At 36.0% G+C, this 68,606-nt stretch overlaps 1 protein-coding gene across 5 annotated transcripts; it reads left to right on the forward strand.

Annotated features, from left to right (window-relative positions):
* The first annotated feature begins 23,821 nt into the window (after positions 1 to 23,821).
* Positions 23,822 to 56,872, forward strand: LOC129902271 (pentatricopeptide repeat-containing protein At1g10910, chloroplastic). Of its 5 annotated transcripts, none has more exons than XR_008770069.1 (10): positions 23,822 to 24,179; positions 24,586 to 24,670; positions 26,711 to 26,974; positions 27,186 to 27,488; positions 41,494 to 41,598; positions 50,079 to 50,178; positions 51,718 to 52,040; positions 53,071 to 53,247; positions 53,328 to 53,464; positions 56,195 to 56,331. XR_008770069.1 is itself a non-coding variant. In XM_055977423.1 (10 exons), the coding sequence occupies exons 1-10, from the start codon at positions 23,842 to 23,844 to the stop codon at positions 56,441 to 56,443; spliced, it is 2,073 nt and encodes a 690-aa protein (XP_055833398.1). In that variant the 5' UTR covers positions 23,822 to 23,841; the 3' UTR covers positions 56,444 to 56,872. The 5 variants fall into 5 exon arrangements, 3 of the variants coding, with proteins under 3 accessions (XP_055833398.1, XP_055833399.1, XP_055833400.1); XR_008770070.1 differs by lacking the exon at positions 56,195 to 56,331 and adding an exon at positions 55,420 to 56,165; XM_055977423.1 differs by having other exon boundaries at positions 53,336 to 53,464; positions 56,195 to 56,872.
* Positions 56,873 to 68,606: the final 11,734 nt, after the last annotated feature.

Consider the following 68,606-nt stretch of genomic DNA (forward strand, 5'->3'; position numbering starts at 1 on the left):
ATGTTATAGCTCGCATGGTCTTATTGTCGTTTACGGTTTCTAACCCACATATGAATATGAGTATTAATTTACTTATGATCTTCAACTATGTCTTTTAAATGCTTTGATCATTATGGCATTCTTCATGACTTTACTTATCCTCTTTGCTATGTATGATCTTGATCTTTACATCTTATGATTCCTATTACATGTCATGCCCGCATACTTAGTACATTCAAAAGTACTAATGTATATTATTTCCTACATGGTCTCATAATGTAGGGGTTGAGGTTGAGGATCATATCCATCCACGTGGCTAGTTAAGTTTTCTTATTACGGCAAACTTGTGGTGAGTCCTCATCTATTGAGGGCTGGATATTAAGTTGGTTATTGCTTTCAAAGACATTTATTTCTTTTATATTGAGGGTGAGCTAGGGAAATGTCTTATCCCCTACCCATGTTCATGCTTAGAGGCATTATGAATCATGGTTTAGACTCACTTATGATATTTCTGTATTTGCTTTACCTTATGATTTTTTTATGATTTGTCAAGAGGCTTGGTTGGAGCCCTTCGGAGATTCAATCGTCGTGTTATGACTAGGACCTAGGTTAGGTCATGACAAACTTGGTATCAAAGCACAAGGTTTAAGATGTCTTAGGTGCCCGACATGCCGCATCAAGTCGAGTTTTATTCATGGTTTTGAAGCACGCACATCTATGTATAGGAGGCTACAAGTTGTTTTAGAAAATTCTCACTTCTTTCATGATCTATGTCATGCTATATAGCTACCCTAAGACTTTCTTTCCCTAACAATCTTTCTTTATTACTTTCAAAAACATGCATTTAATAAGACAACCATTGCTAAGGGGAAACAATACTAATGAGGCCCAACTCCTCCAGCTTCTCAAGGCAATGGCCCTTTGCTCGAGCTAGTGACACATGCAGAGTTCTGGATCACTTTTACTATGCTAGCCCAAGTGGCGGCCAACCAAGGGGTTGCAGCTCCTCTTTATGTTCCTACTCCGGCTTCTGGAATGAGGGACTATGCACAAATGAACCCTCCCAATTCCATTGTTCAAAAGTCAATGGGAACCCCCAACAGTTCATTGATGAGGTCTATAAAATGGTAAGCCTCATGGGTGTGACTTTGGAGGAGAAAGTGGAGTTGGGGGCTTACCAACTCAAGGGTGTTGCTCAAGTTTGGTACACTCAATGGAAGTTGGAGAGGGTTGATGAAGGTCCTATTGAATGGTAAGTCTTCAAACTTGCTTTCTTTGATCTCTTTTTCCCTCTTAAGCTAAGAAAAGCTAAAGTGTTGGAGTTTATTAATCTTCGACAAGGCAATATGGGAATAAGGGACTATTCCCTTAAGTTTACTAAGCTATCAGAGTATTCTCCTTCATTGGTTGCCGATCCATATGCCCGAATAAGTCAATTCATATCAGGGGTGTCCAACTTGGTTGCTAAGGAATAACATACCGCCATGATTGTTAAGGAGATAGACATATCTCGGCTCATGACCTTTTCTAAACAAATTTAAGGAGAAAGCTTAAGGAGATGAGGATGAGGGATTCTAAGAGGGCCCGGTATGAAAGTGAGTTCTACAGTGTTAGGATCGGTGATGGTAGTTATTACTGCTCTCAACAAGGCCAAAGTTTGGGGAAAACATTTGCTAAGGATTGGGTCCCATACCCTAAAGTTCAAGGAGGAGGAGGTATGAATGCTAGTAGCCCTTCGTTTCCTAAATTTGCAAAGTGTGGAAAGAATCGTGGAGGGAAATGCTTGATGGGAATGGGTGCTTGTTATGGATATGGCAAGATGGTCCATAAGAAATCTGAGTGCCCTCATGTTGCCAACAAAGGTGGAGAAGGTCATCCTCAAGAAGGCCAAGTGCAACAAAGGCGCCCAAACTCAACCTAAGGGTGGCCAACACAATAACCAATTCTATGCTATTCATGCTAGGCAAGATGTGGGTAAGACTCCCGATGTGGTCACGAGTATGTTATGGGTCTTTAACTTTGATGTTTATGAATTGCTTGATCCGGGTTCCAACTTTTCATTTATTACTCCATACCAATCTATGAGATTTGATGTGTCCTACGAAGTGCTATTAAAACCTTTTTCGGTTTATACTACCGTTGGTGATTCGGTATTAGCCATGAGTGTTTATAGAAACTATCCCGTATTGGTCTTGCAAAAAGTTATTCCATGTGATCTTGTTGAACTTGACATGACCAATTTTGACATCATTCTTGGTATAGATTGGTTACATGTCTCTTATGCATCTATATGTTGTAGGACCTATGTAGTTACGTTTCACTTTCCTAATGAGTCTATTCTTGAATGGAAGGGTAATGATTCGGTGTTTAAGGGTTGATTTATCTCATGTCTTACGGCCTAAAAAATAATTTCCAAGGGCTGCATTTATCATATTGTGCGAGCTAGGGATGTTGATTCTGAAACTCCTACTCTTGAGTCGGTCCCTATAGTTAATGAGTTTCTTGATGTGTTTTTCAATGACTTACCCGGTATTCCTCTCAAAAGGAAAATTGACTTTGGCATAGATCTACTTCCCAATACCCAACCCATTTATATTCCTCCTTACCGTATGGCTCTAATGGAACTTAAGGAGTTGAAAGTACAATTAAAGAATTTGTTGGATAAGGGTTTTATAAGGCCAAGTATTTCACCATGGGGTGCTCCCATATTGTTTGTAAGGAAGTGTTATGACCCAACTCCGTAGGCCATGAATGGTGCTCGAGTTGGGCACCCATACGTACCCTTAGCCCCACTTAGAGTGTTAGCAGAATAGACAAAAGTAGAAATCAAAAAGGGATCGCTAGAGAGCGCATGAGAACAGATATAGCACAAGAGGGTCGTTAAGGCCATCACTGAATAGAAAGCCCAAAACATATATACATAACCCATATCACAAGTCTACAGACCTCTACAGATTGATAGCCTAGTCATATGATGGGACAGGGCCCCATCGTACCCTTAACCAACATGTACAAATGTACAACAGAAACGTTAGTACCAAAATAGGGCTCCAGACAAAGAAGCACTACCAACCAATAGGGTGGATGTCCTAAGTGAGCGGATCAGCAAACCAAGCATCTGTACCTGCAGGCATGTAATGCAGCCCCCGAAGAAATAGGGTCAGTACGGACAATATATCGAGTATATAAAGCATGGACTGTAATAGGTAAAGCAATTACTAGAACAGAAGGTGCAAAAATGAGCAAAATATCCAGAATATCAAAATATTTTTCATAACCACAGATAATGTATGTAGAAAATATATGACATATCCGGCCCTATTATGGGACTCGGTGAACAAATCGTGGTCACTGCCCCATCACTAGCACCACAACACATCATAACTCTAGAGTAGAGAATATCTCCACAATAAATCATATCATATCAGATGGTCATATCAGATCATATCATATCATATGTGTATATGGCACATCATAACTCCACAAATCAAACCCATGTACAGAGCGTACCTTCCCCCTCACATCGTGGCATGGCAAATGATGCAGAGAAGTACGCACAATAACAAAACCTGACATGGGCTCGGTGAAGAAAGCATTGAGGCATCAACGAGTGGAGTAGTGAAAAACTAAATGCACTTTAAATCATTTTTGAGACTCGATGGAGTTAACAAAATGAGCTATTACTCAAAAATCAAGACAAGAGTCGTATCAAGTGCCTTTTGAATATCACTATGAGTTATATCAAAATAGAACTTTTGGAATCATATACACGTATCTAGGCATGATAAAATATCTTTTGGAAAATCAAGAAGTTGGCCATCCTAGCAGCTCTACGAATAGAAACTTTCTTGGAATCATATAAAAGTCATATACTTGTTTCATAAAAAACATACCAAAAAGGAAGATTTGCTTTATATACTTATGTCAAAACATGCCAAGAGAAAGAACAGTTAGCTTTACATACTTATGCCAAAGACATGCCAAAAGAAGGAACGGTTAGCTTTACATACCTCTTACGGATTACTCCTAATACGTTCGCCGTGTCATCTCTTGAACCTATTTAACATAAAAGTAATACTATGGTTAATGACCTTTCACTTTCCAATTCCAACTCTACAACCAAGTCTCCATAGAGGTCATTTCCTTATCCATTTCCCGCGACTAGTTCATTACTAGTTTCTAAGTTATCGAAAAATGGGCAGCATCTCTCCTATAACTTCAACATTCCCGAGATTTCAACTCAGCCACCATGTCAACAAACATACCAACAACAACAACCAGAAGAATATATACAAGTAAATCACTTCAACATTACTCAATGCAACTCCAAACCACTAGCTCAAAACTATGATATTAAAATAGAGTTTTTATATCTTTATTTCACAAAATCTTCAACCATACCAAATGGAGGATCGTGTGTGTCACGAACCAACCCTGTAGGCCGCGACTGGGGTCCGACCTGGACCCCCGTATACCTACCTATTTGTTATAGTCATACTAAACTATGAACAATGGGATACTACTCGAAAAAAACCCCAATGAGTTAAAACTTTTTCATGTTCCTGTAGCCTCTTCCATTCATATCATATCATGAAAGGGCACGCGCTGACGAGGCTGCCATAATATAAAAACATTTACAACATGACATATAGGCACAGTCAAAACAAACTTATAAACAACCCACATCCATATGTCTACAGACCTCTAGGAATAGTAACAGTAACATATGGCAGGACAAGGCCCCCGCCGTACCCCTGATTGTACAACTATATATACATTTAGTGACCAGTATCAAAAATTAGGCTCCAAAATAGTGAAGCTCTTCCGACATAGTTGAGAGGAACTCCTAAGCTGACGGAACTCCAGAATGAACATCTGTACCTGCGGGCATGAAACGCAGCCCCCCGAGAAGAGAGGGGTCAGTACGATATATGTACTGAGTATGTAAAGCATAACACATCGTAACTAAGATCATAACTGAAATAGGGATGCAGGGGACAAGTATAACAATTAACAAATTACTATACATGCACCTTAGGACACGCAATCCTATATATCATCATATACTGTGCCCGGCCCTCTAGTGAACTCGGTGTCATAATCATTACTTCATATTCACATATCATCATATCATAATGCATTTCATTTCACCATATCATCATATACGGTATCATATCATCATATATGGTATCATATCATCGTATACGGTATTATATCCTCGTATACGATATAATCTTATCATGTATGTTATCATATTATACCCGGTTCACTACGGGGCTCGGGGTCACAATGTATCACTCTAATCTCATATGCATGCCTACATAAAGTATCCGGCCCTTTAGTGAGGGACTCGGTGAATGGAGTGGTGTACATCTATAGCGTACCATCATAATATACATATGTACCCGGCCCTCTAAGGAGGGACTCAGTGTTCCTTCCTTATTTCGCCACATATACTATCATATTACAGCCGGCCTGGGACTCGTTGAATAATCATATCGTCATAACATATAACATATATCACACCTCGCGTACGGCATCATCTCCTCGAGCGTGGAACTATACACATCCGTCCCAGGACGCAGTGAAAGAAGTAGTAAAGTTGCGCCCGACATAATATCCGGCCCATCGTGGGACGCGAAGAAAGAAGGGTTACAGTATGCACAAGTAGAGTAGTGAGAAACCATATGCAACTAAGTCCTTATCTGAGACTCGATGAAACTGTCAAGTGAACCGTCACCTGAAGACCAGGAAGGTACTTATCCGAAGTGCCCTTTAGTTTTTATTAGGCTTACATCAATTGGGGCCTCAGGAATCACAGACATGCATCAAGAGAATGCCACATAGCTTATGCAATTAGAAACATGGTTTATGCAATCAAAGACATAGTTATGCAATCAGAGACACAGTTATGCAATCAGAGACACAGTTATGCAATCAGAGATACAGTTATGCAATCAGAGACATTGATCGTTCAGAGCCTTCAAGGAAAGGAGCTTGTATCTCCACTTACTATTCACTATATAGCAGGCTCAAGAATAATGGTTTGACTACTTTCAGACTCTAAATGGTCAGAAGTGACTACAAGTCACGAGTTACCCTCAGAGTTCATTAATGGAATTACCTCTAAACCCATATCATATATCATTTCACTTAGAAGTAAGTTATTCTATAGTAAAGAAGGGATAGGATGTACATGTACTAGTTTTCATCATATAGAACACTTAAAGCCAGTGACTCAGCTATTGCAAGAGTTCTAATATCAAGAAGTAAACGAGAGTCTCGACTCATACTCAGGAGTTTACGAATGGATTAATTCCCAAATATCATATACATATCATTTATAGCTTACGTCTAAGACATGCCAAAAGAAAAGAAGAATAGCTCTACATACTTATTCCAAAAACACGCCAAAAGAAAACTTCACATACCTTGTATGGACTTCTCTTAATCACGTCCACGTCGTTGTCCTCGAAACCTATTTAACATGGAAGTAATGCAAGTATTAACAACCTTAGACTTTTCAGCAACTTTGACTACCCATGAGTATTCATAACATTCATCCCTTCGCTCGCCTTCTCGACTAGTTCCTTAACTAGTTAAGGCGTTAACGAAAATCGGGCAACACCTCCCCTATAATGTGCCCTATCCAAATTCTCAACCATGTACTTAGCACCTGCATCCAACCAACAATGCAACCATCAGCCCATATATATACATATTACGACCAAAATTACACAATATAAACCCCCAACAATTCACTCGAAACTAAGATACCAAAACTAGAGTTTTTAATCTTTCTTTCGCGAATTCTTTAATTGCAAAGTGGAGGGTCATGTGGATGTAACCATCAGCTCCCACACCTAATTTAGAGAACTTTTATACCCTGCAACATGCCTCAACACAACCAGCAGCATCCCCCCACGTGCATAACACCTTATTTCGACAACAACTTAACTATAGCGATTCTAAATTCGTTTATTTCGAACGCCGAACTTTTCAAACCTTTTACCCAACTTCCAGCAGCCCCTAAGGTGTGTAATACACCCTAATTTAACATCATAAACTTCAAATTAGAGGGGAAGAACTTACCTTTCCCGAAATTGGCTAGAACTCGCCAAAATCGTGCCTCGGAACTTTTTTCACGTGCTGAATCGTTGTGGCAGCTTGCTGTCCGATTTTTGCTGCACAAAATCCTAATTTTATACTACTAATACTTCCATATCATCATGGTATACGCTATATAATTAATTTACGGAATGAAATCGGGACTTACCTTATTTTTCTCCCAAAGCCGTCACCCTTTTCTCTCTTAGCTTAGGGTTTGTTTTTCTCTTGTTGCTGCTGATATCTTTGGATCAGAACTGAATACATTAGTCATATATTCATATATTTAGGTGGCCCTAGGTGGTGACACGTGTCATCCCCTCAGGATGACACATGTCAAGCCATGATTGGCCACCGTGTCATGCTGCCAATTAGGGGCTACCACGTGGCAGCGGGGTCCACCTCCCCCAAGCAGCTGCATCACCTACTTTACCCTAAGTAGGTGCATCACCTGCTTTCTTGAGGTGCTGCCACATGTCGCTCCTCCATTGGATGCCACGCGTCGTCTTTTTCCCTTCCTCGCGGGTTCGTAATCTCGTCTTACTTTAAGAGCTCATGTAATCCGCACTACGTAAGCTTGGTATATCCTTAAGCAACTTAAGTGTATAAGACTCTTAACTTAGTGGCTTACATAGGTAAATTGAGTCCTACGACTCATTTCTTAGCCTCCCACTCTTTCCGGATTCTTATGACTCTATCTTCAACCTCCCTTCTTGCGAGGTATCACAATCTTCTTTCCTTAGAGTTATTTGATAGTGTCGTAGCTTATCCGGCTCACACGGCTCACATGATAGTGTCTAAGGAACTTAAGAAGACGTTCCGAGTTCAAGAGTACGGGGTGTAACAGTGTGGCTTAAACCAGAAGCACCCACAACATTTTTAAAACACTTTCAAGCCCTGCAACATGCAACCCGACCAGATGCACCCGCAGCACCACAATGACAACCCACTACTCGACTTTGATTTAGATATAACCACTTCAATTTAGTTTGTTTCTAACGTCAATCATCCTTATACAATTTTTCCACTTCCAACCTCATTCAAGACATGTAATATACCTCATAAAATTATCATAACTCCAGTTCAAAAGAGAAAACTTTACCTTATCCGAAACTCGCCAAAACTTGTCGGAACTTGCCACGGAATTTCCTTTAGCAGAGTTGTAACTTCAGGGCTATTTGTTAATGTTTTGGGGCTGCTACAAACCATAAATTGACATTAAAAATACCTTCATAACATCATGGTATACCCTAGATAATTAATTCATGAAACGAAATCGGAGAACTTACCTTTTTCCTCTCCAAATTCATGGCCTTCTGTCTCTACCTCTCTAGTTTCTTCTCTTCCTTTCTTTCTCTAGAACTTTGTAGAAAGAATGGTTTTTTGGATAAGAATGATCATAAAACACACACACACACACACACACATATATATATATATAGGCCACCTTAGGGGTAACACGTGTCAACCCCTAAGTGGTGACACATGTCAAGCCCTAAGTGGTGACACGTGTCAAGCCCCTATTGGGCCAACACACCCCTTTCCTCCAATCATGGGCTGCCATGTGGCATTTGGGGTCTACCACACTTGCTCCAGATGCTGCCATGTGGTACCCTCTCATGATGCCATGTGGCACTCTCTCATGCTTCCACGTGTCCCCTTCTTTTCTTCTCGTGGGTTTGTAATCTCATCTTCTTTTACGAATCTATATAATTCTTGCTACGTAAGCTTGGTATGTACTCAAGTAGCTTAAGTATATAAAATTTCCAAGTTGGTAGCTTATGTATGTAACACATCCAAAGTAATATCTTACACAAGTAAGTCGGGTCCTACGACTCACTATTTGGCCTCCAATTCCTTCTGGATTCCTATAACTTTATTTCCAATCTTCTTTGCCATGGGGTATCATATTCTCCTTTTCTTAGAGTTGTTTGATAGCGTTATAGCCTATCCGTCTCACATGGTAACTTCTAAGAAGCTTTCAAGAACTTAGGAATCTTTCAAGAAACTTAAGAAGCTATTAGAAGCTTTAAGAAATTTTAGGAAACCTTAAGAAACTTAAGAGGCTTACGATCATTCCATGAAACTTAAGAGCCTTTCAAGAGACTTAAGAATGCGTTTCAAGGTACAAAAGTACGGGGTATAACTGGAAGAAAGATGAGTCACTCTAAATGTGTATAGACTACCGTCAATTGAATAAGGTCATCGTAAAGAACAAATATCCAATTCCAAGGATAGATGACTTGTTTGACCAATTACAAGGAGAAAGTTTCTCTAAGATTAATCTCTGATCTGGTTATTATTAATTAAGGGTGAGGGAGTGTGATATTCCTAAGATGGCATTTCGAACAAGGTATGGTCATTTTGAATTTATAGTAATGTCATTTGGTTTGACTAATGCTCCCACTATTTTCGTGGATCTGATAAACTATATTTTCAATCCATACTTGGACATATTTGTAGTGGTGTTTATTGATGATATCTTGATTTATTCAAGAAATAAGAAAGATCATATAGGTCACTTGAGAATTGTGTTGTGCACATTGAGGGAGAAGCAATTATTTGCTAAATTTAGATAGTGTGAGTTTTGGCTAAGGAAAGTTGCATTTTTTGGCCATATTGTGTCCGGTGATGGGATTAAAGTAGATCCAAAGAAGATGGAGGTGGTTAAGAATTGGCCTAGACCATTATCTCCTTCGGATATTAGAAGTTTCTTGGGCTTAGCTGGGTACTATAGAAGGTTTGTTGAAGGGTTTTCGTCAATTACTTTACCTTTGACAAGTTCACCCAAAAGAAGGTGAGATTTCAATAGTCGGATGAATGTGATAAGACTTTTCAAATATTGAAGGATCACCTTACGTCGGATCCTATTTTAACATTGCCCGAAGGTTTGGATGGGTTTGTGGTTTATTTTGATGCCTCACATGTTGGTTTGGGTTGTGTTTTGATGCAACATGGTAAGGTTATATATTATGTTTCTAGACAACTTAAAGTGAATGAAAGGAACTATCCAACCAATGATCTTGAACTTGCGGCAGTTGTGTTTTCCTTAAAGATTTGGAGGCACTATCTTTATGGTTTCCATGTGGATGTGTTCACCAACCATAAGAGTTTACAATATGTGTTTAGCCAAAGGGACTTGAACCTTAGGCAAAGAAGATGGCTTGAACTCATGAGTGTATTTTATGATCCGAGTAAGGCAAATGTTGTAGGTGATGCTCTTAATTGGTTGTCCATGGATAATGTTGCATATGTTGAGGAAGGTAAGAAAGAGTTGGTTAAATATGTTTATAGATTGGCATATTTAGGAGTACATCTGGTTGACTCCAATAATGGAGGTCTTCTTGTACATAATGGCTCGAAATTGTCTCTCATAGCGGATGTTAAGGCCAAACAAGACCATGATCTAGTTTTGGTTTAATTGAAGAGGTCGGTTATCGAATAACTAATTGAGGCTTTCTCCTAAGAGAGAGATGGGGTAATACGCTACTAAGGTCATTTGTATATCCCGAATATTGATGGATTAAGAGAGCTGATATTGAATGAGTCTCATAGTTCTCGGTATTCAATTCATCTGGAATCTACCATGAGGTATCATTATTTGAGGGAAGTGTATTGGTGGATGGCATGAAGAAGGACATAGCGGAGTTTGTGGCTAAGTGTCCTAAGTGTTAACACGTTAAAGTTGAGTATCAAAAATTGGGAGGTTTAGCTCAAGACATTAAGATTCCTACTTTGAAGTGGGAAGATGTGAATATGAACTTTGTAACAGGTTTGCCTCAAACTAGGAGACAATATGATTCTATTTGGGTTATTGTGGACCGAATGACTAAGTCAGCATATTTTCTACCGATTAAGACTTCGTATGATACCTAAGACTATGTTAAGTTGTACATTCGTGAACTTGTGAAACTTCATGGTGTTCATTTAACAATTATATCGGATAGAGGTACTCAATTCACTTCACTCTTTTGGAAGTTATTCCAAAAAGGTCTTGGTACTAGAGTTAAGCTAAGTACCAATTTCCATCCTCAAACCGATGGACAACCCGAAAGAACAATCAGAACTTTGGAGGATATGTTAAAAGCATAGGTGATTGATCTTAAAGAAAGTTGGGATGAGAATTTTCCATTGATTGAGTTTGCCTACAATAATAGTTGTCACTCTAGCATTCAAATGGCTCCTTTTGAAGCCTTTGTATGGAAGAAGATGTAGATCCCCAGTGTGACGGTTTGAAGTGAGTGAGATGGCATTGATTGGTCCAGAATTGGTAGTTAATGCAATAGAGGAAATAAGACTCATAGGAGAGAGATTAACGATAGCTCAAAGTTGTCAAAAGTCCTATTTGGACACTAGAAGAAGAGAGCTCGAATTTGATGTGGATGATTGGGTATATTTGAAGGCTTCACCTATAAAAGGTGTAATGTGTTTTGGCAAAAAAGGAAAGTTGAGTCCTATATATGTAGGACCCTATAGAATATTGAAGTGTATTGGAAAAATAGATATGAGTTAGATTTGCCATTTGAAATGGCTATGGTTCATCCGGTATTTCATGTGTCAATATTGAGGAAATATGTGGGTGATCCAAAATATTATACCATTGGAATTTGTAAACATTGATGATAATTTGACTTATAAGGAGGTTCTGGTAGAAATTTTAGACAGGCAAGTGAAAAGACTAAGGAATAAATATGTTGCGCACATCAAGGTGTTGTGAAGAAATCAACAAGTGGAGAGTGCTACATAGGAAGCAGAAGCGTACATGATGAAGCTTTATTCATATCTTTTTCCTTCCACTCAAGCCTAAGGTACTTATTTATTCATGATCGTATCGATTAAACTCCTACGTTTTAGTTCCATATGTCAGTCATATGCATGCATGTTCATGAAAGTTGATTTTCAAAGGCCATGTTTTATGTTAGGTGTGAAGTTTTCATGTTCTATGCATCTTAAGGTTTCTTTGTGTTCATGTTGGGTTACTAGTCCTCTTCCATGTCCTTCTGCTGCTAGTTGAATCTCATTCAAGGACGAATATCCCAAGAGGGAGATATTGTAAGACCCCATAAGATGAAAAGTCGAATGTAAGAAAATAAAAATTGTTCCAAAGAATTGGAACTGCCCAGATATACGAGTCAGTCTATGATTTGTTGGACTTATTACGAGTCGTAAACTGGACTCATAGATGTCAATAAGATAGTTGGAAATTTAGCTAAGGCAAGTGAGAGTCTATGAGTCATATTACAACTCGTGAAGGAGTCTACGACTCATAGAAGGGAGGTGTAGTGCAGGCCTTGAACCCTGCAAACTACTGACCCTCAAGACTCCATCAACGACTCAATCGGATGAGTCATAGAGAAGTTTACGACTCGTAGAAATGAGTCGTGATGAAACTCTAGAGACTATATAACTTGAAGGATTTTTGACTTTTAAGATGAGTCATTTTGATGACTCGTAAAGACAACGACGAGTAGTAAACATGAATCGTAAAATAACTTTAGAGGCTCTATTTTTCAAGATTTTCTAATACCTTCAGGACGAGTCGTGGTGAACCCTCGTCATGATTTCTACGATTCATAGAAGTGCATCTGTAGGTTAAAATTTTGGGCATTTAATGAGGGGTAGTTGGTATTTTTCCTACATCCTAATAATGTATATGGACATTTTTAAGGACTAGATTCATTATGAATTGTATCATAAATCCTCCTAAAACTCTTTTATTTCCTCATTATTTCCCCAAACAAATTCTAGACTTCTCTCCCAAGGTTCCTCAAGAATTCATCAAGATTTGATTAGGGTTTCTTCAAGAGCAAGTCTCTTTTCTCAAATTCAAGTTTAATTTCAATCAAGGTATGTGTGGATTGATTCATGAGTCCCTTCCACTCATGTAGTCCAAGGTTTATTTCACAAATCTCATGAAATCTCATTACTTTTCAACTTCAACTTTTATGAATTATGTTGGACTATTTCAATTTTATTTCAAATCATTATTTATGATTATTATAAGTAAGTTTTTACGTAAATTACATGATTTTGAGTTGAATTATGAATGCCCAGGCATAAAACTATATTCTATGATAAATTATATGAATTATGATTATAGAGTTCAATATTTTCAATGTATTCTCATGATTTTCTAGCAAATTGATTATGTTTATGAGTTTCACTATAAATTCAAGATTGAATTATGATCATGAATTATAAGTATGTTTAAGATATGAATTACATGCAAGTTACGAAGAAAAGGTGACTAAGGGCCCTATGTGGTAACCTAGGACCTTATGGCATGAATTATTCAAGTATGATTTGTAATGATGAATGGTCAATTCTCACTTTGCAACTATGTTATGAAATCTGCTATTTTATGAATTATGAAATTTATGAACAAGTTATGATATATGCTAAGTATATTTACTATGTTATGTATTCCGTGGGATTTGACTTAGCACCGAGTGGACTTGAGGTGGTGGCCCTACCAAAAGCCTTAGTAGCATCCTCATGTCTCTTAAACTACGTGCTACCATAGGTTGCCTTCATGGCTTAGCTAGTGGATCCACATGCAACGTATGTAGATGAAACGCTTAGCTAGGTAGAGTCTACATTTGCTAGTAGATTTCACATTTCTTCATTTTATGGGGAGACAACGAGATTCCATGTTGTACCTCTCATTTTCTTATTGTCGGTTATGGTTTATATCCCACATATGAAGATGAGTATTATGTTACCTTATGATCTTCAACTAGTCTTTTAAATACTTTGATCATTATGGCATTACTCATGGCTTTACTTATCCTCTTTGCTATATATGATCTTGATCTTTGCATCTTATGATTCCTATTGCATGTTATGTCCACATACTTAATACATTCAAAATCACTAATGCATATTATTTCCTACATCATCTCATAATTTAGGGGTTGAGGTTGACGATCATATCCATCCACGTGCCTAGTTGAGATTTTCTATTCCAGCAAACTTGTGCTGAGTCCTCATCTATCGAGGATTGGATATTGAGTTGGTTATTGCTTTTAAAGACATTCATTTCTTTCATATTAAAGGTGAGCTAGGGACATATCTTAGCCCCCGCCCATGATGTTCATGTTTAGAGGCATTTGTTTGACCGATGATTGAGTCTATGTTGTCGAGTTACACTCTTCTTTATGAATCATGGTTTAGACTCTCTTATGATAATTCCACATTTTCTTTACCTTATGAATGTATTATGATATGTCAAGAGGCTTGGTTGGAACCTTTCATGGTTTCACTTTCTGTGTAACTACTAGGCCGTAGGTCGGGTTGTGACACTTTTTCATAAAACTTGCTTGAAACATCATTAAAACATGATTCATAATCTTTCATAAGTCATTCATAAACTTCTTTTGCACAAAGCATCTTTAATCTCATTCATAAAACTTTCATTGAAATAACTTAAAAATCATGATCATATCTCATAACTCATACTTGAGACCAGTATATAGCATGGTTCATTGAAATTCAACTGGAAAACACGCAATATGATGTAAATTATGAATAATTAGGATAATAATATTGAAATAAATCATAATTGAGAAGACCCAATGCAAATAATAAAATTAGGGCTTTTGATTGAAGAAATCATAATAGAAATTGAGAAGAAATCTTTGGAATTCCACGGGTGAAAGATACCCATAGATGAAGTCTCACATACCTTGACCTTGATGAGCCCTAAATTGAAAAAAAGGAAGCTTGACCTTGAATAAAAAAATTTGAGTTGCTTGAGGAGGAAGAAGACCTTAAAGAGAAATCTTGGGAAAGAAGGTTTTATGACATTTTTTGGGATTATAGAGAGATGAGAGGGTTTGAAGGCTTTAGGGTAGTTAATAGGTAGGAATCTAGTCCCAAAAACCATCCACATTCAATAATGAAATACAGAAAAAATACCAACATACCCCAACTTAAAAATTGGAAATTAAGGTTCACGGAGGACCCACCATGGTCTGTGAACCTCACCACGGCTCGTGGTGGAGTCCGTGGAGTTAGACTTGAACTTCTGGAAAAATGATTTTGGAAAGGTTGCCCACCACGAGATCCACCATGGTCCATTGTGGGCACCACGGTCCTTGGTGGTCTTCTGTGGTGGTAGACTTGGAATAGAAGTTTTTGGGGGTTTTAGGAAAGTTTCAGGAATTCCTCTATGAAGACCTTTACAGTCCGTGGAGGTCACTATGGTCCATGAATAATGGGCATGGTGCAGGGCCTATCAGAGGCCTATAGGAAAGGCTCACCACGGCGCCCATAATGGACTGTGGTCCGCACTACGGCTCATGGTGACCCCTCATGGTCACCACTTCAGAACTCAAAATATAGGTTTGGACCACGGTGGATCTTCATGGCATGTGGTCCTCTACATAGCTCGTAGTGGGTCCCATGATGACCACCTAGTGCCAAAAGTTGAGTTTTTCTAGACATTCATCTTTTGTTCCTTATTTTCCATCTTTGCAACTTTAGGGGTCTTACAAAATAATAGTAAACTCTAGCCACGAGCGGAAAGAGGATGAACGTGATCGTCGGTCTCTACAATATGATACGATATAGTCAAAAAATATGTGTTAGTACATGGAATGCACTAAGTATGTGAGAATATGCATGAACAATAAACATCGTACATAATCAATATGAATCATAAGATGCAAGACCAATATCTTTAAAATATGAGTAAATCCATAAGAATATTAACACATTTGTCTCATTGGTCAATGCATCAAATGAATCTCATAATCATCATAAGAACTCATAACTCAAATGAAACTATGTGGGATAGGACTTTAATCGACATATAAGACCATGTGAGCTAATACGTGAAATCTAATAACTCCTGCATCGAGACGGGGGAGGTTACATTGCCAGGGCATACTCCATTAAGTAACTCTTTTAACTAGGCTATGTGGATCCACTAGCTTCCCTATATTGGCATATATAAACCTACGCAGGCAACGTAGTTTGGAATTAAAGGTTGCTACTAGGATTTCTTTGGTTAACTAACTACATTACCAGACCAAACCCCTCCTAAAAGTCCTCTCGGTGTTTAGTCAATATCCCAATAAAACTCATAAAACATGATCATAAACATCATGGGGAAAGATAATAACTAATATCGATCCATCTTTATAAAACATCATAAGAATAGCTCATCTGCCATCATCATACTAAAATCATAGGCTTAGCTCATCTATCATATATCTCATGTAATATTGGTGTAGGCCTTCCATCGTTACATATCTTTGATCATAAACATCTTTTGGGACTTAGCTTGCCCAATCATTAACTTTGATTGAAACATTATAAAATCATCTTTCATAAACTTCTTTGTATAAAGCATCTTTAACTCATTCATAAAGCTTTTATAGAATATAACTTGAAAATCACGATCTCATAAATCATACTTAACTACTATATAACATGGGTCACTGAAATTCAACTTGAAATCATGCAATATTATATGAATTATACATAATTAGACTAATAACATTGAAATATATCAAATTGAGAAGACCCAATATAAATCATAAAATTAGGACTTTTAATTGAAGAAATCACATTAGGAATTAGGAAAAAATCTTTGGAATTCTGTGGGAGAAAGGTACCCATGGATGAAGCCACACATACCTTGACCTTGATGAGGCCTAAATTGAAGAGAACGAAAGCTTGACCTTGAAGAACCCTTTTGAATTGCTTGAGACAGAACAAGACCTTGGAGAGCAAACTTGGGAGAGAAGGTTTTGTGATTTAGGAATTATGGAGAGAATACAAGGGTTAGAAGACTTTAGGGTAGCTAATAGGTAGGAATCTACTCCCAAAACCATCCATATTCATTAATGAATTATGGGGAATTGACCAAAATAACCCTAACATAAACTTAATCCAAAACTCAGGTCGGACCATCACTATGGACTGTTAAGGTCACCACGATCTGTGGTCCCCTCCGAGGTGAGGGACTTGGGATTTTCTGAAAGTGTTTTGGGAAGGCTGCCCACCACGAGACCCACCATGGCTCGTTATGGGCACCATAGTTCATGGTAGTCCTCTGTGGTGGTTGACTTTGACTTGAAATCTTGGGGGTTGCAGGGAAGGTTTAAAGACTTCCTCCATGAAGAACTTTGCGGTCCATAGAGGACAATATGGTCCGTTAACCTTGGTCGTGAAGATGGTCCTGATAAGGACCTGCAGAGGTGGTCACCACAAAGGCCATAATGGTCTGTAGATAGCTACTCGTGGTCTCCACCTCAGGAAACCAAATGGGTGGCATGGACCACGGTGGCCCTTCATGGCTTGTAGTGGGTCCCGTGACGACCACTTAGTGCTAAAAGCTGCATTTTTTGAAATTTTACCATTTATTCCTTGTTTTTTGACTTTCCCACTTTCGGGATCTTACATTAACAATGTTCCACCATAGGATCCCTTGTATGCTAGGCTAGTGGATCCATAAATGAACATTAATGTTAAAGAAGTGAGTATTGATGGAGTTCTACCCTGGCAAGTAGTCTCCTCTTTTCCAATATGGGGTTACGTTGGATTACATGTTATAGCTCACATAGTCTTATTGTAAGTTATAGTCATCTTTCTACATATTTATGATTTAAATGCTATCTACTTGATTACTCATGCATGCACTCATTTATGTACTTTACCTTATAAAGGTCCTAAATATTTTACATTGTATTACATGCTTACATACTTAGTATATTCAAAGTACTAATGCATACTTTTTTGCCTACATGATATCACCATGTAGGGACCGGTGCTCCTCCTCAATCTCCTACACATGGCTAGTTGGGATTGTTTGAAGACTACTTTTGGTGAACTCTCATGTTTCAGAAACAATACCAATTTTCCTATCTAGCTTATGCTATGTTCATACCTTTATACATCTATTATGGTACTTCATTATCACTTTATTTGAGGGTAAGATAGGGACAGGTCTTATCCCTCATCAAGTCTAAGATTAGAAGTATTGCTGGACATATGTATGATGATCATTGACTAGTATGGTGCTTGTTTATGATGTTCTCCCTATAGTCCTTCTTTCCCCTTGTTTCCATTATTATTGATTGTCATTACTTGTAAAAGGCTAAATGAATGCTAAGAGGCTTATTTGAGGTATCTTTAGGTTCCTCATTCCCCGTGTCACGTCTAGGCTCTAGGCTTGAATCGTGACAGTAGGACCCTATAAGATATTGAAACATATTGGCAAAGTGACATATGAGTTAGACTTGCCATTTGAATTGGCTATGGTTCATCTGGTGTTTCATGTATCAATGTTGAGAAAGTTTGTGGTTGATCTTAATTCTATTTTACCATTGGAAGGTGTGAATGTTGAAGAAAACTTAACTTATGATGAGGTTCCGGTGGAAATTCTAGACTGGCAAGTGAAGAGGTTAAGAAATAAAGAGGTTACATCTATCAATGTATTATGGAGAAATTAATAAGTAGGAGAGTGCTACATGGGATACAGAAGCGGACATGATGAAGCGATATCCGTACCACTTTCCATCCACTCAAGCTTAAGGTATTAGGTTGTTCTTATTCAAATCGCCTAAATTCTTACGTTCCTGATTTTCCTATGTCTTTAAGATGCATGAATGTTCATGAACTTGACTTTAAAGTCATGCATTATGCTAAGTTGAAATCTCATAGTTTATATATTTTTTGAGATGTCATTGCATTCATGTTGGGTTGCTAGTCCTTTTTCCGTGTCCTTACTATACTAGTTGAATCTCTTTCGAGGAAGAATGTTTCCAAGGGAAAGATATTGTAAGACCCCAGTAGTTGAAAGGTCTAAATGAAAGATGATCTCAAGGAAATGGACTGACTCAAAGTCTATGAGTTGACCAATGAGCCATAGGTACTTATACGAGTTGTAGGAGAGACTCGTAGGATTGATGCTGAAGAAGGAAAATTGGACTAATTCTGGGTTGAGTCTACAATTCAAGTTGAAAACCATAGATATTTTGATGACCCGTAGATATTTTGACAACTCTTTGACTTGAGTCATAGGATCGACTACTGATCCTGTAAAATTTACAAGTCTTAGAACTTTTTAGATGACTTAATAAGACGAGTCGTAGAATAAATAACGAATCATAAAGTGGACTCGTAAGAAAAGTCCTGAGTCCTAATTTTTAGGCCAAGTTCCACTGAAGGTTGACGAGTCATTTGTATGACTTGTAAAAGCATTGACGAGTCGTAGACGAACACGTAGAATAAAAGATCAGAGGCTTAGGTTTTTGCAGGTTTTCAGGGTTAACAGGACAAATAGGCCTTATGACTCGTAGACAAGATGACGAGTCGTAGAAGCCCAATCATAGGATCTTCCAAGTATAATTAATGAGGAGTAATTCTGGCTTTTTCCATTTTGTGTACAATGAATCTAGACACTTTTGGGGGAAAGTTCAGAACCTATAAATTCCCCAACCCTCCAAATTTCCTCCTATTCCTATTCATCCTCTAAATTTCTCTAAGGCACTCAAGGACTTTCTCTCAAAGTATTCTTCTACAAGTCAAGCTAGGGTTTCAAAAACACAAGTCTCCTTTTCAATTTCAAGGCTAGAATTCATCAAGTTATGTGGTATCTCATCCATGGGTTGCTTTCACCCATTGAGTCCCAAAATTTTCCTCAAATTTTCCTCACTTTCAATTGCTCTTTAACCCTAGATTGATGATATTGCATTGGCTATTTCAATTATGTTTTTCTTGGCTTCAATGATTATTATAAGCACGATTCTATCTTAGTTGCGTGATTTCAATTGGTTTTGCAAGTGCCCATGCATAAACGTATTTTCTATAATGATTTCCAAGGATTATGATCATAATTTTCAATGGTTTTCAAAGAAGGCTTTTATTAAAGATGTTTGAGACTATTAACGAATGTTGAAGATTATAAATGATATATTAATGATGTTCAAGAGATTCTTATGCTGTGATAAGGACAATTCTCAAACAATCATGATTAAAGGGTGATGAGGACAATTCTCACCAAGTTTATGGATTCTTATGAATCAACTAAATTAATGAGCTACTCTTATAATTATTTTCATAATAATGCTATTGATGATGTTTTAATAAATTCCGTTGGGATATTGACTAAGCACCGAGTGGACTTTTAGGTGGGGTTCGGTATGGTAACCAAAGGTTTGTTACCTAAGGGAATCCTATTAGCAACCTAAAGTCCCAAACTATGTTTCCTCCGTAGGTTGCCTTTATGGCCTAACTAGTGGATCCACATATAGCTCATGATGTTAAAGAGGTTCTCATAGAGTCTACCTTGGAAAGTAGCCTCTCTCTTCTTGATGTGGTAGTTACATCGGATTCATTGTCATAGCTCGCATGGTCTTAGATGTCGGTTAAAGGTCTTATCCCACTCAAGTTTTATGATATGATGTAAGTTTGACTATGACTTTTATGATGCATTGACCACAAGTTTTAATATGATTTCGAATGCTTTAAGTCTTATCCATGCTTTCATTACATTGGTCATGCATCCTCGGCCCATAATACTTATGCGTTATTTCATTATTCATGCATATCTCACATACTTAGTACTTCTTATGTACTAACGCATATTTTGCCTTTATTGTCTCATAATGTAGGGACGAACGATCACGCTATGTATCCTATTTGTGGCTAGAGATTTTACTACTTCTAAAGTGTTTGGGTGAGTCCTCATTCATCGAAGATAAGACTTTCTTTCCCATTGTTACTTTTGAATCTTTTATCTTAGGGTGAGCTAGGAGCTTTTCCTAAGCTTACTCCTCCATGCACACAATGTGGTAAGCCACCCACCGGGCCGTGTAAAAAGGTTTTAAGTGCATGTTATTATTGTGGGAAGATAAGATATTTTATTAGCTAGTTCCCGAGGTTAGGTAGAGGTGCACCAGCTTAGCTTTTAGGATCCACAATACCCTTTTCACCCTCAGTTTGTGCTCCCCGACCAAGTCCACAGTCTATCAAGTCCGTGGTAGGGGGAGAGGTAGAGGAGACACCTCAGGATATAGTGGTGGCCAGAACCATTTTTATGTACTCACAAGCCGATAGCATTCAGAGGCATCCCCAGATGTTGTAACAGGTACATTGACGATACATTCTTGTATTCTTTATACATTGATAGATCTCGACTATATATTTTCATATATTACTCCATTTATTACTAGTAGGATTGACATGAGATCTGAGTTGTTGTCGCAGTTAGTAGAGGTGTCTACGCCGTTAGTGACTCTATCATAGCTAGTCATGTCTATCGAGGTTGTATGGTATTAATTAATGACCGTCGAACCTCCGTTGATTTTTTAAAATTGATTATTCTACACTTTGGTGTCATTATGTATATGCATTAGTTGGAAGCTTGTTATGCTAATATTGATTATTGTGCAAAGCTGGTCCGATTTCATTTTCCAAACGAGTCTGTCCTTGAATGGAAGGGTAATGTAGCCACGCCCAAGAGTAAGTTTATTTCATACCTTAGGGCTCAGAAATTTATAGCTAAAGGTTGTATATACCATCTGATTCATGTCATAGATACAGATAAGAAGCCAACAACTCTTTGGTCGATTCCTATTGTGAAGGAATTCTCGGTGGTATTCCCTGACGAGCTTCCAAGAATCCCCCCTGAAAGGGAAATTAATTTTTCTATAGATTTGCATCCTGATACATAGCTTATATCCATTCCTCCTTACTGAATGGCTCTTATGGAGCAAATGGAATTAAAGAAACAACTAAAGGACTTACTCGATAAAGGCTATATTAGGCCAAGTACATTCCCAGGCGGTGCTTTGGTGCTCTTTGTTCGAAATAAAGATGGATCCTTGCAGATGTGTATTGACTACAGATAACTAAATAAAGTCACTATCAAGAATAAGTATCCTCTTCCATGGAGTAATGACTTGTTCGACCAGTTACAAGGTGCCAAATGCTTTTCAAAAATCGACTTGCGATCGGTTAACATCAACTACGAGTCAGGGATATTGATATCCTAAAAACAGCATTTAGGACGAGGTATGGCCATTTTGAATTCCTTTTTATGTCTTTTGGGCTTACAAATGCCCCAGAATCCTTTATGGATCTTATGAACCGAGTATTCAAATAATTCTTGGATGAAATTCTGATTGTGTTAATTAACGACATCCTTATATATTCATGGTCAGAAGCCGAGCATGCGGACCACTTGTGAACTGTATTGCAGACTCTCCAAGACTATAAGTTATATGTTGAATTCTCTAAATGTGGATTTTTTCTAACTTCTGTAGCTTTTCTTGGTCATGTTATTACCGGCGATGGTATCAAGGTTGATAGCCAAATTATTGAAGTTGTGATGACTTGGCTGAGGCCCTTGAATCCGACAGAGGTTTGTAGCTTTTTAGGCTTGGCAAGGTATTACCAAAACTTTGTGGAGGGATTTTCCTCTATCTCTACACCACTAATGAAACTGAAACACAAAGGAGCTAAATTTCAATGGACTAAGGCATGAGAACAGAGTTTTTAGGAGCTAAAGAAAAGGCATACAACAGCACCTATTTTGACTCTTCTAGATGGCACCGAGGGTTATGATGTATATTGTGACACCTCGAGAATAGGCTATGTGAGACTTAGTATGTTTTCTGCATTATTAGTGTCATTCTTGGATTTTTCTTTAATTAAGTTTGCTATGAATAGATTGTTTTAAGACTTATTTTCCACATTTCATTCTTACATTGAATTTCATGTTAAGTCAAGCTTATTCTAAGAGGCTTGTTTAGGATCTTTCAAGATCCTATTTGTCGTGTCACGTCTAGGGTCTAGCTTGGATCGTGACACCTATTCTGCTATGGTTGAAGCCCTGATACTCAATTGACTTAGTTCAAGTTCATGGAAGATCGTGTTAATATTGGAAGTACCATCACATTCTCTTTGTGGTTCCTAACTCTTCTGTGCACCTGTTGGGCTTATGGGGTCCATTCGGGTTTTACTTAAACTTACGCATGGTTGTACCCTCTAGGCTTTGGGGGGCTCAGTTGGGTTTAGTTAGCTGTACCTTCTTTCTTCCTGCTTTTATTACACTCGTGTGCAATTCTGTTAGTTTCTCGCTCTTGATTTCTATTGTGTTTAAATTCTAGCATTTCATATTACTTTTATTTTTCCTGCTTAATCGGCCTATGATGCTTACTGAGTACCTATAATTTTGGTACTCATACTACACTCTGCATCTATTTTCATGATGTGGGTCTGAGCACCAACTATCAGCGTTGAGATCGAGCCTTCAACAGTCTGATTCAGAGACGAGGGTGAGCACACGGCGTTCTGGACTTTACCTATTTCCTTCTATATATAGTGACTGATCTTTTGCTTTTTGAGACAAGTCTTTGTTTTTGTGGTCCACTTTTAGAACTTGTATTCATTTTGTAGTAATTCTATACATGTGAATTTCAGGTTCTGGAAGAAATCTTTTATTTGTATATATATTTTGGCTTGTTTCCGCTTATTCCCCTGTAATTTCTTAAAATTGATTATTCTGGTTTAGTTTCTACCCTTAATCCATTACTTGCAATTCAGGGACACGAGTTTGCTTACCTACTGGTGGATTATAGTACATGCCATCATGATTCAAAAAATTGGATCGCGACATCACAATAATAAAAAAACTAATAATATTTGAAAAACATATAATAAAATGTCTAAAACTTCAAATTCCATCCGTATTATAAATTGAAACGAAAAAAATAATATATATTGGGTCATAAATCTAGTAAGATGAGAAAGAAGTGGAAAAAAGGAAAAAGGTTTATCAAGTGGATTTTGAAATTGGTGGAGCAAAATATGGGGGTTTGCTGTGTGTTTCAATCGATAATGGCTCTTTCATCTCCTTCATTCTTTTCTTCTTTGCCAACTCCCCAAGCAGCTTCCAATAGAAACAGACGCATTCACAAGTTCCGGTCTTCGACCTCTGTAAATTGTTCTAAGCTAGGCGAATTTCAGAATGTGCTCACGGATTATGTCTCTTCAAATCACTTTCCTCTTTCCCGTACTGATAGACAGTCCGCAATTCTTCAAATTCAGGACTCATCTGACTTGGCTTCTGCTCTTGCAAGGTTTCGACTCTCTCTCAAAGTGTAATCCTGAATTATTAGATAACTTGAAATTGGATGATAAAATATATATTTTCCAAATTAACCCCATTACTTGTCATTTTCTACTAAATAAATATTTAGTATTACTTGTTTCAATTCTCCTGTAGTCATGTTGTTTTGATAACCGTTTGGGCCACTTGTTCTCCAATAAACATTTTTGTCACCCTGTAATACCTAAATAATGATCATCCAAATGTTAAAACAGGAAAAAAATTTCTGTATACATTGTTCTTTTGCTTATTGCGTTTACTATCTAAGTGGTGTTGGTTCTTTTATGCGCGTGGATACCCCATATTTCTTGGTATTTACAACTTTTTGTGGAACCTTTAGAACGACCCATGGTTCAATTGTATTAGCTGCTTTTCAGGCATGGTGACACGCTTAAAGTACAAGATATGAATGTGATTTTGCGCTATTTTGGGAAGCTAAGTAGACGATGGGAGCTTTATCAGGTTCTTTCAGCAAACCTATCTTTTTTTTTTTTGGGGGGGGGGGGGGGCTAATAATGATGTCCCAATGTACAAACACCCAAGGGTGTGGCCTAATGGTCAATGAAGTACCAGGAGAACCATGAGGTTTTAGGTTCATATCCCAATAGAGACAAAAACACTAGGTGATGTCTTTGTATTACATTGAAATCGAGGTGGGCACAAGATGATCTGAACATCACGGTTATAAAAAAGATGATGTTCCATTTTACAACCTGTCTCATGGTTAGGTTATCTAATCAGTAATATCAGCTATAAGCTTTTCTGTTTGCGCATCTTGCAACGTTTCTGTCTGATAGGACTCTCCATACATTTCAGCATTAAAGTACAACTGGTATGTGGAATTGTTGGGACACTAGAGAAAAGTTTGAGAAACTTATATCTACCTTGTAGAAACTTGATCACCAATATTTGAAGAGAATCCTTCATGATTTCAATCAAAGTATGTCAGTTCATCGATGGTTGGCAAGTATGATGGTCCTAATGATGATCCTGCATGTATTTCGTGTCTATCTCATCGATGGATAAACCTTGCAAATTGAGTTGGGTTACAGGTGTGGTCTTGACCAATTAGAAACAACAATAAATAAAAACATAGTGCTAATAAAAGGAACCCATGGCCCATATTCTTCTCCAATTTGAGGTTTACTCATATCTCGAATCAATTCAAGAACATATTTCGAAGAAATTCTGACCCACAGTCGGAATGGTTTGTGGGTCCCGAACAGCTATAGTAGTTGAACCTAGTAAAATAGCAATTACAACCCAAGAAGTAATAAGTACTTGGCCATGTACTTAGAAACCCCGTATGTGCCAATAGAAACGCTGGCCTACTTCCACACCCGATATATCCTATAAACCCTTGTAGAGTACTGATGGAACATGATAGAACATTCATATTGCCTTGCCCTATGAATATATGATTGAAAGGATAAATAGGAACATAAAGAATTGAGTTTAAAGTCATAGAGGGAAATAGGATAACATGGCCTACTGCAAGTGCCATGGTTTTGTGAACCATTGGCCGATATGACAATAGGCAGAGATTGATAATTAGAAATGAAAGAATAAAGAGATTTTTTTATGAAATATAATTGGAGGCTCTTGATCCAATGACTCAAGGTCCAGATGACTGAATGAGAAACATAAGTAATGAAATTATCAGTTTGATAATAGTTGTGGCCCAAGTCTCTGTGAATGCGACACCTTGCCTCGCGAAAGCGAAGAAAAAATGCTGTTGGAAAAAAAAGAAAATAAAATTTGGTGAAGATGAAATTGCATTTGGCATCTGGAACTCATTCGAACTCCCTCAGGTTCCAGTCCGAATATAGGTACAAGTTCAAAATCATCATATGTCTATAGAAACCTTTAAACCACAAATCTAAGTCTGGTTAATCCAAATTTTTGCTTTGGTCAACTCTATGAACTTTAAGCCTCTAGTTTAGATCCAAGTGCTCCAAAATCTCCCGAGTCCCTTGGGACCTGTGCCACCAAAACCTACAAGTCATAAATCACCACAAGAACCCGCAAAAAGTCTCAAATAGGGAAAAAGGCTTTTAAAACTCAGAACGACCGGTTGGGTCGTTACAAATCCGGTCCTTCTGATGGTGTTGGTTTGTGCACAACACCTATGAAAGGCAAGACCTTTGGATGGGCAGTTTCCAGGTTGACACAATAACTAGTTTCTTAATACTGCTATGATAACATGTGGAAGATTTATCACAAAAAAATGAAGAATGTATTCTCCCAATAGGGTGTTTAAATAGTACATACACCTACTCAAAACTATACACAATATCTCCCCAATTGATTCAAAATACACAATATTCTTAATACCATGCAACTTTTAACACTTATATTATTTTTATTATTTGATTGTCCTAGTATTATGTATCCTTTCAAGTTTAAATAGACATGAAATCGTTCAGATTTGGCATATGTTATTTGCCTACATGAAACTTATTTCAATTTATTGTTCTATTTCGTATTTGTGTTATTTCCCAGCTGTTTAAATGGATGCAGCAGAATCAGAAGATCAATGTTGCATCGTACAGCAGTTATGTAAAGTTCATGGGGAAGAGCCTCAGTTGTGTTGATGCTGTAGAAATGTACAGAAGCATCAACGACAGGTCGATAAAGTTTAATGTCTCAGTCTGTAATGCATTTCTTAGTTCTCTGATAAAAAATGGAAAATCTGAGAGCAGTCTCAAACTGTTTACTCAAATGAAGCGAGATGGTTTAGTACCAGATGTCGTCACATATAGCACGGTACGCTGCTTCCAAATAGAAATCATTCCTACTCCTAGCAGTTGCAGTCAACTAGTTGTGTTAAATTGGGTTGTTGAATCATAGAATTGGCAATAGAAAACATAGAACTGCTTAATATGTTGCGTATTCCCAAAAGTAAACTTGTTGATTACAGAAACTCTAGTATAATTTAGTGTTCAGCCCCTTTTTAACTTTCATCTACCATGTTTAGCTTCTTTCAGGCTGTGCCAAAGTAAATGGTGGATACTATAAGGCAGTAGAGCTGGTTCAGGAGCTGATGTATAATGGACTGCAAATGGATAGTGTGACTTATGGGTCACTCCTTTCTGTCTGTGCTTCACATAAGGAGTGCAAAGAAGCTGCAAAGTACTTTCAGAAGATGAAAGATGAAGGTCATTCTCCTAATGTCTACCACTATAGCTCTTTGCTTAATGCTTACTCTGCTGACAGAAATTACGAGATGGCGGAGGCACTGATTGAAGAGATGAGATCTGCAGGTTTAGTATTAAATAAGGTTTGTCATTCAACGTTCTTACCTGTAAAGTAAATAACATATCAATATACACATCTTTGCTTTTATGTATGTTTACTCGTTTTAAGATAGCAGATTTGGGAGCAACATTGGAGTAACTGTTTCCAGAAGACCTTCCAAGAGCATCTGGTTGTTGTTATTGTCAGTACCTTTGTGACAGGGTTACGTTCATTTCCATTTTCCAGGTCACAGTGAAAATAAGAGAGGAAAGAACTGCACGTTAGGAACCAAAGAGAGGTCATAATGCATATGGCATGAGCATAACTCCTTCCTCACATGCGAACCAATTTTTTTTTCTCATGGCCAAGCATGTGAAAATTATTTTTGACAAAGGTTGACAGCGAGACTTGAACTCTGGAAATCCGTTTGCTCTAGTACAATATTGAAGTGTGGCCCATCTCATTTAAAAACAACAACAACAACAACAACATACCAGTGAAATCCTACAAAGTGGGGTCTTTGGAGGGTAGAGTGTACGCTGTCCTTACCACTATCTCTCTGAGGTAGAGAGATTATTTTCGAAAAACCCCTAACTCAAGCAAATCAAAGCAGTAATTTAGCAAAAAAAGGTAGTGGGGAGAAACATGACAATTAATAGCAAAGTAGCGCGGAGCATATATGCAAAGAATCTAATAACAACAAGGTGTGATCACCTAAACACAATAAATCACAGATGATATCAAATATCAAAAGTCAAAGACGACGTGAATATGCTAATACTACAACCGACATAGTGCTCTATGCTATCACTAAACCAAATACATGAACAAGCTAGTAATAGGACAACTCTTAACTACCTACTAACCTTCTACTATTATCTGCGACCTCCATATCCTCCTATCTAAGGTCATGTGCTCGATAAGATGAAGATGCACCATATTGTGTCTAATCATCTTCCCCTAATACTTCTTTGGCCTATCTATGCTTCTCTTCGACCCCACTATACCCAACCTCTCACACTTTCTCTTAGGGGCATCCGCACATCTCTTATCGCATGCCCAAACCATCTCAGTCTTACTTTTCTTTTCTTATCCACCATGGAGGCCACTCCACTTTGTTCCGGATATTCTCATTCCTAATCCTATCCCTCCTAGTAGGCCCACACATCCATCTCAACATCCTCATATCTGCCACTTGCATCTTTTGAACTCGGAGTTCTTGACGAGCCAACATTCTACCAAATGCAACAAAGATTAACCACCACTTTATAGAACTTATCTTTAAGTTTTGGTGGTACTTTCTTGTCGCACAAGATGCCGGATACAAGTCTCCACTTCATCCATGCCGCACCAATATGATGCGTGACATTATAATCGATCTCCCCATTTCCTTGGATCAGGGACCCCAAATGCTTAAATTTCTCTCTTGGAGACAGCTTGTGTATCAAGTCTCACTTACACACCTGCCTCATGCATCACATCATTGAATTTAAACTCTAAATACTCGATCTTGCTCAACCTAAACCCTTTAGGCTCCAGAGTTTGTCTCCATACCTCCAACCTATCGTTAACTCCAACGTGAGTCTCTTCGATCGAAACAATATCATATGCAAATTACATAACCACGACACCTCACCTTGAATATGTCATGTCAATTCATCCATCACCAAGGAAAATAGAAACAGGCTAAACGGTAATCCCTGTGCAACCCATCTCGACTAGGAAATGCTTCGAGTCTCTTCCTACCTTTCTTAGTCAGGTCTTCACTTCATCATATATATCCTTTATCGCTGTAATGTAGGCCACCGGTATACCTTTAGATTCCAAACAATACGAAAGAACTTCTCTCGGGACTTTGTCGTAGGCCTTTTCAAGGTCAATGAACATCATATGCAAATCCTTTTTCCTCTCCCTATATCTATTTGTCAGTCTCCTCACAAGATGAATGTCGTCATTAGTTAATGCCCTGACATGAATCCAAGCCGGTTCTTGAAAATGGACACATCCCTTCTAACCTTCATCTCCACCACCTTCTCCCAAACTTTCATGGTGTGACTCAATAACTTAATACCCCTTAACTGTTTTAGTTAATGATATCACCCTTGTTCTTGAAGAACAAAATCATTGTACTCCACCTCCATTTTTTGGGCATTTTAGCCGCCTGGAGAATGACTTAAGCACCCAGTCAACCACTCCAAACCTGCCCAGTCTGTGCTCTTTCAAAACCCTACCGAAATTTCATCAAATCTGATCGCTTCACCCTGGCTCATCGTTTGCATAGCACCCTTAACCTCGTCAACTTGAAAACACCTATAGTATCCAAAATCTTGCTGACTCTCTTGAGTTATCTAAATCACCTAACATATTGACCTAGCTCCCTTCTTCGTTCAAGAGTCTATGAAAGTATGTTTGCCATATTCGTCTAATGTGTGCCTCTTCAACTAGCACTTTATCGTCCTCATCTTTGATGCAGTTCATTTGATCCAAGTCAAGAGCCCTCCTCTCCCTTGCCTTGGCAAGCTTTATACAACTTCTTATCCCTGCCTTTGACCCCAGCTCGATATACAAACATTCCAAACCTGTTGTTTTTCCTGTCATAATCGTTAACTTCACATCTTTTTCATTGCCTTATACCTTACCGTGTTCTCCTTCCTCATCTCTTCGTCTTTGCTCTCCACCAACGTAGCATAGACCACCTTCTTTGCTTCCATTTTACCTTGTACTTCTCCATTCCACCAGCGATCCCTCGATAGCCACCAAAGTTGCCCCTCGAAGCCCCTAACACTTCTCTAACTGCTTCCCTAATGCAACTGACTGTCTTATCCCACATGTTGTTTGTATCTCCACTACTCCCCAAAGCCCTCATCGCCATTAACTCCTTCCCCATCACTTAGGCTGGGGGTGTTAAGACACCCCATTTGATCCTCGGTCGGGTATAAAAAGTCTTCTTCCTCTCCCTCTTAATCCCCAAGTCCGTTGTCAGGAGTTTATGCTGGGTAGTTAGACTCACCCGGGATAACCTTTGAAGTCCTTACAAAGGCCTCTATCACCCTTCCGGAAGTAAGTAATCTATTTGAGTGTTGGCCACCGCACTACGGAAGGTAACCAAGTGGTCCACTTTTTTTGGAAAGCATGAATTATCTATCACCAGCTCAAAAGCTCCAGCAAAACCTAGAAGCGATACTCCTCCTTCATTTCTCACCCCAAAACCAAAACTTTCGTAAACTCTGTCAAAACCGCTCGTGGTTGACCCGATGTGCCATTCAAATCTCTGCCAATAAATAGCTTCTCAGAAAGCTGTATACCCCTCACCACCTCGTTCAAATCCTCCCAAAAGGGCTTCTTGACCTCCTTTAAAAGTTTAAGCTATTAGATAGAATACTCTTTCATTTATTTAATTGTGTTTATAACACTTCTCATTTTGTCTGAAAGAACCTCACAACACTTCTTTCTTATATATCAGAGGACAAATTCAGAAAATTCTTCAACAATCCAAAAGGTGGAAAAATTAATTAGTTAGTGGGTCGGGAGAGGTTTGGTACGGCGGGAATGGTTTGATACTGTGAGCAGATTCAGGCATTCTAGCTAGTCAAGTTTGGTGTTTCTTAGTTGCTTGAGCAGTTAATAAGTGTATGAAGTACAAAATGTAGCAGCAGTACTGTTCCTCAAAATAGATAATGATGGATCGATGATTTGGCTTTTAGAAATTTACCATGGAAATTTACAAGTAGAAAAGGAGGTCCAATCTAAGTTGATCAGACTCTTCACTTTCAGTGCCACACTTGTGTTGACACGTCATGTGTTTGGGATCCGTAACAAATTTGGTTAACCGATTTTGGGTGCTTCCCAAAATCAGTGGAGAAATTCAGGATAGATACAATGATTTTCACAATCAAAACAAAAGCTAAGGTGAAATTGAAGAAAATGGAATAACTTATATGTAGAAATTTCTATATCAGTGCTTCTCCAATCTCCTTATGGGATTATCCTCGGAAATATCTTGTAAGTTTTCCACATAATGCTATAGAATCTGTGATGAAGAAGAGATAAGAATGAAATATTACTGGTTAAATAAAGTGCAAGGATATTAAACACTACATTAACCAATAACTATGTCTGTATAGAGTGGACAAATCTCTAGATACAAAGACAATGATAATTCTTTTTGTTTCCCAGAATTCTTCTAAATACATATATTTAAACTAAAATATAAAGATAACTCCTAACACATAAGGAGTTACCGCTGCTGATAACTGTTGGTGACTACCGTAGATAACTGCTGCATATGTATTTTTATTCTATTTGAAACGAAGAAACTCAGATCAGCTGATACTTTAATTGACAGATTGTCTCCACATGTTTCTTGATTTTCTTGTATAGTAAGTCTGTAAAGGAGCAGTTGTACCAGTGCATACCCCCTGAAAAGTCGCACTGTCCTCTGGTCAAAAAGAAGGAAATTAATTTGCAATGAGATTGCAGTTCTCCCAACTAGTTTCTTCAAAGGGACAGTCAATCCGTTGAACTAGCAGTTCCACGAAGAAGTACCAGCTTCTTTGACCCATGGATGCGCAAGAATCTTGGCAGGAGATAGGGCAAGTTCCCAATCTTCAGTAAGAGGAAGAAGGGATGGTGGTATAATAGCTTGTAGACCATGAGCTGGATGGAGTAAAGCAGTGTTGTGAAAAGCGATCGCCTTGTCGCCAATGGCGAGAGGCGAGGCGAGGCGAACCTTCGTCGCCTTTTAGCTTTGTGGCGAGGCGATCTTCAAAATGCGACATTATGGCGACAAAAGCGAGAGGTGAGAAAGGTATCGCCTTTTGTATTTTCTTAAGAAAATGTGACCAATTTAAGGTTTTAAAAGTTAAAAGGTAATTTTAAGGTTTTCTTCCAAATTTGCACAGTTGCACTCTTAGACTTAGACTACGACTCCAACCAGTAGATTCGACTAGATTTCTCCGTTAACCAACTAGACTTTTCCGGTGACTCCAAAGTCTAACCAATACGTATTTCTTCTTTTCTTCTTCAGATTTCTTCTTCTTGTATTTCTTTTTCCTCCTCCTTTAGACTTCAGAGTTACTTCTACCTCTGTTTGTTTTTTTCTCATTGTTTTGACTTTTGTTCTGTTTTTTCTCATTCAAGTTCTAGACTTTTAGTGTCTACTATTTGTTTTCAGTTTTTGAAGTTAAATATTTGCTAATATGTTATTGATGTTGAGATTTTGATTATTTATATATGCAATCAAATATTTAAATTTTTTAGTATTAATTGGTGCCGCACTTCAAAAAGGCGAGCGCCTCGCTGCTCATCTCACCTTGTGGCGAGGCAGATCCTTGTCGCCTTTCGCCGTCCAAAACACTGGAGTAAAGATACATGGAAAATTGGATGGATTTTGGTAGAAATAGGTAGCTCCTGTTCATATGCTAAAGGTCCAACACATCGTACAATTTTATATGGTCCTAAAAATTGAAGTGACAATTTTTCGTACTTGCGATAAGCCAAAGAACATTGACGGTAAGGCTGAACACTTTAGAAAGACAAAATTTCCAACCTGAATGGTAGCATCTCGATGATGAGAATTAACTTGCTGTTTCATTCGAGTTTGAGACTTTAAAAGGTTATCCTTGAGAATTTTCAGCATGGCATAACAATTCAAAAGTTCTTCAAATTCAACAATGCGTTTTCGCCATGATTAAAAGGAGAAAAGTATGGAGGGTCTCTACCATAAACAACCTTGAATGGGGTAGTCTCTACGTATGAGTGGAAGCCCGTGTTAAAAGAAAATTCTCCCTGTGTTAAATTCTGACTCCATGTATGAGGTTGCTCCATAGCAAAAGCATCGTATCTAAGATTCCAAGCATCTATTAATCACCTGAGTATATCCATCAGATTGTGGATGGTAAGATGTACCCATTCTTTGCCTTGTTTTGCTAAGCGCCTGCCAGAAAGCACTGAGAAAGATAACATCCTGATCAGATATGATTGATGGTAGAATGCCATGGAGATGCACAACTTCTCTGCAAAAACCATTAGCAACAATGTTGGCGGTATATAATTGAGATAGTGGGATGAAATGAGGATACTTGCTGAGACAATCTACAACAACCAAAATTGTGTCATAACCACAGATTTAGAAAGTCGTACAATGATGTCAAGTGAGATATCTTCTCATATTCTATCAGGTATAGGCAAGGGTTGTAGAAGTCTCAACAGGTGCTAAAGCTTGGTAATTGGCCTATTGACAAGCCAAGCAGTTCTGAACAAAGAGCTTAACATCATGCTTCATCCTTGGACCAAACAAGTTGGAGGAGAGGTGCTTCAGGGTTTTCAAATATCCTCTATGTTCGATAGAAGGTGTGTCGTGAGATTTTGAGAGAAGCTTTTTCAATAGAGAAGATTGATTTGGAACGACCAACCTTTCCTTGAAATAAAGTTTCTGATCTACTGGGTGAAAGTTTGGTTGTAAGGAAGGGCCTTGGCGGGTGGCTTGAGTAATCTCAGGAGTATATGTATCTGCATGGAGAGTGTACTTGAGGCTGCAATGATCTGCCCGAACATAAAAATGATGGCCCAAGAGGTCATGTCTCCAATTTTGCAAAGCTAAAGCAAGAGCAAGCTATTCCCTATCGTAAATAGAGTTCACATGACTAGAAAAAAAAGAAGCCCCTTACTAAAATAGCAATAGGATGGTTATCTTGAAGAAGAATAGCCCTTATCCCTTCTGAAGACGCGTCACATTCCACAACAAATGGTTGAGTGAAATCAGGAAGTTGTAGTATCGGAATAGTTGTTGCGGCTTGCTTGAGAAGTTGGAAAGCATTTTCCACTTAGGTCAACCATTGGAAAGCATTTTTCTTGGTAAGTTTAGTGAGTGGTCGAGCCATCATTCCATAACCTTTAACAAATCTGTGGTAATACTGTGAACCCAAGAAATACTCGTAACTCCTTCACATTAGTTGGTATTGGCCACTCCAAGACTGCTTGAACTTTATCATGGTCAACACCAGCCCCATTTTATGATATCACATGACCCTAAAAATAAATGTGGATTTGCCCAAAAAAGCATTTAGAAATTTTAGCATAAAAAAGATCATCTTTGAGAAGTTGGAGAGAAAGTTGCTACTGATTGATATGCTACTCAAAAGGTCTGACTATAGATCAAGATGTCGTCAAAGAATACAAGAATACATTTGCACTACTGTGGTCTGAACAAATCATGCATAGCACATTGGAATGTAGAAGGGGCATTAGTAAAACCAAAGGGAATAACAGTGAATTTATAATGGCCAGAGTGCGTATGAAAAATAGTTTTATGAATGTCTGCAGGATTGACACATATCTAGTGATAACCATTACGCAAATCAACCTTCAAAAAAACAGATGCTCCATGCAATTCATCAAGAAGCTCATCAATATTAGGGATTGGGTACTTATTTGGGATGGTGATTTGGTTGAGATATTTGTAATCAATGCACATATGCCATGTATTGTCCTTTTTCTTGACGAGAAGGATAGGGCTAGCAAACGGTCAAACGGACCGGTACTTGGCGTTATAAGATCCTTTTGTAGTAATTCAAGCACGTGCTTTTAAATTTTTGATTTTTGACTGTGAGGATAGTGGTAGGGACGGATGTTGGGTGGTTTTAGTATTCAAAGGGATAGAGTGGGTGTGTTGGCGAAAAGGTGGTAGGACATTGGTTTCTTCAAAAATTGATTCAAACTCGTGAAGCAAACTTTGAATATCAATTTCTTGAAGTATCAGCCTCCTTGGAGAAATACTAGAAAGCAACTTTTTCATCTGATTCTTGTGGAATCCCCGGGAGTTTGTATCGCTTCCCATTTAAATTAAAAACCAAAAACATCTCATTCCAGTGATTTGTACGGTATACAATTGTTGCTCCCTAAGTACTAACCTAAAGTGTTTCCCATGCTATTTTAGAAAGGTAGAAAAAAAATCAGAATAACATCGAAATAGACCACAACAAATTTGCCATGAAAATCATTAAAGATATGGTTCATTAGCCTCACCAAAGTACTAGGTGCATTAGTTAAGCCAAATGACATCACTAATCAGTCAGACAAACTATACTTATTTTTGAAAGCAGTTTTCCAGTTTTCCGGTCATCTCCAGGATACATTCGAATTTTGTGGTATTTGACTTTTTAAATTAATTTTGGAAAATATTTGAGAGCCATGAAGTTGGGCAAGCATATCATCAAAACGTGAAATAGGATGACAATACTTTTTACCATTATTTTGTTGATTGCACGACAATGCACACACATCCTCCAAGTCCCATTCTTTTTCTGTACCATGAGCACAATAATAGGGGAAGGACTCATGCTTTCTCAGACAAACACCTATTCAAGCAAATCCTCTACTTGCCTTTGTAGTTCCTTTGTTGCATTAGGTTTCTTTTATATCCAAAGTTGAGATCAAGGCATAACGTCAATTTGATGTTCTATTCCTCTTATATTGCAAAAGTTTTGACGCAACACTAGGCAAAGAGTTGAATCGTTAGTGTTAATCATAACTCCCCTATAAGTAAATAAGACGATAGATAGCCCTTTTATTTTTGCAATTAAATTGTCAAGACCCAATTTAGGACTGTGAATGGCGCCAAGGGGTAGAGTCTCAAGGCAAACCTTAACAGAAACTTACAGAAAATCAGGCATAGTTTCCCCTATTTTTGGGCATATCCAATTTTTCCATGTCTTAGAAATCAACAACACGACTAACCAACAATGCCAAAACAATACATAATATTCGTCAACAGTCTATTCACACTGTAATAATATTCATCCGTCTTCAAATATGAAAGAAGTCTAACACTAGTCAGACGACAATAATAATGGAAGAATATTCATGACTCTAATAAAGGAATTGACTAATAGATCGAAGAGTTTTAAAGAAAAGGAATAATAGCAATTCAATAAACTTCTTGCCACGCGAAACAGTGCGCGACTCACCAGAAACTATCAATTCGAATGCTCTAATTAATGAAATCCTCGCCAATGTCACTCGTGTTCTCTATAATTTTTTTTTAGTGAGGGGTGAAATGCTAGCTTAGTGAGTAATAACACTTAACCACAACCGTTTTAATGAGGGACAAGTCCGAAAACTTGCTAGTATGATAATCAAAATCATGAAATAAATGCCCTTTCAAAAAACGGTAACAATAAACAGTCTTGTCTGTTTCATGTAAGCAAAAATCAATTTAACAATTTAGTAATAAACTCAGTAAACACCGTCATATCAAATCTTATATATGGGAGGTTTCAAAGAATGAATCATGTAATCAGTGTTGCTTTCTTCTTTAAGAAATAGCCAATAACATTGGACCCCTCGTAAAGGAGTCAAATATTTATATCGGTAGGTCCCTTTATTTTTTGCAATTAAACACTTTGACTTTTAAATGTTCATTACTTTTTCACCCTTAGCTTCTTTCCTCTCACTAATGCTTTCTTTTTTATCACTGTTCCCCACCTCTTCTTTTCTCTTGTTATTGCCCTCTCTCCTCGCATCTCACTTGATTTTTTTCCTATTTGTTTTCCTGGTCTCATTTTTTGATCCCTCCCATGTTTAGTCTGTATCTACTAAATTTCTTCCACCAACTAGCAGCATAGTTGGAAAATTACAACCATATGTATAACCTTTTTAACTTTAGAGTATAAAAATGACTTTTACCTTCCTCTTCCAATCAAGGTACGAGTTTGGATCTCTTGTCCCCTTGAAAGTTGGAATCTTCATCTTAATGCTACTAAGATTGTCATCCTCTACCCTATCTTGTTGTTTCGTCCTGTCGAACCTCCTTTGGTTAGCTGCTTCAATTCGTCCTCAACGTCGTTGGACTGCTCCTCACCTTGTTGGACTTGAGGAACTCAAGCAACTTGTCTCCTAACTTGAAGTTTTGATGGATTCTCCTTACATCGGCCATACTCATCGGGTTTGGTCTCCCTATATATATTTGTTAGGGTGGCATCCACTGCATCAAGTTGAACATTCAGCATTCGGAGCACCTCGATTATGTTTTTGTTTTTCTGAGTCTCTGTTCGAGTGCTTTACCTGTTAAACATCTTAGAAAAAGCAATCATAGAAACACGCATCTCTCAATTTTGCTTTTTTCCTTTGTTGATCTCACTCTTTCTTGCCTTTTTCTGCTCAAATTTACTACCTTTGATTGGTTCCTTTAGGGATGTATATAAACCTTCCTATTAAGAACCCATTAGAAGTAGGATATAAAAAGATTTTTTTACCAAACCCCTAGTGGGGTGGGTTGGTGAGACAAGAACATGACCAAAAACATACGTGTAATTCCATAAGTGGTGTCTGGGGAGGGTGGTGCATACGCTTACCCCTACCTTGAGAACATAGAGAGGTTGTTTTTGAAATACCCTCGGCTCAAGTAAAATATATTTAAAATCATGTATGTGAAGCAAATACATTAGTGAATAAGCCATATTGAAAACAATAGAGGAGAAAAGTAGCAACAACAAATAATATGATAACCGAAGTCAATGAGACAACAAAATTGAAGAATTGGGGGTAGGTCGTACGTGAAGTTGGGGGCATGGGGGGTTAACTGACTTTTCTGGGCAACATTAAGGGGTCGTTTGGTTTGAATAAAGTTATGACGGAATTAGTTATGATGGAATATGTTATACTGGCATTAGTTATGATGGAATATGTTATACCGGCATTAGTTATGATGGGATAAGTTATGTTGAGATTATTTTTTATTGATTATTTGGTTTGTTATATTCAAAATAGTATGCATTGCATAAATTTTGAGAACCTCAGTGTATTTAGTTTTTTATTTTTTCTTTGCAAGATTTAGTTATTCATTCTTAAAAATAAAATTTTCATCTTATTTAGCTTAAATATTTTTGTGTGTGCATTCCCATGATGGTACCATATGTATTTAAAATAAAACATTCATCTTATTTAGCTTAAAAATAGATTTTTCATCTTAAATTTGTTAAAGTAAAAGCGGATTTATTATTTATATCACTTCATTTAAGCACATATCACTCTTAAATTGTAAAATACTAAAGTTTTCATTTTAGTTGACATATAAAATACAAGCTTTCAAATGACTAAAAAAATATATAATTAAAAATATATAATTTAGTAATAGAGAAATCAAAACATAAATAAACATAAGAATTAGTCAAATAAATTAATTAATAAATTTTTTATTTGTATAGTCTAATTTTTTAATTAAAAAATATAAAGAATTGTTATAAAAATAAGTAGTGAAGATTGTAAATGTTATTATACATGGTATTAAAAATAATGTGAATATAAATGAATGTGAAAAGTGATGTATAAAAAGGGTATAAAGGGATATTTTGGTCATTTTCTCTATTTTATCCCCGGATAAGTTATCTCGAAATTACTTTACCACCCAAGAGCAGGGATAACTTATGCCGGTACTAATTATTAATCCCGAGATAAGTTATCCCGGACTTGCCAACCAAACGACAAATTAAGTGCTATTATAATTTAGTATGTTATCCTTCACATCAAACGACCCCTAAGGGATAACTTATGTGTTTTCCCTTTTTATTTCGATGAGTAATTCATTATCTTAAATTTGTTCTGTACAATAAATTCAAAGTTTCTTCTTCCCCTGCCACAACCTTTTGTCCCTTGATACACCTATTCAACTTGGTTCATATTTTTGTATTTTTTAAATGCAAAAGTGAAAAATTAGTATATCAAACTTGAGCACACAACTTCCCAGAATCTTAAGAAACTCCATCTTTTTGTTATTTAACCATGGTTTGATTGTTGAAGTAACTTACCTGTACGTTATATTCATAATGAGTTGGTCCAAGTGTTATATTCCCGCTATTATGTGATACACTTTCCTTTTTAGTCTGTCCAAAAAAATTTACATTTCTATTAAGAATTAATTTTACTTCAAGCTTTTCATTTTAGATCACGAATTTCAAAAGTCTGTCTTTCTTTCAAACATCAACTCAAAAATGAGACGGAGGGACTATGAATCTAATATTTGTTAACCAAGTCTTGCTATCGATAAGTACAGAAAGTAAGAAATTTTAAATTTATGTGCCAATTAAAATCATATTTACTAATTTTTAATCCAAATATGCATGAATAAGGGTAGAATTATTTAGGCTTAATACATATGGAGACACCTAAAGTTGCCACAACTTTTCGTTTAGACATCTCAAGTAGGTTTTAATCCGATTGAGCAGTTGTAGTAGGCCCGAAGTACACCAATCAGGAACATTTATTTCAGCAAAAAATTAGGCTCATTTCTCACTGGCTTGGAAATACCTCAAGCATGTGTTAAGTAACCAATCAAATCATGCCACCTCATAAAATTATCCATATTTAGAAAATATCTGGTTAAACAAAGAAAAGGCAAGTGAAAAGTCATTTTCCCAATTTTTTTCACACCTATTTGTGGCAATTTCAACACCCAATAACCCTGGAAAAACTTTTTCAAATTTGTGCGATTTTCGGTACTTTTTCACCACATTTACAGTACCCAGCAACGACACAAAGTGCCATGGAACAGTGTGAGGAATTCTGACAAGTTGGACACTAATGTGTATTAAATGAGGTGAATGAGAGAAATGAGAACTAAGTTTCAACCTTATATTAGGGTTAAAATTGAATAGAAATGAGATGTGAGCTAATTTAAAGAAAGGAGAAATAAGAGGAAGGAGAGAAGAATCAAGCAAAATCTGATTTTGAAAGAAGGGAAAAAATTAGGGTTTAAATTGTAAGGAACATATAAATATATATGTAGATACTTTAAATTATCTAAAAGTTTCCGTTATAAGCCACATTAGCCTTATAATTGCCCTTTTCACGCCCTCAATGCAGCTCACAATTTTTTGTAAAAAATCAATTTAATTTCAAAAAATACGGTGCAGCTCACGATGTCCCATGTCAGCAAAATCTGTCCTATTGCTACACTTTGGGCCTACTAAAGGTGTTCAATCGGAACAAGGCCTACTTGAGGTGTCTAAAAAGAAAATCGTGGCAACTTTAGGTGTCTTCGTATATATTAAGCCAATTATTTCTATGACATTAAAGTTGCAATGTGACATTAATAGAAATATCAATGTATGCTCTATTTACTTTTAAAAATGTGACATTCTTTTCATTCCATTTTTCCTATGATAAGTTAACATTTCATTTAACATAGCACCAAGTAAATGCTCAAAAATTTCGTATTCCTTCCTTACAATATATATGCACTCATTCCATTTTGAACGTTTCAAAAAGTTGACACTATTATATTGATAATGTTACTTTACACAATTTACAGCCTCTAATATTTCAAATTCATATAACTATTCAACTTTTAGACTTTGGTATGATGTTTCTTTTCAAAAGTAACTTCTAAACTATAACTTCATATTTTCTTCCACTATCACTAATATAATTTAGAGGTCAAATTAACATCTTAAAATCTTAGTCCAAGCAAAACCTATTATATAATGTGCTACAAAAGGAGTACCTTTTGTTCACGAGGAGCATATTTCTCCCAATTTAGGAGTAGCCCGTTGTCCCTTATTTTCTTTTGGTGCACCCATGCAGTCCCTCTTAGCATGGATGATTGGGTGATGTTCGTAGAAGACCATTTATTTTGTAGGTTTATTTTTTCGGTATACTTCTTGTGTAGGGGTGTTTTATGCCCAATCCTCAATTAAATTTGTTACCTTATAAAAAGGAGCAGCATAATTAACTAATATTGTTTAGAACTTTTTTGATTTGTTAAAATACATTAAGATCCTCTATTATCAAATTAATAGTCATACCTGGGAATGATACTCTATTTCATTACTCTAATATTCAAATGTTGTGTCTTGCTACTTGAAAATGCTTTGCGAAAGACACTTGCTGATATTGACTATTTCTATATGGTTGGAACACTGCAATTTGAAGTATGCCTGGAGTAGAACTGTTTATGGGAACTTAGATGATCTTTCCGTTTTAGATTCCCAATTGTTGCTACTAGCTTTAGAAATTTTCGTTAAAAACTTATTGCTGCTCATGGTGTGTTGCAGGTAATCTATACAACTTTGTTGAAGGTATACGTGAAAGGAGGTTTGTTTGAGAAGTCAAAGGAACTACTAAAGGAGTTAGAAGCTCTTGGCTATGCTAATGATGAGGTACACTTCTTCTTTTAGGATTTTATGTGTTCAAAATCTTCCCAAACATTTCATTTTGCATTCTAATTCATAGTATATTTTTTGATAAGTTTATTGACATAAAGTGATGAACTCGTATGGAAGAAATATACACTTTGAGGCTCTATATCACACGGATTCTTGGTTGTTGTCAGTGATTTGTGTGAACACAAAAAGAGTATCATATAGCTGCGTGTCATTAAATTCCATGGTGCATATCTTCAGAATATTCTCCACATGGAGTTGCTTTGTGGAAACATATCAACAGTCTATGAAATGAGTTTCAAGAGAAAATAAGGTTAAAAGTAGGTGATGGCAGAAAATTAAATTTTGGAGGACAAAAGGTATGGGCGAAATTCTATGGCAGAAACATTCCCTGATTTGTTTAACATGGTGATTAATAAAAGTGCAGTATAGCTTACTGTTGGGATAGAAGAAACTGACATTTTCAGTTTAGAAGGAACATTAGTGATGGGAAATCAAAAGAATAAGTGAGTTACTAGAGACTATTGAGGTTTTCACTTCGGAAGCCACACAGGAAGATTCTCTGTACTGGATAGGCAGCAAGGATGGTGCATTCTTGGCAAAATCCTATCAGTAGTCGTGAGGAATGCACCTACAAATGGTTTTGAATGATCATGGAAGATGATTTGAAATTAGGAAATCAAAAAGCTCCTAGCAAGGTAGCATACTTTGGCTGGATATACACATAAAGTCTGTTTTCCACCGGCAAGCTTACAAAGGAGGAGCTTCAAATCATGCAATTGGTGCTATCTATGCAAAGAATGTTTTGAAACTGTGAATCATTTACTATTACACTGCTACTATGCTTGGCAGGTTTGATGCATGTTCCTGAACGTATGTGGTATTCAGTGGGTAGTGCCAGGCAACTTAAATCAAGCATTGCAGCTGGCAGGGACAGAAGATAAGAAAGAAATAGCTGTTGATATAGAAACCATTCCTTTATGCATGTTGTGGACTGTTTGGCTAGAGAGAACTGTAGATGTTTCTAGAGGAAAGAGGAAATTGTTGCTTTTGTGAAATATAGATATTTCCAATATCTGAAACTATGGTTTAAGGCTTCTTTTGTTAATGAAGTTGATGTAATACTCAATTTCTTCAGATCCTTGTAGTTATAAAGAACACAAATCCAACAAACTTCTGTACAACCTTACGACCATCATGGTACCAAGTTTTATTAATAAAATTACTTCATAATTATCAATAGTAGTTCTTGACAATGTGTTCCCACTGTTAGAATTAGGGGAATATGAATAGGATTTCTATATAGTGTCCTACGTGGAAAAGGCTTATCATAACAATGTAGATACACAATTCAACAATATTTTTCTCCATTATTTCTCACATGGTATCAAAGCCATAGTGAGAAACATTGGGGACAGAGAAAGTAGTCACCGTGCGTGTTTCTGGTTATTCCTTATATTTGATTTGCGTAGTTCCACTTATGTCAGTGTTGTGCATAAACTAACACCACCAAGAGGTCCAGAATCTCCCCGCGACCAAACCCTAACCAACACTGCTGCAATCCGATGTCCCATGCGCCACCCAAAATCTATACAACTTTGTTGAAGGTATATGTGAAAGGAAGTTTGTTTGAGAAGTCAAAGGAACTTCTAAAGGAGTTAGAAACTCTTCGCTATGCTAAGGATGAACTACACTTCTTTCTTTCGGATTTCATTAGTTCAAAAAACTTCCCAAACATATCATTGTGCATTCTAATTTATAGTATGCTTTTTGATAAGCTTATTGACATATAGTGACAAATTCGTATGGAAGAAATATACACTTTGGGGTTCTATGTTACACAGATTCTTGGTTATTGGTGTAAACACAAAAAGATTATGATATAGTTGTCATTAAATTCCAATATGGCATACATATTCCATGGTGCACATCAACGGTCTGTTAAATGAGTTTCTAAAGAAAATAAGGTTAAAAGTTGGTGATGGAAGAAAATTAAAGTTCAGAGGACAAAAGGTATGGGAAAAATTCTATGGTAGAAACCTTCCCTGATTTGTTTAACATGGTGATTAATAAAAAAGTGTAGTATAGCTGACTGTTGGTGTTAAAATTAAAAGAGAAAAGTATTATTGAAATGTGTATCTATATTATTACACTAAGCCTTATTTATAGATACTATGTGTATCCTTTTCCACTTAGGATACTATATATAAATTTATTCTGATTCTTGTTCGAACACTCCCCCTCAAGCTAGTGCATACAAGTCATATGTACTGAGCTTGTTATAGATGTAATTAATACGAGGACTAGTGAGAGAATTGGTGAAAATATCTACATGTTGATCACTCGATTTCACAATGTAACAATATCATCGGAGAGTATCTTTTCTCTAACTAAGTGACTACCAATCTCAATGTGTTAGTCCTCTCATGAAATACCGAAATTGATGCTATACGAAAGGTTGCTTGGTTATCAATCACAAGTTCCAATTGACTAATTTCTCCAAATTTTAGTTCTCTAAGCAACTGTTTAATCCAAACCAGCTCACAAGTTGCTACAACCATTGCTCGATATTCTATTTGTGCACTAGATCGAGCAACCACACTCTTTTTCTTACTCTTTCAGGATATCAAATTACCTCCTACTCAAACACAATATCTGGATGTAGAACTTCTTTTAGAAAGTGATCCAGTTCAATCAACGTCTATTTATCCATCAATTTGCTCATGACCTTGATTCTAGAAGAGGAGTCCTTTACTTGGAGCTAACTTTAGATTATCGCAGAATGTGAACAACTGCATCCTAATGACTAGAATCCATAAGTTGACTTACAACACTCACAAGAAAACATACTTGCTTTGTGAAATAGCAATACTTGATCTGGACTAAGCAACCTCAAAACCTAGAAAATACTTCGGTCCGCCGAGGTCTTTAGTCTGGAAATACTAAAAGAGATGTTTCTTTAAATTAGTGATACCATCTTGATCATTGTCGTTGATAACGATATCGTCAACATAAACCACTAAATTAAAACATAGATTTGAAGTAGAATGCCGATAAAACACCGAGTAATCAACTTCACTACGAGTCATGCTAAACTCCTAAATTGTTGTACTGAACTTTCCAAACCAGGCTTGAGGAGACTGTTTCATACCATAAAGTGGCCGACATAATCGATACATCAGGCTAGACTCCCCATTGAGCAGTGTTCAGGGAAGCGTGAAGGGAAAAAAAGCGACAATCCCTCGCTTCACGCTTTAAGCGAAGCGCTCGCTTCATTGAAGTGAAGCGTAAGTTAAAAGAAAAAAGACCAAAATAAATAAAGACAATATATATAAGCAAAATTTCAAATTAAAAACTCTAGATGCGTGAAAATCCTAGAGGAGAAGCAGACCACTAGTCAAACTAAACTTGGACTCTTGAAATAAAAAGGTTGCGACTCTTTTTTTCCCCTTTAATCGACCTTTTAAGACTTAAAAAAATTAAGTGTCGCTTCCTTTGCTTCGCGCATCGTCGCGCTTCAGCGCTTTAGCCTTCAAAGCAATCGCTTCTCTTCACCTCCATCGCTTCTAGTCTGTGAAGCATGACTGGCTCACATCGCTTCGCTTTATCGCTTTAAGCGATGAAGCGCTCGCTTTCATGAACACTGCCCTCAAGCAACAAAACTAGAATGATTGCTCTATATAAACCTCCTCCTCGAGGTTACCATAGGGAAAAGCATTCTTAATGTCCAGTTGATAAAGACGCCAATGTCGGACAACAACATGGATAGAAATAAAGGACATGTGCTACTTTAGCCATAGGAGAGAAAGTATCACTATAATCAAGTCCAAATATCTGAGTATATCCCTTGGTAACAAGGCTAGTCTTGAGCCAATTAGCTTGTCCGTTCAGACTAACTTTGACAGTATAAACCCAATGACAACAAACAATAGATTTACTCGAAGGAAGAAGAACAGGCTCTCAAGTACCACTTGCATGTAAAATAGACATCTCGTTAATCATAGCCTGTCTCCATCCTGGATGAGAATGTGCTTCACCTGTAGACTTAGGGGTGGAGACAGAGGACAAAGATGATACAAAGGCATAATGGAGATGATAACTTAAAAAAGGGTATAATGAGGTTTAGTATTATGAGTGGACCATATTCCTTTCCAAAGTGCAATTGGTTCATTAGGCAGACAGTGGGTGCAAATGTACAGTGTTAGACGTGAATCATCTTGGCCTAATAGTTGATGTGGATGATGATGAAAAGTCAGAAGTGGTGGCACTGTGGAGGGAGATATAGAAGTAACAATAGATTCCTCTAAAGTCAGTATGGGTAAGACTGATGGTACTGTGGATGGAGATCTAGAAGTCATTTTTAAGATGTATAAGATGCCCAAAGAATGGAGGTGGAGTACAATGGTCTTGTTGTATAAGAACATGGGCGATGTTCAAAATTGCAAAAACTACAAAGGTATTAAGTTGTTAAGCCGCACTATGAAAGTTTGGGAGAGAGTGGTAGAGATGAGGGTGAGGAGGGGTGTGTCTATTTTCGAAAATCAGTTTGGTTTCATGCTAGGGCGATCGACCATAGAAGTCACCCATCATGTGAGGAGATTGATGGAGAAATATCGGGAAAGAAAGAGGGACTTACATATGGAGTTCATTGACCTGGAGAAAGCCTATGACGAAGTCCCAAGCGAAGTCTTGTGGCGATGACTAAAGGCAAGAGGTGTATTAGTGGCCTACATTAGGGAGATAAAAGACATGTACGAAGGAGCTAAAGCGCAAGTAAGAACGGTGGGAGGAAACTCAAAGCACTTTCCCATGGAGATGGGGTTACACTAAGGATCAACTCTTAGTCCATTTTTATTTTCCTTGGTGATGGATGAATTGACATGAGATATCCAAGATGAGGTGCCGTGGTGTATGTTATTTGGGGATGATATAGTACTTATTGATGAGACACTCAATAGAGTTAATGCTAAGGTAGAGATGTGGAGACAAACTTTGGAGACTAAAGAGTTTAGGTTGAGCAGGACCAAGACAGAGTATGCGGAGTGCAAATTCAACGATGCAATGCATGAGGTGGGCGTGGAAGTAAGGATTGACACACAAAATATCATCAAGAGAGACAATTTCAAGTATCTTGGGTTTATAATCTAGGGGAGTGGGGACATCAACGATGATATTACACATCGTACTGGTGCGGCGTGGATGAAATGAAAGTTTGCCTCTGAAGTCTTGTATGATAAAAAGGTACTGCTGAAGCTCAAAGATAAGTTCTATAGAGCAGTGGTTAGAACGACATTGTTGTATGGGGTAGAGTGCTTTCCATAGTCAGAAGATGCATGTTGCGGAGATGAGGATACTTATATGGATGTGGTCATATTAGGAACAATAAGATTAAAAATGAGGATTTCCAAGATAAGGAGGGAGTGACCTCTGTGGTGGACAAAATGAAGAAAGCGAGACTGCGATGGTTTGGATATGTGAAGAGTAGATGTGTAGACACACCAGTAAGGATGTGCGAGAGGTTGGTTATAGAGGGTATAGGGAGAGATAGAGGTAGGTCAAAGAAGTATTGGGGAGAAGTGATAAGATAGGATACGACACAACTTTAGGTTATTGACGACATGACCTTACATAGTAGGGTGTGAAGGACGCGTATTAGGGTAGAAGGTTAGTAAGTAGGGTAGTAGTGTCTTGCTTGGGGTGGCTGGTGTTTGTCATGGTACTAGTTGTATTATTGTAGTTCTTGTTTTTGATTTTATCATTGTTTATTTTTTCTTTCAATAATCTATCCTAATATGTTGTTTACTGTGTTTCGATTATCTCATTCTTTTATTTTTTTTCCGAATCCTTTTCGGTAGACTTTGCAATTGCTACTTGTTACTTGCTATATTCTCTTCATTGTCTCCTTCTTTGTACCTGGATTTGTTGCACTTGAGCTGATGGTCTTTCAGAAATAACCTCTCTACTTTCATGAGGTAATCAACGTACATTCTACTCTCCCCAGATCTCACTTGTGGGATTTCATAAGGTATGTTGTTGTTGTAGTATGTTGTTTGCTTTAACCAGGCTCTGATACCATGTGAATCGGAAGAAAAAATAATAGAGAAATTGGCTTGATTATTCCCTCAAGCTATTGAGGTTTAAATAGTTGTTTTTACATGTCCTAGAAAGAAAAGGTAATTTACAATAGGAGCAAATTAAGCTACCTACTATTTACATATATTCTAGAATATTCACAAGAAATCTAACAATAATAGTGATGAAAGAGATCCCAATAATCTTGTAGATGAATAGGATGTTGATCCATTTTTTTTTTTTTGGTTTTGGATTTTGATTGTCTCGTGGAGGATCTTTTGCTATCTACTTTTTAATTTTAAAATTGAAACATTTGCTTGTACATATTGTCTTTGTGCAAGGTTTATTTATTTATTTTTTAAAATTGCACTTGAATTCATTGAAGTGAGTCCTTTGATTAAAGCGTGATGTGGGGCCTTATCACTCTTTTTGGCTGTGCGCTTCCAAAACACAGTTCATGTGCTCAAAGTTGAGGGAAGAACAAATAATTTGCCATGTTAATGTGAGGTATTCACGAGACACACATGTGCCAATTATAGGCCTGGTCTTTAGTAAAGTTAAAGTGTCTTGTTGTCGGGGACAACATAAAGGGGCCATCTATGTATTATGCCATAAAAGTACCACTTCTTTTACGATTATTCATTATGATGGATGGGTCCTACTCAAACTGTTTCTTTGTCAGGAAATCGATGGTTTGTTACATTTATTGATTGTTGCACTAGGATGATTTAAAGGACAAAAGTGCTTATCAGGGGACGTTTGCTCCCGTTGCAAAGATGAAAACTATTAGAATTCTTTTACCCTATGCAACTAATATTGATTCGGACCTACAACACTTAGATATGAAGAATGCATTTCTTCATGGGGATTTTAAAGAAAGGTGTATATGGAAATTCCTCATGGATTTGAGACTGTACAAAGTCAGGGAAAGGTGGGCAAACTGAAGAAAATCTTGTACAGGCTGAAGCAATTCCCTAGAGCTTGGTTTAAAAGTTTCTCCAAAGCAATGATTTCTTTCGGTTATGAACAAAGCAATGTCGGTCACACCCTTTTCATAGGACATCAAAAGGGTAAACTCACTTTTCTCATAGTTTATGTTGATGGTGGCATAGTAATGATAGAGGATGACAAAGAGGAGATGGCCCGATTAAAGAAGTTGTCAGCTCTAGTTATCAACATCCAAGGATCTAGGGAAATTCCAATACTTCGTGGGGATTGAACTTGTCAGATCAAAAAGAGGAATCTTTATCTCTCAAAGGAAGTATATTCTAGATCTCTTAAGAAACTGGGTGACAGGTTGCAGGCCAACATAATCACCTACTGAAAGCAATCTCAAGTTACAAACAAGGATTGAAGGGTTAGTCGATTAGGAGAGATATCAGAGGTTGGTTGGAAGAGTCATTTATCTCTCATACTAGACTAGACAGCCTATTCAGTCAGCTTGGTGAGTCAGTTCATGCATGATCCCCGAGATCCTCATATGCAAGTTAACTGTTACATTTACGATATCTGAAGTCTTCTCCAAGGAAAGGTTGGTGTTTCTCGAACATGGTCATCTCCAGATAGAAGCTTTTGCAGACGAGGATTAGGATGCATCTTTAGTTGACAGAAGATTCTACATTCGGTTACTGTACACTCGTAGGAGTGAACCTAATTACTTGAAGAAATTAGATGCAAAGTGTAATTGCAAGATCAAGTGCAGAAGTAGAATATACAATCAATGGCTGGTCATGTTTGTGAGCTTTTTTGGCTACGGGAAACTTTACTTGTACTGTGACAACAAGCTGCAATCAGTTTAACTCATAATCTGTTCAACGTAACCGAACAAAACATATTGAATTGACCATCATTTCATCAAAGAAAAAGTTACCAGTGGCACCTTGAATTCCGTTTATGTACCGTCAGAAAAACAGCTAGCGGATGTTCTTAGAAAACATCAACAGAAGGACTTATCATACTTTGGTTTGCAAGTTGTGTTAATTAATTATCATGATTTTAGGAGACTTTATTTTTCCATTCCTAAGCATAATTATAGGAATATAATTGATTGTCTTTCCTTAATCAGTCATGATTTACTTGTATTGATATCTCTTCTCATGGGATGTAAAGAGGTACTGAAATACAAAGAATTCTTTTCTTCTTTCTCAAATTCTACACCTTTCTACACCTAAAACCAGAATAGTCATTGTTTTTTTTTTCCTAAAGTAATGGCACTATAATTGTTTTCCTGATTTCTTGCCTACTTACTTTATGGCTCCTAATGTTGAGAAAGTGCTTCTGATTTTTGTCATCGATCTACTGAAAGTAGTATACCTGAAGTTATTTGCTTACAGATTGTTTGCTCTTACTTTAGTTCATACTGTACTTTTGAGTGTTCTGTGGCTTATGAAATATGCTACCTACAGATGCCATTTTGTCTCCTAATGGATGGCCTGGCAAAGTCTGGACATCTTCTTGAAGCAAAATCAGTATTTGATGAGATGATAGAAAAACAGGTGAAAGCTGGTATGTATCTTTCAGACCATGGACAGGCTATTGCTCATTCTTAAATTACTAATAAACATTGTTGGAGTTCACTATGAGAGGCTGTAGTGAAATCAATGAATATGTTTTCTTGAGCTCTTCAATGTTCTCAGTTCAGAATTCAGATTGGAATATACTTGGTGCCTTTTGCTTCATGTGAATGTTCAGTCAAAATATACTTGAGCTGGTTTGAGCTTATTATTTACATACTCCTTGATATGTTGAAGCTGGTAAAATTACTTTGTAATATTTTATGTGCTGCATCTGTGCTGATTGTCTATGCTATCAAACAATGGGCATCAACGATTGCTTCTTCTTCTTAATTTGCCTTCTCTATCAATTTGGTATTCCAAGGGATGGTTGTAACCTTAGATTACCAACTCAATGGGATCTTCCTTTCCTTGCGCACTATCATTGCCTCACCTTATTATATTTTAGGGGTTCCTTCGACTAAGTTACAATTTGCACCCCTAAGTATGCTCTCTTTTGTAATTTACACCTTATCCTATTTATTTTAATGATTTTCATTCTAATCTCCTTAGTCCTTGCAAAACCTTGAAAGATACATTTTCTCAATTATTTATGATGAAAAAAATAGGAAAGTATAATGAGATCATGTAAAACATAACTAAACTTAAAAAACAAAAGCCACACTGAATAGCAGATATAAAAATATTGAATAATAGATCATTGCTCATTCTTCTGCGGTCAAAGACACAATCCACATGACTCCATTTTAGCATTACTCCACTCCAAGTAACTTTGGTGTAGTCTCTTCTCATCCCTCAAGATACTCAAGATTTTTTAGACCTTTAAGAAAGATGAAGAGATGAAATTAGTCAAACAACTCAGTGCAGCTATTGATTTTTTAGTTTTACTGTTATACTGATACACGATATGATTTATGCTTTCATTTAGCTCTTTCAAATCTAATTTTATCAAAAATTATAGAAAATTAGTTTTACTCTCTAGCTTATCCAGAGTTCCAAGTTTATGGTGTTGAGTTAGCAACCAGAACTATCTCTCTATCTACATCTCTTTGTTTGAGAAGGTACTTAAAGCCATGTCTGCCTTGAAATAACTAGGAAATACTTCAAGAAGCCATGTCTTCCTTGAATTATCTAGAAATACTACAATATTTTCTGGGTTCTCACTGTTTTTAATTGGTTGTTGTGGTTTAATCTTCTGTATTGTCGTACATAGGTAAAAGTTGATGGTTTTAATAATGAACCTTTGAATAATGGGGAAGGAGAAGTCAACAATATTAGTTGTGTATTTTCCTATTTTACCCTCGTAAGTAATTGAGGAAATGGATCTTTTATGGTTTTGTAAGGAGTTTAGGAGATTAGGGTGCAAATCAACTAAAGAAATAGGATAAGGTGTAAATAACAAAAAAGTGCATACATTTGGGGTGCAAATTGCAAATTACTCGGTTCCTGTGCATGTCTTAGAGTTTTATGCTCTATGTTATTTTACTTGTAATTTGTATTAATTTGATTTGTCCTTTTGGTTATAAATTAGCAGATGGCTACTCCTATAGCATTATGATTTCTGCATTCTGTCGCAGTGGGCTTCTCAAAGATGCAAAGAAATTGGCTTCTGAATTTGAAGAAAAATATGACAAATATGATATAGTTATTTTGAATGCAATGCTCTCTGCCTATTGCAGAGCAGGAGAAATGGAGAATGTAATGAGCATGATGAAGAAGATGGATGACTCAGCAATTAGTCCCGATTGGAATACCTTTAATATTCTTATAAGATATTTCTGCAAGGAGAAGCTATATTTGCTTGCCTATCGTACCATGGAGGACATGCATAGTAAAGGTCACCAACCAGAGGAGGTAGGCAGAAATTAAAAACTCACTATTTTTTTGATCAATAAAAGACATGAAAGTGGCACTTGTAGCAGGGTTAACCATTATTGGTCTTCTGTGAGCGGTTACTTTTTGTTACCTGGGTTTTTGTGCAGTATTTGAGAAAACAATGTGCTCAACTCAGATACTTGCTTGTGTTGGTTGATATGAGTCAAAAGTGAACACTTATGGGGTTGCTCAATGAGACATCGAATCATAGAAATGAACTAAACTGCAGTGGATCAGGTTAGGTAACCATCAAGCAGAGAAAATAGTTGTGGCGTAGTACGTTATAGTGGCTTGAATTGGAATAAATTTTATTATGCAGTCTGCAAAGAATACATGGCATCAAAAGTTATTTCTGCTTTTATGGTTGATGTGAGTCAAAAGTGAACACAGATGGGAAGCTCAATGAGACATCTAATTATAAATTTAACTAAACTTGCAGTGCATCAGGGTTATGTCAACCATCAAGCAGACGAAAATAGGTGTGGCCGAGTAATTTATAGTGGCTTGATTTGCAATAGAATTATGCACTCCACAAACGATACATGGAATCAGAAGATTTTAAAAAAATAAAATAAAATAGCAAGAGTCTCAAGTCCTCTATTTTTGTGACCCAGAATTACTAACGTTCAGCTATTTTGTTAATTTGTTAGGTATCCGGCTTTATTTTGCTCTAATGCACAACTAACATAAAATCACTGGATAGCTGGTAGAAGGATTTGCCTTTTTTTGCGTTTGAACAGAATGATTTTCCTATTTCTCTTTTTAGTATTCCTTCTTCTACCTTGGGAACTAGAAGTTTTAGGTTGCTCTGTTCTTTATCTTCTTCACCCATTTGTGCTATAAGTTTCACTTTAGCTTTTTCATGGCATTGTTGAATCTATGATAATGCTTGCAAAATTTGCATGGGTACTAGTTGTTACACTATACATTGTTAAGTATTTTGAAAAATATGATCTAAATGTTGTCCCTTGTTCTCACACTTTCTTTGTCCAACTTCTTCCTTTTTCAGGGACTTTGTTCCTCTTTAATTTATCATCTTGGTAAGACAGGTGCACATTCAGAAGCATTTTCTGTATACAACATGTTGAGATATAGCAAAAGAACCATATCCAAAGCCCTTCATGAGAATATTTTGCACATTTTGATTGCTGGGCGTCTCCTCAAAGATGCTTATGTGGTAGTCAAGGTACTCCGTACCTTCATTTTCTTGCAATTTCCATCTGTATTTTGCTGTTTCTTATGAACAATCGTAATCTAATGAACTAGGTATACAGGACAATGCAGGATTCATCTCCCAGCCAGCTATCAAAAAATTTTCTGTCAACTTCATGAGATCTGGCAATGTAAACTTAATCAATGATGTGATAAAGGCCATGCATATCTCTGGCCACAAGATTGATCAGGTAATAATTAATTTCAGTTCTCCTCTATGATATGTACTAGATAAGCGCCATCCTTTAAAGTATTAGGGAACATGGACTTAATTAATGATAAGATGAGAAGGTGCTCCAACTTTTCTGGAGCAACTGACAAGATTGATTAATTCTAAATCTGTTTTTGACCGAGTATGCCCATTGATATTAGTGTACTCGTTTTTTTTTTTTGTTTTCTGCACTCGCTTGTGTCATTCTAGTATGAATCATGGAACATATCTTAGTCGACAATTTGGGATAAGAAGGTTGCATATGTCTTCTGTCATAAGTGACACTCATGGGAGAAGGTCATCTCAACTTATTGCTAGAAGTGTAGAAACTGAAACAACAGAACCAAATAAAGATGAAATCAATTTTATCTTGAAATGATAGGACGTATTCAAGCAATATGTCGATAGGCCATTAGTATTGGAGAATGCATTTTTGCTATATGTGGGAAAATTGTTATAACCTGAGGAGCATGCATAAACGTGTAAAGACACGGGAAGTTCAAAAATTAGGGAGAACACAAGCATGACAAATTTATATTCGATATTTACTTAATCTACCATAAAATATTAATAACCATCTCATATAAGGAAGAGAGATTTTATTTTTTTTTTGATAAAAGTTTTTAAATAGAACTATAGAAGTTTATATTTTAATTCTCTTTTCATAAGGAAGAGAGAATTAAAATATAAATAACTATCCTTGTCAATTTCAGATATTCCAACTTTGTATACATTACATTGAATTTGTTAGCATCTCTATAATGATTAAGACAATAACTACAATAGCACCGATAAGTGGTGTAGCTAGGAATTTAGTTAAGGGTCTTCAATTTTTGAAGAAGTAAATAAAGTATTTCTGATGAATGGGTGCACCAAAAAAATGTTAAATCAGACTGATATTTAATAAAATCATAGACACTTGTATTAGAACTAACAATTGTATAAATCGAAACGCGTAAAGAAATTTTACTAGTGCAAATGTAATTTAGATACATTTGTAATAGAAGTGTAACAATTGTATAAATCAAAACTACAGTAAAAATTTAATAAAAGAAATCTCACAGGTGAAAATACCATTTAAACATATTATTACAATTGAACCTGACAAAGATTTCTTTATTGCTTAGTGTAGCTTTTATGGAAGCTTTTACAATATTAGCACTTTTATTTTCAAATTCTTTTTTTTTCTTTTTAAAATCTTAGCTTAGAAACATTAAATATAAATACATTTTTGAAATATTTTTACAATATTACTCATAGGTATTATCTCTATTTTAATTATAAAGGAAATGTCAAAGAGGTTTGGTGTGATTTTTTTTTTTCAAAAAAGGATTTGTTTGTCTTACTTAGTTGTTTATACTATTGTTCATTTTATGTTAAAAAAACTAAAATTTCAAAAAAAAAAATGTCGAAGGTGGATGCTATCTGAAGGCTAAAGAAATAAATTTAAGTTCTCATGTAATATGTACCGAAAAGTTCACACAAGTTGGCCCAACTTACTTTTCTATTAAAAGTAAAGGTAAATTTTGGCATTAGAGATTCGAACTTGCGACTTTTCGGACCTTTTGCGACTGGGACAGATCTCATAATATGTCAAGGGTGTTCAAATTACAATATATATTATTTTACAATATTTAACCTATATACTCCATAACCAACAACGATCACGTGAAATGAGTACATAAAGTTAGTAAGTCTCTTCGACTCCCTCCAAAAGGTGGGACAAGTCTTTGAGAAAACATGCATGCAATATCTCAAAATCATATATTATAAGATATGTCTTTTATAATGAAGTCGTATTCATACTTGAATATCATTCATTACATCATTTCTACGTTGACTCAGATTTGGCATGTCATTATAAGTTCACTTGAAATCATCTTTTGAAAATCATAGCTTTCCTCACAGGCCTTTAACATAACCATTTCCTTGTAGATTATTCATATTCAAATACATCCCAAATACACATCATAGTCCCAATCACATTTCCAACATCATACTCAACCACCAGCACATGATATCTGTTGATTGATGATGATTTCCTGGCATAATTATAGGAGTAAATTGATAGAGATTGATTGTAGATTGATATAGCATTAATTGTAATTGAACATGTAATATTTTCTCTCCTTATTTAGTCGTAGGACTTGTTGTATAAGTACCCATTCTCATGGGATGTAATATCATCCATAAATGCAAAGAAGACACTCTCTTCTTAAAATCTTCATGGTATCAAAGTCAAGCTGCCTTTTTGAGGTGAGTTTTCTCCCTCACAGCACCAGGGTTCCATTTTTTATTTTATTTTATAAAAGAGGTTGGATTTTCTCTCTCTCAGTGGCTGTCCTCAACAGGAACTTCTTCCGGTCAGTTCTTTTTTGAATTTTGTTTTTCCATTGGGGTCGGTGGAACATTCTGAACCTATCCCTACCACGTTTCTTTTTTTACGGTCACTGGAATTAGCTTTCCGGCGTTGCAGCTAGCTTTCCATCCAAATCTACAGCTTTCTATGGGGATTTCCGTCCAAATAGGGGTACGGGTGACAAGTTTCGTTAAGGCGAGGACATGAATAGCCACATAGTATAACAAAGGTTAAACCTAACTATTAAATGAAAGTTGAGGGGTATTTTTGACCCGTCTCCCAGCATTTAATGTAGGACCATACATTTGTCAAAGATACTAAATCACCTCTCTCTTGAAACACTCTTCTCAGGAATCATTTGATTTGGCTATATCACGCTACATTGCAAAACCCGAAAAGAAGGAATTACTTCTCTGGTTACTGAAGTGGATGCCTGGTCAAGGTTATGCCATTGATTCATCAACTAGAAATTTGATTCTGAAGAACTCTCACTTGTTTGGCCATCAACTTATTGCTGAGTCATTGTCCAAGAACCTTGTGATGTCAGAAAAGGTGAAGCTTCACAAGGAAAATGCAAGACAACGGAAGCTAGATGGCTAAGTTGGACATTAGTTTGCTGTATAGAGAAGTTGGATATGCTGCAGGTCTTAAGCTGATAATTATGTTGCTGAGGCAGCAATATTTTCGGAAACAATTTCCACCACTCTCAGCTAAATGACAACTGTAACAATGCATGCAACAACTTGAATACGATTTCTGAGGGTGTTAAAAGTGTCGGATGAAGCATGCCAATAACCAGCAACCCCATTCATGTTAGGATAAACATTCAATTTCTCATCGTATTTAATTTTGCTTTGACATTCTCAGTGCCTTTTATAGAGATTCCTGATTGTCACAGACAAGTTAGGAAATATCAGTTGCATTAATGCATACCTTATACGTCTTCGAAGGCACAAACTTTCAGCAAAAGTTACTTCTTCGCACTGTATTTGTTCCTAGATCTGAGTATTAATGTTAATCCTTGGTATAGCAGTGTGGCCTATGCATATTACCGTTCATTTTTTTTTAGTAAAGGCATAATACATTAACGTGCCCTTTAATTTGACTTCAGCTCTCATCTATGAGACTATGACCTTCAACTTTGGATGTGCATAAGTAACACTGAAAACTTGTATAAAGTTGAATAAGTAAACACGCGCATCTTACGTGATAATTTGTGTGAGTTATATTCGAACTGATTTGTATATGTCACACAAGACACATGTATCCACCTGTTCAATTTGTACAAGTTTAATTATCTATTTGTGCATTTGAAATCGGAAGAATGTAGATGTTAGTCGAGGCCAAGTTAAAGTGCACGTTTATATATTATGGCTTGAGCAAACCATGTATGTTGGTTGTAGGAAATGCTTTTGTCAGCTCCAAGCACTTTCTTCTCGGGTACGGGTATCCAAGAAGTCGGTAAATAATGGTGGGGAAATTTACATAAATGTATTGTATTAAGAAAATATTTACCATTTATAACAATAATATTTTTTTCCACTGAACACTTATAATACAATTATAATACATATTAGCGAGAATAATTTATAAAACTCATATAATACAAGTTTTATTCATGAATAATTTATTTATCACATATTTTAATACACTTATAATACATTGTGTCAATTTCTTACCAAATAAGTATAATATATTTTAAAACACTTATAATACATTTATATTGCATGCATAATTCACTTTTAATACATAGTAGATATATCATAATATTATTATATATTGCTATAAATGATAATAAATAAAAAATATTATTAAAATCAGTAATTATTTATTAAAAAATATTTTTCTTAATAATTTTTCCGGTGTCATTTCTTGGGCCCAACAACTTACCTTGACCACTGAAAAACCCAGCGAACTTCCTTTTGTATCGCTGAAATTTCTGACTAGGTACTGCATCTCCAAGTCCTGTCGAAAAACAACAATATATGTATAGGAAAAAGACTCAAATTTTTCTTCTAACTTTGAAAAAAGTTTATTTATGTCATTCGTTAAAAGTTTGACTCATTTATGACATTAATATTTGAGAATAGGCTCATTCATGCCATGAACACAAGAACTTCCAATTTTCAACTTCAGTTCTTCTCGAAATTATCTCAAATTTCAAGAGTAACTTTCCTCCGAGTTAGATACTAAAATCCAATATATTTTTAGCTCGATTTTAACCTAACTAAACAAGACCCACTTGAAATTTCTTGAAAGTTTCAAAATTTTAATATCCTTTAATGGTAGAATTAACTCCAAAATCATTTGAAATTTTGAACATAAACTCAAAAAATACTAGAGAACAAGGATCTAGTGTCCAAAATAACAACAAAAACACAAACAAAAACAATTTTTCAAAATTTTGGAATCGATTTCTGTTTTTTTTTGGAATATTTTTTTAATACAGATTAGTTTTATTAAAATGGAGAAATCCATCTGTTGCCCCCTAAAGTTGGCACCAATTTTCACTTAGATACCTCAACTAGGCTTTGTTCATTTTAGATACCTCAAGTAAGGATTCGATGTGTCATTTTGACATTTTGTGCTGACTTGGCACATTGCGTGTGCTACACCCATTTTAAGCGCGTGAAGAGCTTTTTTTTAAAAAAAAAAATATATATATATATATATATATATATATTGTTCTTCTTCTTCTTCTTCATTTTTTAGCATTGTTTTGAGAGATGAACATGAAATTCAACCTAAAATTAAAGCTAAAGTTACTAGCCCTGCTATTCCTCTTTCTTTTTCTCCAAGTGAATCTGATGAAAAATCAAAACATTCTTCTTGCAAAACCTATAAACGAAAGGTATTTTTATTAATATTTTTCCATGAATTCACAATCCTTAAGGAATTGGTGAATGATTTTAGTTTTAAAATTGTTGATTGGTTTTGCAGACGAATCCCAACCCCTCCCCCACCCCACCAGATCTTCTTCTCCTCCAACACCCACCCAACGCTATCCATATCATCTAAAGAGGAAAAAATGAAGCTATAATGGCAAACAAAAATATAAATCAAATTGGATCAAAAAATCCGACGAACTTCCATTTTTTCCGACAAGATTAATACAAATCTAAAATTACTCACTAATTATTTTGATCTCAAACCACTCTTTGCTACTTCAATTTCATCTTTAGAGGGATTATGAAGCAAAACGCAAGTGTTCGTTATGCTTACCGTGTTTCATTATGGCTTGGAAGAGAGAAAATTGAGAGAGAAACAGAGCAGGAGAAGATTGAATAATTTGAATGATTGTTAGTTTTTATTTTTTAAAAAAATTATTATTTGGATTTAAAAATGCCACGTGTCATCAAGAAATTGGTCATTTTTAATTCAAAAGTCATTATTTGATATATATATATATATATATATATATATATATAAATGTCACGTGTCTTTATTTAATTTGTTGCTTTTGACACGTCAGGCGAGTGCATTACACACACTTAATATATTTGGTGATTGTCAAAAAAGTATCAAAATGACACATCGAAGCCTTACTTGAGGTGTCTAAAATGAACAAAGCCTAGTTGAGGTGTCTAAGTGAAAGTTGGTGCCAACTTTAGGAGGTCATCGATGGGTTTCGCCTTTTTTAAATCCACAAATGATTTTAAAATTTTTTTAAAGAATAATAATAATAACACATGGATGAACCTTTTCTTAAACGGTAATGGTATAGATGAGTCAAATTTTTAACGAATTGAATAAATGCGTCTTTTCTCAAATTTGATGGCATATTTGAGTTTTTCCCATATATATATATATATATATATATATTCACTGTATTAAAAATAAATGATCAATTTGAAAAATTGAGATAATTTACCACTTAGTAGTTTTTAATTTATCCTTATTATTAACTAGTCATTTTTTAAAATATTTAATTTATTATATTCAAAGAGTGATATAGTAAATTTTTCATTATATCTATAAAGTGTGCCAAGTGGATATTGAACGAGTAAAATGGATAGAGGCAGTGTTATTAAATTGGGAGGCTCTAAACTAAAAAGTTGAAAGACCAGTAAATCCTTTATTAAATTATTTATGTGAACTAGTTTAGTGTAAGTGTTTTGTAGGTGTGTGTCACATCAATATAAAAGATTGCATAAAAAATGAAGTATATGATATTGCAAATAAAGTTACAATATATGCACATATTATATGCATTCATTTTAATGGCAAAAATTTTGTGTAACAATATAAGAATTTAGAATGTATTTTTTTAATATAAATTTCAAATTGATAAATGATCATGTTTAATAGTTTGATTCAATCCAGTAATTCCTTCTTTAGTTTGTTCTAATACTTGGTTTATTAAACAAAATTGTCGTAAAAATAACGTTTGATTGAAAAGTAAAAATATCGTTCACTTTTACATGAGCATTCTAAACTAAGACTCATTTATATTAGTGAAAGCAATCACTAATGCTTGCATTGGGATAGGTTAAATATAATTTTCAATCAAACGTTATTTATAAAACTCTCTGAACAAAAAATAAAGAACACCGAAAGTAAATTGCATAAATTTGTATACAAATTTTTATATACATTAATGATTAAACACTAGGATTTATGATGAACATATTCTAAAGAGGATAAATGAAAAACAAAAGAAAATCCACCTTTTGATTATCCTTTACTTTAGTTTTTCAAGTCAAAATAGGTTATACTTCAAGAATCGCTTTAAATTATACTATAAATAATAAAAAAAGGTAAATATTATTAATACAAAGATAGAGAAAGATAAAGAAGAATAAACATGCTTGTTCTTTTATTTTTCTTTACAAACAAAACAATGGAAAGAAAATCAACTCACATCATGCCTTAGGAGTATTTTTAAGTTTTTAAATCAACCTATTTTATAAAAAATTTAGTAGTTTTTTTCCCCTAGTTCTGCTGTCGATATTTCTTTTACTTTTTATTTATTTTATATATTTATTTTTTGGTTAATGGAGAAAACTTAACACTACTTATTATACTTTTTAATTTTTTTTTCTTATCATATATTTTAGAATTCCTTAATTATTAATTCTCGTAATAATCTTATCATATATTTTAGAACTCTTTTAATTTTAAAATTTATTTTAAAAAATAAGAATAAATGACAATTTTATATAATACTATTTGTTTCCCTGATTATGAATGAGTGTTTTTAAACCTACCTATTTTATAGGATTTTTGGGAGTAATTTATTTTCCCCTACATTGAGGCTTTTCCCCCCTACGGTGAGGCTAATGCCTCTTGGTTAATGCTTTTTTTGTTTTTTTTTAATAGAGAAAATTTAGAACTACTTATTACAATAAGTTTAGAATTTCTTAATTTTAAAAATATATTTTTCATAATGCAACTCTAGAAAATGCAGAACATTTATTTGTGCAGTGCTCGTGGAGTATGGAGGTATGGAGGAAAGTACAACAATGGCTGAGAACCAACTTACCCTGTAAAGGGGTGAAGGAGATGTTGATGTTGATCAGGAACAAACACTAGACAAGAGGAAGAAAAGAAGTGATTGTTGCTACATTTAAAGCCGTAGTCTGCAACACATGGATGACTCGAAATCAAAAGGTATTCATGAAGATACAAACTGACAATTTGGTTGCAATACAACAAGTGAAGTATGCCATCAAGGAGAGAGTACTGGCCATACAAAATACAAGATATAGAGGCAAATGTATAGATCTATTTAAGAGAATTTGTAATTAGTTAGCATTTGAAGGTTACTTAGCTGGAATCAGTCTGTTGGTACCCAGATTAGAGATGTTAGTAGGTTGTAAACTTTTGTTTATTGGTATGGCAATAGTTCACAGTTTATTGCTAAAAAAATATATATTTTTCTTTTATCATATATCTTACTATTTTTAGGACTCTTTAACTTTAAAATATATATTTTAGGAAAATAGTAAATGTTTTTTCCCATACGTTGAGGCGGATGACTCTTGGTTAAGTTTTTTTCTATTTTTTTTAATGTAGAAAATTTAGACCTACTCATTACAATAAATTTAGAATTTTTTAATTTTAAAAAATATTTTTCTCCTATCATAATATTTTAGGGCTCCTTAATTATTAATTCTCATAATCTTTCTTACCATATATTTTTAGGAAAATGGTGAAAAATAATTTTATCTAAACCAGAGTCTTTCAATAATGGGTAAAAAGTTCAAATGATATTATTAAAAAACTTCACGCTTTTAATATAGTATAGATAATTAAATAAAAGCTGAAAAGTATGATTTACATTGTGTTTTCTCTAAATAGTTGTGTATAATAATCAGTAACTAAGTTTCAAAGAAGCTAGTTGGCAGTTAGGAAAAAAGTTTTCAAAATTTTATTTGTTTTGTTGGAAGGACACTTAAAAAGGCACGACTCCTTGTTTATTTTACAATATTATTGTTAAATAATACTATTATATATAGGTAATAACTGTAGTTGTATGGTAATATTATAACCTAATTGATAATGTATGTTTTGATGATTTAACAAACTAGGGGAACATGTGAGGGACCTGATCCTTTATGAGAATTCTGAAGCACTGATAGTCACAGCAGACAGTAATACAAAACAGACTCTGCCAATCTTCAAGTCTGGTGTGTGTGCGGACGAGTGTTTTTGCAGAAGGACAATTGTCTATCCAATAGAAAACTTGCAGCACAATGTATATCGTTTATATATACATTCTTTACAACACTTTTTCCTTGGCTTTTTGGAATCTCTTAAAAGAACACATTGAAGTTCTTGCTCTCTGAAATCAACTCTCTCTCAAAGAAGGAGAAGATAGAGTTACCAGTTCTTTATTTCATTTTAGAGTTTTGGTTTCTTGGTCTTAATCTTTGTAAGATCTATTCTTATTTTATAAAGGAATTAGATCAGTTCATAGTTGGTTCATCTTGTTTAAATAACTAGAGTTAATTATGGAGACAACTTGAAGTCTAAGTCAGCTAGGGTTTGTTGATTTAGTGAGCAATAGAGTTATTGATTTAGATTTGGTTGTGACAGAGTTGTTGCAGTGAGGGGGAAGGGATTGTGAGTGCAATTTCTAGATTGCAAGAGTTTATAATCTAAATCTTGGCTCTTTGTTAATGAAGTTGGAGGTGAAATCTTGTGAGACAGGTTGTGGTTTTCTCCCTTAAGCAAGGAGTTTTTCATGTAAAATCATGTGTTGGATTTTACTTTCTGTTCTTTACTTTTTGCACTATTATTCTGATAAAGCACCTGATCCCTAAAGTTTAGTGGACACGTACATTCTATCAATTGGTATCAGAGCCTGAATCTCCATTTTGGCTAACACCAAGAGAGAATCCTGTGTAAGAATGGTTGCTCCATTCAGATATACTGAAGGACAAAGTATCAACAGACCTCAATTATTCAATGGACAATATTACTTATTGTAAAGCAAGGATGAAAGTCTTTATTCAAGCTGAAGATTATGAACTCTGGACCAAAGTTACTAATGGTCCAGAGTATCCTACAAAGAAGGATGCTGAAAATAATGATGTTCAAAAGAAAATGAGTGAATACGAGGACGCTGATTTCAGGATGTTAGGAAAAAATGCCAAAGCTATGCTTATTCTTATTTGTGGCCTTAGACCAAATGAGTACAATCGAATATCAAGTTGCACCACTGCAAAACAAATCTGGGACACTCTCATAAACTCATATGAAGGAACGGGTAGCAAGGAGTGGTCAAATGAGTTGAAAAAAGAAAGGGCTGAAAAACAAATAAAGAAGAAGGCAAATAAAAAGGATGAAGAAGATGGTTTTGATTCAATGTTTGCCTTTATGGAAAAATATGATGATGAGGAAGCTGAAGGAGAAACTAAAGAAGAAGCTAAAGCAGAGGGAAGTGGAGGAAGTAGCAGTCAGTGATGGTTCATGGATAGTGGATGCTCAAAGAACATGACTAGAAAGATTGAAAACTTCCTCTCACTAAAGGCACTTCATTTTGAAATGGTAAGAAAGGATACATTCTAGGAGTACGAAGAATTAAAAGATCTCTTAAACACTCCATTGAGAATGTATATTATGTGAATGGATTGAAGTATAGTCTCCTAAGTGTCTCTCAAATATGTGATAAAGGGAACGAGGTTAGATTTTTGTCAGAAATATGCATTGTGACAAATCTGATTTCAAAAGAAGTAATTCTAACTATTAGAAGATGCAAGAACATGTATGTTTCTGATTTAGATACTGCTCAGGAGATGATCTTACTTGTCTTAGCGCTCAAAGTGAGAATGTAGACTTGTGGCATAGGAGAATGGGTCATGTGAGTTCCTCACTATTGAACACGCTTGTATATAAGGACCTGGTCCATGGATTGCCTATAGTAAAGTTCTCAGGCGACAAGGTATGAGATTCTTATGTCAAAGAAAAGAAAATCAGATCTTCCTTCAAGTAAAAAAAGCAAGTAAGTACAACCAGACCTCTAGAGTTGATTCATATGGATTTGTGTGGTCTTGTGAAGATTCAAAGTAGAGGTGGAAAGAGACATATTTTGATGATTGTGGGCGACTACTCTCGATATACTTGGACTATGTTCTTGAGGTCCAAGGATGAAACATATGAAGTACTAATGATATTGGCCAAGATGATTCAGACAAAACTGAATTGCAAGATTGCTGGAATTAGGTATGATCATGGCACAGAGTTTTATAATGCAAAGTTTGGTAGCTTTTGTGCTAGAAGTGGGATACATCACAATTTCTCAGCACCAAGGACACCTCATCAAAATGGTATTATAGAAAGGAAGAATAAAACTCTGATTGATATTGCCAGAACTATGCTTACTGATTCAAATCTTCTAAAGAATTTCTGGGCTGAAGTTGTTAACATAGCTTGTTATGTGACAAATAGATTCTTGATAAGGTCAATTCTTAACAAAACTCCCTACGAAATTCTCAAGAATAGGAAGCCTAAACATAGCTACTTAAGAGCATTTGGATGCAAATGCTTTTTGTTAAACAATGGAAAAAATGATGTTGGAAAGTTTGATCCTAGAAGTGAAGGAGTTTTTGTGGGGTACTCTTCCTCAAGTAAGTCTTGTAGAGTTTACAATAAAAGAACTCTATGCGATGAAGAAAATGTTCATGTGATTTTTGATGAAGATGGTGATATCAAAGATCAGAAGAACTGAGATGATGATAAATAGGAAGAGTTATTGCAAATTCAGAAAGATAGTCTGAATCAAACAACTTCAAATGATGTGCATCCTAGTCCAAATGTCGTTGAACCAGAACCAATAGAAGAAGCACATGAAGATGCCGAACTTCAGGAGGGATCTGGTCTGTTTGATAACTCACCAGCAGATGACAGTGCTCAACATAAAGATGAAAACTTAAAAAATGAGGATGAAGAAGCTGAACAACCCCCTCAACCCTCAACATCCTGATCGGGTGGAAACACAAGACTTCTCATCCACTTGACAATTTGATTTCTCTGAATTCTAGAATGCAAACTAGATCCAAGACAAGAAATCTAGTGGCATTTACAACTTTCATTTCTAGTATTGAGCCTAAAAATATCAAGGAAGCCTTGAAGGATGTTGATTGGGTAAATTCTATGCAAGAAGAGTTGCATCAGTTTGATAGAAGTAAAGTATGACACTTGGTCCCTAGGCCATCTGACAGAATTATAATTGGTACTAGGCAGGTGTTTAAGAACAAACTGGATGAGCATGGTGCTATTACAAGAAACAAGTCAAGGATGGTGGTGCAGGGGTACAATCAAGAGGAAGGCATAGATTATCATGATGCCTTTTCCCCTATGGCATGGATGGAAGCTATTAGAATTCTTGTTGCATTTGCTGCATTTATAGTATTCAAGTTATTTCAAATGGATATAAAGAGTGCATTTATTAATGGATATTTGAAGGAAGAAGTTTATATGAAATAGACCCCTGGATTTGAGGATATTGATCATCCAAATCATGTTCTCAAATTAGTCAGAGCTTTGTATAGACTGAAATAGGCTTCTAGCGCTTGGTATGAAAGATTGTCAAAGTTTCTTCTGGAAAATGGTTTCAAAAGAGGGAGGATCGACAACACCCCTTTCTTAAAATAAAGAGGCAAGGAGTTGCTTATTTTTCAGGTGTATGTTGATGATATAATCTTTGGAGCAACATCTGAACCCTTGTGTGAACAGTTTGCTGACTTGATGGGAAGTGAGTTTGAAATAAGCATGATAGGAGAATTGAGTTTCTTCTTGAGATTGCAAATCAAGCAGACACCAAATGGAACTTCTATCTATCAAAAAGAGTATATCAAGGATTTATTCAAGAAGTTTCATATGATAGATGTAAAGCCCAATGATACTCCCATGGGGACAAATTCTAAGTTAGATGTAAATGGATCTAATCCTGTAGTGAATAAAATGATGTATAGAGGCATCATTGGATCATTGTTGTATCTAACTGCTTGCAGGCCTAATATTGTATTCAGTGTTTGGATGTATGCAAGATTTCAAGCTTGTCCAACAGAATCACACCTGAAAGCTGCCAAATAAATTATGAGATATTTGAAGAAAATAGGGGATCTGGTCCTATTTTATCCATTAGGTGATTCATTTGACTTGGTTGGATATGAAGATGCAGATTATGCTGTGTACCAGGTTGACATAAAGAGTACCAAAGGAATGACTCACTTCTTGGGATTATCTCTTATCTCTTAGGGTACTAAGAAGCAAAATTTTATTTCTCTTTCAATAGTTGAAGCTAAATATGTGGCAGCAGCATCATGTTTTGCATAATTGTGGTTGATTAAGTAGGGAGGATTTTGGAGTTGTCACTCATACAATTTCTTTTCTGTGTGACAATATTAGTGCATTGAACATGGCAAATAATCTAGTACAGCACAAGAGAACCAAGCATATTAATGTCAGACACTATTTTCTAAGAGACAATGTTGAGAAGGGAAACATTGCTATGCAGTTCTGTAAACCTGAAGATCAAATTGCTGACATTTACCAAGGCTTTGAGCAGAGACTGAAGTTGGGGATGCTGAGGCTAAACTAATTTACTTTCATTTAAAGCTCACAACCCTCATTGACTATGATTAGGACGCATGTATCTTTGATCTTTGCATTGCATTATTTTAAGAAGGTAAGTATTATACCTGTGCAGGTATACACTCACAAGGAATGAGATTGAATAAAAGGAGAACTAGAGGAGGAGGATAAATCATTCCTAATTTGTAGAGAGGGATCTGGTCCTATCAAAAAGGTTCATATTCTTTACATTGCATTATTAACTGTTTATGTGAACCATTGTAATTGCCATGTGTCAGTCATTTATCTACTCATAGTTGTCCATCATTTAAAATCCAATCGTCATGATTATTTCTAAGGGACCTAATACACCTTTTCCTTTCCTTTTATACCTTCACAAGTTCTTGATTTTTCAAATTCAAAATCGTATCTTTTCTGAAGAAATTACTCTCTCTCAAACTTCATCTCTTACACCCCTCTCTCAAATCATAAGAATGTTTAACCCTATTTCTCGAACCCAAGATATACTAAAGGCTCTTCAAGATATAGACCCTTTTGCATTTCCAATTTGTTCCAACATTCCTTCCCCTTCAACCCCTGCTTCAACCCTTCCTGCAGGTGAAGTAACTGAAAATTCGATCACTGACGCTTCTCATCCAGTCAGTGAACTAGTATCTCTCATAGGCTCTCACACTCTGGATTTTAATGAGGCATATAACATGTCTCCTAATGACTCTATTCAGTCAAAACTCCATTAGAGTCTGAACTGCCTCTGTCCCTACCTGGTTTGCTCTTAACTGTCGTCATAGAGCAATATTTTGAAAGTGACCTCCTTAAAAAAAGAGGAAATGAGTCAAATTTCCTTGCCATGAGTGAGGAGTTGATAATTGAGAATCTGGCTGCAGAGAGCCTTGATACCATGAAAGACAATGTTGTTCCTACCTTTTCAGAAGAAGATACAAGTAACCCTAATCATCCTTCTGAAAAATTACCTTCTGGGTTGGACAAAACTCCTGGCATTTCCGCACCTCTCTTTAGTGCTATTGATGATGAGGATGATGAGTACAATATGAACTTGTCTTGGGGATTTAAGAGGAGAATGGTCCTGTGTCTAGTAAAGGGAAAGGGAAATTGGTTGACACTTTTAGGATCAAAATCAAAACTCTACCCTAATACTAGGAGCTCTTCCAAGAAACTTATGAGTGATGCTATGAAGGAAAACAACGCAAGAACAACTGAGATAAGAAGAAGAAGGCTGACAAAAATAAATGAGAGTGTCATCCCCGATGAAGAAGACATCATTGGAATGTCCAAAGGGAAAAGTGAAAGTGAGACAGAGTCTGAAAAGGATATGGAAACTGTAGAGAGAAAACAAAGAAAAGCTCTACTGAAAGGAAGAAGAGTCACAAAACCAAAAGCAAGAAAGGACTATGAAAGAAGTCTTCTAGCAAGAAGAGAAGAAAAAAAGGAGAGAAAGAAAAATAAGAAAAGAAACCAACCAAGCAAAAGAGAGAATCATCCAAAAACCATCCCCAGAAAAGAGAGAACCATTCCCAGATACAGATAAATTATTTGCAATATCTAAATCTGAGCCTGACAAGGAACCAGGTTCACACAATAAAAAGGTGAAGATTGAGAAGGAATTGTCACAACAAGAAAGAGTTAACATTCTGCAAACTCAAAAGGTGTTAAATGGCAGAGTGTTTGATATTGATATCATGGCCAAGCCTGGAATGAGTGAGTT

This window comes from Solanum dulcamara, chromosome 9 (assembly GCF_947179165.1).
Source record: "Solanum dulcamara chromosome 9, daSolDulc1.2, whole genome shotgun sequence".
NCBI classification, from domain to species: domain Eukaryota; kingdom Viridiplantae; phylum Streptophyta; class Magnoliopsida; order Solanales; family Solanaceae; genus Solanum; species Solanum dulcamara.

What these genes read in the sequence shown, in the direction of transcription:
- LOC129902271 (XM_055977423.1), top strand. Translation starts at nt 23,842, where the DNA reads ATGAGAAAGAAGTGGAAAAAAGGAAAAAGGTTTATCAAGTGGATTTTG. An exon ending in ATGTCGTCACATATAGCACG is followed by an intron (nt 26,975 to 27,185) that starts GTACGCTGCTTC and finishes TACCATGTTTAG; the next exon opens with CTTCTTTCAGGCTGTGCCAA. An exon ending in AAGGTCACCAACCAGAGGAG is followed by an intron (nt 52,041 to 53,070) that starts GTAGGCAGAAAT and finishes TTCCTTTTTCAG; the next exon opens with GGACTTTGTTCCTCTTTAAT.